This window comes from Coregonus lavaretus (assembly GCF_964263955.1).
Source record: "Coregonus lavaretus genome assembly, chromosome: 33".
NCBI lineage: Eukaryota > Metazoa > Chordata > Actinopteri > Salmoniformes > Salmonidae > Coregonus > Coregonus lavaretus.
Genome location: NC_140020.1, coordinates 7,082,314 through 7,154,402, shown reverse-complemented (window position 1 = coordinate 7,154,402; position 72,089 = coordinate 7,082,314). Strand labels below are relative to the sequence as shown.

General features: G+C 41.5%; 2 protein-coding genes across 3 annotated transcripts; both read right to left on the bottom strand.

Annotated features, from left to right (window-relative positions):
- Positions 1-13,919: 13,919 nt before the first annotated feature.
- Positions 13,920-17,037, bottom strand: LOC311108230 (H2.0-like homeobox protein). 2 transcript variants are annotated; one of them, XM_084150849.1, is made up of 4 exons: positions 16,490-17,037; positions 15,975-16,136; positions 15,508-15,692; positions 13,920-14,625 (listed from the first exon to the last, which is right to left on the bottom strand). In XM_084150849.1, exons 1-4 carry the CDS (start codon positions 16,923-16,925, stop codon positions 14,308-14,310), a joined length of 1,101 nt encoding a protein of 366 aa, XP_084006975.1. In that variant the 5' UTR covers positions 16,926-17,037; the 3' UTR covers positions 13,920-14,307. The 2 variants fall into 2 exon arrangements, with proteins under 2 accessions (XP_084006975.1, XP_084006976.1); XM_084150850.1 differs by lacking the exon at positions 15,975-16,136.
- Positions 17,038-34,495: 17,458 nt separating this feature from the next.
- Positions 34,496-57,361, bottom strand: LOC311108545 (solute carrier family 35 member F6-like). Its single transcript, XM_084151191.1, has 6 exons — positions 57,156-57,361; positions 54,297-54,369; positions 53,764-53,935; positions 53,009-53,224; positions 36,742-36,852; positions 34,496-36,424 (listed from the first exon to the last, which is right to left on the bottom strand). Exons 1-6 carry the CDS (start codon positions 57,230-57,232, stop codon positions 35,946-35,948), a joined length of 1,128 nt encoding a protein of 375 aa, XP_084007317.1. The 5' UTR covers positions 57,233-57,361; the 3' UTR covers positions 34,496-35,945.
- Positions 57,362-72,089: the final 14,728 nt, after the last annotated feature.

The window sequence follows — 72,089 nt, the reverse complement described above, 5'->3', positions numbered from 1 at the left end:
AGTAATACTAAGTGTATGTTGTGTAGTAAGCTGTTGGTAGCCCATGTGCCTCACCCTAATAATTTGGTCTCTTTTCCCCTCATAACTTAGCCTACTCTTCAGACTTGGTGGTGCACATGTAGCCTATTGCCTGTTTTAGAGAAATTGTCATCATCGAATATTGTAATTGCTTTCATTGTCTGCTTATACACCCCCTTTATTTATCCTACAGTTCTGTCTTGGTGTACAGGGAGAATACTGTAAGAACGGCCCATGTTCTGAATTCTGTCGCTGTACATTTCAAAAGTGCTGAACAAATAGTTATATTGACTACGTCTGTCTTAGCTCGCTCATTAATGTCTTAATCGAAATTACGGATTGCCTCTATATCTGCTCATCGTTCCCTTATGCCATAGTTTGTACATCTCAATTGTCAGTAGAAACCACATTTGTTTAAGCAAGTCAGCCATATCAGCAATGGTTTTTTAAAAGGCAGTAAATGAGGCTGAATTAACTCTTTCGCTGCCAGACAAGGCTGCGCTGATAGCCAGGTGTAGCCGTGGTAAGGACTCACACCATGGTGCTGAAAAGAAAGCTTTGCTGTTGGGACAGCTTTATGTAGCCCTGTACATTGTCTTTAAATGTGGTCCTCTGTAGCTCAATTGGTAGACCACCTATACGTAAAAATGTATGCACGCATGACTGTAAGTCGCTTTGGATAAAAGCGTCTGCTAAATGGCATATTATTATTATTATGTAGGCCCTAACAGTTTGTGGTCACCGTTATAGTGCAATTAATGTATTGTTTATTGTTGTGTTGTGTAGTGGCTTTGCTGGCATGCATAAAATAAAATAAATCCAGTTTGCCCCACCAAGATTTACATGCAAAAATCGCCACTGCATGCTGTGCAAGAATAACGATTTCCCTAATAATTATATTTACATGGGCACATCTGAAATCAGGCTACTGGTGGGACTTTGATGAATGCAGAAAATCACCAATCAAAATAAAAGTTATATCAAAGTGACCATGTTATTTTTGGGAAGCCTATTAATTTGAGCTCGGACATATAAAGTTTGTATGTGAAAACTATTTCTAAGATGCATATATGTTCCGTTTTTCCGAACTCACTTCCTCATTCAAAAGAGGGAGGCTCGCGCTGCTGGTGGTGCCTACGACACCAAGGGTAAGCAGACACTTTGGTCAATTACACAATTATATGGATAGAAAACAGTGCGCAATCTTAAGTGTTCAGAGACCATAGTACTGTTCGGAAAGGGAAGTATCTCACCACCACATTAATATCCTTTCCTGCTTGATCACAGGGCAATATATGTGCAAGTTTATTTGGACGTGTGAATCCCTAAAGCCACTCATACACTCAATAGTTCTGTTATGGGTATACCTACATGTAAATCGACATGATCTCAGTATATGGTACATTTAGTGTTATTATCACAAAAATACCTGAGTTCTCAATTTGGACCATCTCAATTATTTGACAGGTTCAAACGGGGAGAGTAAGGGAAAACAACTGTCCGTCAGCTCCTGGATAAATATGACGTGGCTACAATAAACATGTTTCAGTTGTGAATGAACCTCGCCTGGTTCTAATCCCCCCCATGCTGCCTGCAGCCTGCCGCCCTTCACAGGCTGTAATTACAAGGCTGTGTAATGTGTCTTTATGGTGGTGCGGCAGTGTGGCCCAACCTGCAGCTGCTGGCTGTGTGTAAGTATTAGAGCACTGCATCCCCTCACAGACCCCTTAATGAAAGCCAGATGGCTGCCTGTCTGTTTAAGGCTCCTAATCAATAGCCCGCTCATCGCCGCCCCAGCCTGACTCATACTAACAGTTTGTTATGAGAGGATCTGAATGGCATGTCTTGTAGAGCAAACAATTGGAAGTGTGTCAAGAGTGAGATAAACTAATTGGATTCTGGACATTCGTTTTTGTTAGGTGGGATTAGTTTGGGGAAATGGGGTTTAGGAGGTGGCGCGCGTGTGTGTGTGCGTTCGTGCGTGTGTGTGGGGTCAGGGAAGTGATCCCTCCCTATAGCCTCAACAAGCTACATGACATCTCCAGGTCTGTTCCTTGCTGTCTCAGGGAATTTCGGGAGATGGGGGAATTCCACAGAAAAGTTATTTTCCCTGTCCAAATAAATAAACTGAAGTGGCACTCGAAGCGATTCAGTGTATCTCCATTTCCTGTGACTGTTTCCTGCAGTCACAGGGGATTGCTTTATATCTCAATCAACTAGCCCATGGTGGGGAAACATTTAATATACATTGTTCCCTGGAAAAAGCACTGAGTACACTGCGGCACAGTGCTCCCAGCCAGAGAGGCAGAGGTAGGTGTCAGGACTGGAGTGTGTAGAGGTCACAACCCCGAGCTTGTAGTGATCACCTGATGGATGTTGTATGCCTGAGTTCAAACATGTGTCAGAGGAGGGGGAGAGGGTGGAAGGAGAGAGGAGGGGGAGAAGGTGGAAGGAAAGAGAGAGGTAAAAATATGTAAACCACACATTATTGATTAATTGATTAATCTGTTCAACTTTATAGACTGTTGCTCACACATTATTACTAATGAAATCATTCTAGAGGGAAGTAATTAGTTAATTTGTTTTTGCTAATCTAGTATTTATAAAAATACCAATGTATTGTAGCAATCCTCGCTATATGAGCCACGTTACAATTCCCACCAAGTGGGTTAACCCTATCGGCGCAATGCGTAAAGTGTTTGCCTTTCACGCCAGAGACCCGGGTTTTCTTCCCTGCTCCGCCGTTCGCTACAGCATATTCACACACCACAAGCAGGTTTCACAGTTATTACAGAAACAACTGCAGCAAAGAGCTCCTATACCTTGTTGTTACTCCTGCCTATGTTGATTATAATATATTGAATATTTTTAGCAAGATTAAGTGAAATTAATCAACCTGCAAAGAGCCAAAGACATTTTATAAATGACAAAATAACTCAGCTCATGTCCTGCATCCAACATACTGTATGTCCAACATCAAACTCTAGGAAGGCTATCATCAAACTCTAGGAAGGCTATCATCAAACTCTAGGAATGCTATCATCAAACTCTAGGAAGGCTATCATCAAACTCTAGGAAGGCTATCATCAAACTCTAGGAAGGCTATCATCAAACTCTAGGAAGGCTATCATCAAACTCTAGGAAGGCTATCATCAAACTCTAGGAAGGCTATCATCAAACTCTAGGAAGGCTATCATCAAACTCTAGGAAGGCTATCATCAAACTCTAGGAAGGCTATCATCAAACTCTAGGAAGGCTATCATCAAACTCTAGGAAGGCTATCATCAAACTCTAGGAAGGCTATCATCAAACTCTAGGAAGACTATCACCAAACTCTAGGAAGGCTATCATCAAACTCTAGGAAGGCTATCATCAAACTCTAGGAATGCTATTATCAAACTCTAGGAAGGCTATCATCAAACTCTAGGAAGGCTATCATCAAACTCTAGGAAGGCTATCATCAAACTCTAGGAAGGCTATCATTAAACCCTAGGAATGCTGTCATCAAACTCTAGGAATGCTGTCATCGTAAGTGCATATATAGATAAATATGTAGTCCATATGAAAGCCCATGCCATTTCAGGCAGAAGGCCAAAGGGAAAGGCGAGGAGCGCCAGGCCTGATGCTGACGGCTCTGTCCGGAGTAACTGGGAATAACAGTGGGAACAACTATATCTCAGCTGATAAAAGCAGCTGGCTCTGGCGACACTCCGTAAAGTTTTATAGTCAGATATGCACAGATGATCAGGCCAGCTGTGCAGTGTGATATATTCCCAAACAAACCCTGCTGGGACTGAACTTTCACCTCTCACACACATGGGTTACAGAGCTCAGGAGCACACATTCACATACACACACTCAAATTCATGCAGGCTGTGTAGCACACACTCATTCATACATACATATGCTCTGTCTTTTACACGGGTGTAAAACATATTACCCTTTCTATTCCAGAGCATTGTTGTGTGTTACAGCTCTGCGGATGCAAATTAGAAAGGCAATAATGGTCTGTCACCCATGTCTGGCTCTCTCAACCGTGTCGGTTGGAAGGAAACATGAATAAAGGATGTGAAACCAAGCAGTGCTTTCTATAAATCACCTGTGTTCTCTCTGCTGGTGTGACTACACTCTGGTTGCTGTGGTGATAGGCATGCAGATGCAGTGATGCAGACACAAGCACACAGACACACACACACACACACACACACACACAGACACCGACAAGTACGCTTGCACATACATGCAGAGTCATACACACGTACGTAAACACACACACACGGTCCTACTCAGCTGATTAGTTTGGTCCAAGGTACCATCACACTAACACCAGCCAGCGGTTCTGTTGCCCCTGTCCCCACTAAGTCCGCTCTGTTTATTTTGGAACAAGAGCAAGACTAATTAAAGTGATGCTTTATTTATTTTCTCTCTCTTCCCCCTCTCCTTCTAACAAGCCGAGCCGTGAAGAAGAATGCCTTGATAATCGGTCAGTATCAGTCAAGGCAAAGTGTGTTGACACCGTGCGGCTCACACACACACATACACACCTACACACACACACACACACACACACACACACACACACACACACACACACACACCTACACACACACACACACACATACACACACACATACACGCACACACACACACACACACACACACACACACACAGAGAAATACAGACACACACGCACACACACACACACACACACACACACCTACACACACACACACACACACACACACACATACACACAAAACACACACAAAAAAACATAAAACACACACACACGGTCAATGGAGCTTGACCAAGACTGGTGCTACAACACAGGGCCAGAGGAGAATCCTATGAAGCAAGCTAGATCTAGTCAGGATTTTCTAAAGTTAACCAGCTTCAGTTAGCTTCACATTCCAGCTCAGGTGTCATCCGTACTACGACAGTGGATATTGCTCGTCCGCCTGCCACTAACTCTAGCAGGCTTGTAACTGCGCGTGCATGTCGTACATGGCTAGTCGAACGTGAAATTCTTAATTGAGACAATGCTGACACATCAATCCATGAGCATAGCTGTGGGAAGTAGCGGTGTTGAGGGTCGCTGCAATCACTATTAAAAAATAAGAAATATAACATTTTAAATAAACGTTAATTTTTTAAATAAAAAATTCACCAGATTTGTGCACTAGGCCTTTATTACTGCTGTATGAGTAGAGACAAATACTTGTCAGCAGAGCTGGGAGAAAAAATTTAGGCAGCAACGTTCGTGTGACTGGTTACCCCGAGCTAACTCCTCAAACCTGATTCGTAGGATACCCCTCAGATAATGAGGTTGTTAGAAAAGGGGACATGAAGAATTAGTCCATTTAAGCTTTTGTGATTGGTCCTCAGGGTGGTCCCAATCAAGTCCTGTCATTCTGCTGTCCCAATAGCAACACACGACTCATTCCTGTTGTATTAACATAAATAATGTAATAATTATGTTTCAATTATTCACACTTTCTAAATAATGTGACAATGTCATTCATGTTTTATATTTGTATTTAAGAAAGAACCCAACACTAACCACAGTATTTTGAAAGAAGTTTAGGCCTAATAATTTGGACAATGGGTTTTACAATGACGCCTATAGTTGACCACAGTTACCTAATAGTAATCAAATAACCCCTCTGTTATTCAAGTGTGAACACATTTTTTTGCGCTCTATTAATGATTGCCCAAAGAAAACGTCTGTTGCCGTTGGAGAAGTGTGAGACATAGATTATTTTTTGTTATTCACCGTTTGGTGTTTCATTTCAGCTGCTCTTCTTCAAATAAAATACCATCTGTGAGCCTTGATAAGCCTGGAAAGGGGAAATGAGGAAACCTCAGACTATGCAGAGGACACTCAACATTTCTCTCCTCGATGCCAGGTAACCTCAATGATGTATACATGGAGACATGGGCTCCCCTAAATGCAACAAAAGTCTAACTTTGGGGGGTCTCTAAATATTGATAATTTGACCGAGACGCGTGCCGACAGCAAGACGGTTCAATCTCACCGGAGAAAAGCATCCAAGTGAGCAAAACAGCTTCCCTCTGTCTCAGTATGTGTCGCCCATGTATCTGATGCTGTCTGGACAAAAGGAGTATGACAGCATCAGATACATGGGCTACGCACACTGAAAAAGATGGCCGCTGTTTCACTCGCTCGAACGCTTTCTCCGGTGAGATAGATTCAGCCACTTGCACATTGAAGGAAGATTATTAAACACGGAGAGACAAGAGAATCATTATTTCTTACATTTTATTTATTTTTGTTGTAAAAAAATTTTGGGGGGGAAACATGGCTTCCCTTGGCATCCATGAATACTGTGTAGGCCTAATGACAATCTCTCATTAGAATATGTCAAAATAGTGACATTTAACCATTGTAGTTTTATGTAATCTATACTGACATATTACTTATATGTCACTGTTAAATTTAATAATTTTTATTGAGGCATGTCTGGGAGGGAATGTTCGTGACTCAGCCTTATTATTATTAAATATATTTACTATATATTTATAATAAATACATGTATTAAATATATTTACAATATATTTAAATATAGTCACATAGTCTACTGGTTCAGATGAATCAGTAAGGGTTGAATATCTTATACATCAGGGTGGGAAAAGCCCTACAATATTACCCAGTGTACAATTAGCTTGAGCCCTTGCCATCACCAAGTGAAACATAAGAACCAAACACTCCTCCAACCAACAAATTACCAGTGGAAATCCTGCTGCGAAAGGCGAGTTGAATCAAAGAACAACTCTCTCACATATATTTGGTCTTCCATAGCCGCCCACCACCATGCTTGGACTGTCTGAAACTCAACATAAATCTCCAAGCCGCAGCCTCAGTTTGGCTCCATTTTAGAAACAGGGAATGAACGTTTTGGTTGTCTTTATGTTTGATGACAGTCATGTGAAATGAAATAGATTTTCTACACCAGCCCTTTTGTGTTTGTGTCTCAGCAGGCAGTCCGGTCATGACATAGCCATAATCCCCCACCTTGCATCTCCATCACTGTGTGAATGGAAACAGACAGGGGTCTGGAGGAAGCTACAGCCGCTTCTGAGGGGAGCGATGAGGACTAATGAATAGCAAGCCTCACCACTCCTCACAATTTACTTTATTCCACAAGGTTAGCTCAAGACGACTGGGTCTCGTATCTGTTTTAAAACGTTTCCTTTATAAGGCTAAAACATTTTTTAAAGGAGAGAGGGGGGGGGGGGGGGGGGGGGGGGTCAGAAAGCCTTTAGATTAGAACTAATGACCGTTGGCAATCAGCTGTGTGTGTGTGCGGGTGCGCTGAGGGCTGAGGGTAGCGAAAGGTGGTGAAAGTGCTCTTAAGTAGTCGTATCCAGGTGGAAAGCTTTCTCCTTTCTGTCGGACAACTAAGCCTAGTCCAGTGGGAGAGCTTTTGTTCAGCCAGAGAGAGAGGAGGGTGTGGTGGGGTGGAAGGGGGGACTCACAACGGGGTGTTCACTGCCCCACGGTGCCCTGCTGGCTGTGGTCTCTCTGTCAGTGCAGCAGTAGGTAACTCTGGAGCCAAGGTGGAGTGAGAAAGGAAGGGAGAGAACTCTGAGAGAAACCATGAAAAATGTGGAGTATGAAAATGTCTCCGTTGGTTTATGGCAGCACAGACAACCTTCCAAGAGCAACACATCTTTAAATTTAACTTGAGATGCCTTTTTTCCCTCCTCTCCCCAACAGTTGGCAACGGCTCGGTTTCGAAAGCAAGGCCAAGTTGCTTGGAAACTGCGACCATGTTAAAAAAGCACTCAATAATGTGGCGAAAGGCTTCTGTATAAGGAGCTCAGTTTCCTGCTTTGGTGAACATGTTTTGGTTCAGACTGAAACTTGGGCAGGTCTAGCCAGAATAATCTGAAATTCCAAGTGATCAGACCTCAGAATACTGACATACAGTATAATTGACCATTGATAAAAGGGAGAAAGACTAATTTTGTGACATTGGTGGTCCAGGGAAAATTGAGAGGATATATTGATACCTACTTTTTAAAACATAATTCATAAAAATGTAAAATACATTTTCCACAGATCCCTGTTTTGGCAAAATGTTACATTAATATTAAATGTAAGCGCTCTCCTGGAAGCAGTTTGTCAATGGGATAGCTCACGGATTGATTGAGCTTTCCTGGTGCAATTGAACCAATGGAATAGTCCCAAAAGTACAAAACCCATCTATTTGACTGTCTAGGCAGACTCAAGCAAACCAAACACTCAGAAGTTGACCCAAGGTCTGCTCCAGAGGCAATATTTATTTATATTAATTTTGGAGGATGAAATCTCTTGAGATGCACCACCTCGTTTTCAGGAGTGTCCCCAAAAAATTTATATATATATATACTTAGAAAGAAAAATAATAATGCAACTACTGTCTAATAATAATAACAATGAAATAATAATATTAATAATAATAATACAAATAAAAAAACTTAACAGCATAAAAACATTGTTGTACAACTACTAATAGGCCTACATCTAATAAAAACTGCTACTACAACTATTAATACAACTAATAAAACTAGGTACCTATAATATAAACATACATATTTACAAATATCTTCACATGGTGATGTTTCTATTAGTTAAAAACACAAACAGTTTGTTCTTAACATTTGGAAAAGGGCTTTCTTGAATTTACTGCGTGATTTTAATGTGCTGATTTCTATAGGTAAATTATTCCAGTCAGTTGTGCCTTTGTATCTGAAAGGTCTTACTCCAACCTCATGATGTACCGTTGGAATTTATCATTGCTGCTGTTGTTGAAAGGAGTAGTGTGAGTGTTGTAAAGTTAGGTGTTCCTAAATACAGTATATACAGGGAAATTTAAGTTGACACATTTAAATAGAAATTGGTACCAATGCAGATATGAGTGTCTTTTAATTAAATTCAAACCGTTCAAGGCTGAAGACTCCATACAGGAACACAGAAACCTCCCAAATGGATTTGCAATAAAGTCTCATAAATACAAGTTGTGATAGATGTTATTCCATTGAATTGGTTTAAAATTATGACTGGAAACAACACACAACACACACACACACACACAAGTCAAGGCTTTGATGGATCAAACATACCTCTGGTGCAGAGCTCCATACCTCCAGAGAGTAGACACTTCCCGTTAGAGAAACTGAATAAAATGCACCATTGAGATGAACAAATGTAATGCACCTAAAATGTAACTGTCCCGAAAACGTCCCAGCTCAAAGTAACTGTCTGACTTGCTTGAAACACCGCAGTAATGCTATATGTTTCTTTCCTTTGGGGATCAGTTTGTATTGTTTTTAGCCACTGTATTCGGTACAGATGCAGATGGAACAAATTTAACATGATTTGAAAAACAACTCCCATGTGTTACGCCTCAAAAACAAAGATGCTATCTGAATATTGATGAAATAAGGTAATAAACAAAGGGTCTGTCCTTTAGGATTCTGCACTTGGATAGACTTTGAAACCCAGCAAGTAAATGATGTGGTAAACTGGTTTAAAACAAATACTTTATGTCAAAGCACAACTCAAAACACAACACAAAACACAACTCAAAACACAACTCAACCTGAGTGCTTTTGGCTTTGGTCACTTTTGCCTTCAGGTCTCCAGTTTTCCAGGCACTGGATGAATGATGATGTTGCTGTTTGTCTTTCAAGTGTGACACTGGCTGCTAACACTGTGATTTGTGGCATTACAGCAGACTTCTCCATCAGCCTATCGACCAACCTCACAGATAATGCCTCAAAGAGCTTGAGACTTCACAGCTTTTAAGTCATACTAATCCCTCAACCAATGTGTTTGGAAGCAGAACCTCCATGGTTTTTCCAAAGGCAATTTGTTTTAAACAGTTACTTTTTCAAAAGGTTGAATATGAGGAAATCTGTGAGGCTGATTTGTTTTATGGGCTAGCCCTGCTCTGAATTGCCAGCAGGACATATAGGACAGGTTTTAAGGGAGGGAGGGAGGCTGACATTACATATGGGCCAGATGGACTTTCTCCTATCCTGGTCATAAAAGTTCTTAGGACAGTTCACAAATCAAGGCCTTGCAGTATTATGTTAAGCGTTTGGGATTGTTATTGTTATTTTATGTTTGTAAATACTCATGTAATTTACAACTTTTCGAGGATCATTCGAGAATCAACCCACCCTGACGTTTTATGTGTGTGCTTAACAGTTCATACTTGGCTGATAAACTGTCCAGAGCTGTGAGGCTATATTCCATGGAAACATGGTCAGCGTACTAACAGAACAACCAACTTTCTATCGTTTGAATTAAGACCTAGGATTATAATACTGTACCTAGGCTACTTTATAGCTATAAGCTCCTTGTTTTATGTGCAAGGGCATTTTATTTATTTAGTCGAATGGTTTTGGTGTAAAATATCCTCCGAAGGAAACAAAAGGGTAGCAGGTAGCAGGCGAGGAGAGGGGGAAATGAAAAGTGAAATTCAAGATGGTGCCGGGCTTAAACGGAAAACGGTCGTTCTCCAGGGGTCAGTCGTCTTTCCGGAGAAGAGGAAAGTGGACCCCACGGTGGAGAGAGCTTCTGGTGGTCTGAGCCAGGCTGCCTGCCAGGGTTACAGTCTATGAAGTTGTTTCCCTGACACAAGCCTCAGATAAAGGACCTTTCAATGGTCACAATGGTCTCAACCTCCTTGACGTAATGGTATTAATGTCATGATGTCTGAGTGGACATGGCTATGCGCCTCCCAAATGAAATTTGATATCATGAAGTTGCTTCCATTTTTGGATTTTGGAGTAATCACTATAGGCCTATCTGAGATGGGTTTACTTTTAACATTTGTTGATATGCCCTGGGATAGTGGCAAAACTACTGCAATAGGCCTCATAAAAGTAATGGTATTTTATATAGAGTAATACTAGAATTGGCCATGTTTTTCAATAATGTAATATATTGAGCTTTATTAATGCACCCTATCAATAATATTCACATTACATGATCAAATCAATGCACCCTATCAATAAAATATGTACATGTTCAAGTTTAAGCAACATGTTGACTACACCGCCATTCAACTACAGCACCCCCAGTCTGATGACAGGGAGGATTTGACATGTTTCATTGAAGAGAGAACAGGGATGTTATAGATTTATGAGTGTATTTTAAAATCTAATTATTCTCACAGACACTGATGGACATAACAGACACATAGGAGGGGGGGGGGGGGGGGCTGCATAATGGTGCTAGGACATCAGGTTGTTATGCAACGTTAAAATGTGCAATTGGCTGCATTTCATTCAGTGTGCAGAATGTGTGCATTTATTTCAAGATTAAATTATCTGAAATGTACTCCAGTTCACAAAGTTGAGGCACGCTGTTCCCTTCAATCAATATTGACTTTGAAATACACCTTTGTTGAACAATACCCATTTTAGATGTATGGAACAAGTTTTATGATATTACAATTTATTATATATTTCCCTTATATATTTTTCCTAATGATGAAGAACAACAATATTTCATCACTTGACTTTTGACAATCATATTTGGCTATTTCCTTTATCATCATGCATACAGCTAATGAGAGATTTGTGTTTGTATAAATGATATACTGTCATTCAGAGACTTCTTTACAAGTGGCGAATATTTTGGTCAACTTTCCAGGCCTACACATACAGAGAATGCAGATGTAGGCTACATTTGATTCATTTGCAAAGTCCCATGTAGACCTAGGTCATGCTGATATAGAACGTACCATTGTCTTATAGGAATGTGGTGAGAAATATTATATAAGACGTTTATATATGTGAAGTTTATTGCCTTATTGCTGTAATCAATTAAATATATCTGTTATCAAAACAGGGCATTTAGCAACCAACTTTATTGCCTGTCGGCCAGTTTAAGAGAGAAGCATTAGAGGTCCATAAATGGAGTAGGGTTTGACTCTTAGATCTGCGCCTGGATACATCAAATATAGGCCTACTCATCCGTTTCGTCGATGATATCTGGAGCCAGCAAATGTATACAAACTATAAATTCCCCGTCTTCTCTGCGCTCTCTTTGGAGCGCCAGATTTCTTCTGAATAACATTATTTAGAGGAAAGGGCTTAGCCTTAGCGGAATTACATTAACATGCTCAGATAAAGGTCTTAGAAGCCAAGAGATGTCCACATTTTCATTTATCAAGAGCTTATGATTCCGATATGCAACAAACGGTCTTTGTGAAGTAGCCCTAGCGAGGCTTGACAGGATGGCATCGTTATCCTGTCTCGGTGATGCATGCTATTAGTGTTGCGCGTATAGGCATGTTTTCACTTTAATCACCATAGCCAACTCTTGAATCCGCTTTAGAAAAAAAAATTTCATAAGGAAAAATGAAAAGGTCCTTTAAGGCCTGAAATACTAAATTAGGCCTAACCCACAAGTGTGCAGGTATCACTAAAGAGAAAGAAAGAAATGTGCCTCGATAGTATTATACAACTATTGCACAGATTATTGTCACACTTCCAGTGGGACTGGACAAAGTGAAGTAATAAGCCCTACCACCTTTGGTCCATAATGCTGCACTACAATATTGGCTCTCAGTAAGGCTAGAAGCTAATAAATAGTGAGTTTGACATAACCTGATATCAATAATATAGGCTTGTGGCGTGTGTAAATGCAATTAAAAAGTTGTTATTATGCCACTATTGTGTGGGCTAAGAGGAACACAGCAAGTAGCCTATAGCGGACTGCTAAATAAGGCGTATCTAATTCTTCATTACCTCGGCTGACTCAACTTCATTGGTCACTCACTGACTCTCAGAATTATGAGGAGGCCTATTTGTAGCCTATGTGTTGCCTATTTATTTATTTTGCCATCACCTTATTTTAGACACTTCAATTCATCTATGTTAATGATTTAGAAAGGCTACTGACAATAAACACACTGACTTGGGCAAATTGCTCGTTGAAAACGCAGGTGGAAAATGTATTTTAAAACGACTTGCCTAAATTGCATTCGTAAATACAAACAATTAAATGGGGTTGGAATTGTGAGGGAGTATGACTAACTAATTTGAAAAGCTCTGATAAGTTTGATCTATTTAGAACAAATTGACGAGAAGTTAAATGCTCCACCATGTTTCGACTGGGTCAAGACCTGTGTCCATTTCGGCTTGAGTGTACCCATGCAGCTAGGCTTATTCCCAGAAAGCTAAATATTACTTCATATATGGATTATTCTAAACATAAACATATTCCAGCCCTCATAGCAATGATCCCTTCACACAGTGAAATAAGGCCTAGGTGGCAGTGAAGTCCAAGACTTAAAACAGTATTTTGATTTGTACGATAAGAGAGGAGGCTACATGAGGAATTAATGAATAAACATATATTTATATAATAATCATCATCATCATCATGCCCTTCATCATCTGACTTTGGACACACTGTAGGAAGGAAAGTTACAATCCTAAATGTAGCCTATGACGACGAGGAGTCATTAACATTTGACATTTTAGTCATTTAGCAGACGCTTTTATCCAGAGCGAATTACAGGTAGGGTGTCAAGTGCAAGTGTTGGTTCAGTAAAGTTTTGTGTGTGTGTGTGTGTGTGTGGGGGGGGGGGGGGTTCACTAGCTAAAACATTTAGGCTAAACGAACCGAATTAATTTAAGGCTACTAAAATAAACGTTATTATCTACTTCAGAGAACTGTTTTGAGAGCGAATATTATAGGCTAGTCAAGACCTTGTCCGGTGTGAAGTTGTCTCTCCTTCAGTGTTGTTTTCAGTATTCGATTATTCCCCCAAAAGAGAAGGTAATAATGGCCCCAATAATAACAAATAATAATAATAATAATAATAATAATCATCATCATCATCTCTATACATAAGATAATTTTTTTTATCGAAAATCAAAAGTAAGAAACTTTTTATTTACAATATTTTCAGTGCAAATAATTATTGACAAACATATAATACAACAATATTTATCAACGCTTCCACAGTAAATTACATGTAACATTGTGTCATGTTTTGGGATTTCAGGACGCGTAATAAGTGGTTCAGATTAAAATTCACAACACAATATTTCCTTCAGTTGAGGAAAAAGTCATGCACATCGCCTAATACTGACTGACAGAGCTGAAAGATGGAGGGAGTCATAATATCCCATACACGCTGTACAGTCTCCTACTGGCCCTCCACTTTAGGACAACTCCGCTCTGTATATCCATTTATCAAAATAATATTTATATTAAATTATAAATTTTACATTTTAAAAAATAACATTTGACTGTGCACTCATATCAACATTTGCGATGATGGCACAGTTTCTGTAAGGGCACCGACTGAGTTCGCCTCCTCGGTACTCACAGGGATGGCCCCGGTCATTATCACACTAGTCTTGTTGTGCTCAGAAATGTCCATGTCACTCTTGTCCTCCTGTCCGTCCTCGAAATCGGACTCGCTTGCTTCGCTCTCACACTCGGACTCTTCCGGCTCCTTGGGTTCGGCCTCTGTCAGTGACTTGTCCGGTGTCTCCTTCTCCTTATCCTTCTGTGCCTGGGCTTCTTTCGAATGCCTCCACTTCATGCGCCTGTTCTGGAACCACACTTTGACCTGCGGAGAAAGTGCACGAGCTTGTTTAGACGTCGTCGGCCTGAGCCTGTTACTCGCCAACATGTTGACAATGAAATATGCTTCATAGAAATATGACCCATAGAGAGACATAATGAAGAGCATCAAGGCCAGCCTCTACACAACACAACAAGATCTTCTTGATAAGGAAATCATAGTCTACATTTCTGAACGAATAACTTTATAGTAGCCTAGGTAGGCTACAATGAAGTCAAAGTAGAATAAAAAAAAAAAATGATGGGCATACTTAGCGTAAAGGTGGTCCTAGCCTACAAGAACAATACAAATAATAATTAAACATCAGCTATATATTATATTTGTATTGCTTAACCCCAATGTGGTTAGGTAAGACAATGACCTTTATCCGTTTGCAATAACTTTATAATGACTGTTGCAACTTCCTTTTTAAAATATTTGTGCAACTTTATCTCGACCTGCAAATTGCATGGTGACGCAAATCCGCCCCTATGCTCATAATAAACAGAGGAAATCTATTCCCATCTAAAACGAAAAGACAATAACTTCAGAGGGCATACTTCATCGGTATTCGAGACTCACACACAATAATTCGTTGTAATCGACTTTCATTTGCTTAGAAGTTCTCCATTGCGCAATTGTGCAGTTGCCTACTGGGCTATATTACCGGGTGTGTCCTCTGAGTGGAGGCTTCCTGTCGTAGCAACACAAGGCCAAGTTTGATTGTTTTACACTATTATGTCTTTCCATCTCAAGAATCAACGATTCTATAAAAGAACTCCAGATTTGCATGGTCTATGCTTAAACATGGTTGATTGAATTGGCCTGCTTGTCCATAAAATAGCCCAATTGAGGCTTATAGGCTACAGTAACGTGCACGTATCTTACCTGTGCGTCTGTTAGGCCAAGCATTGCAGCCAGTTGTTTTCTGTCGGGTTTGGTGACGTATTTCTGTATTTCGAATCGTTTCTCAAGCCCTTTTCTTTGCAGGTTGGAGAAGACGGCGCGCGACCAGGACCTCTTCCTTTTGTACGTCTGTGGCATCGTGTCTTTAGTAAGGACAGCATATGGACCTGTATAAACAAAGGGACATAAAGGTTGAGCAATGTTATTTATTCGTTCAAATTTCAAAGTGTAACGATATTTAGTAAATTATAAGGGGCTATCCTAGAAAAGTGGTCAAGCCATCAAAATCCCAAATTATATTAATCAGAAATACAACAACAACAGAAGATAGGCCTAAGGTTTAAAAGCAAAGTCTGAATATGAAAGGCTATGTAAAAAAATATTGTTCGAATCCTTAAATGCGCTGTGTGCGTAAAAGGCCATTTGAAATATGCGGACGGCTACACTACCTGGAAAGGTGTCCTGAAACTGATGCTGCCCTGATTGCCTGGCGCTGTTTAGTGAGCTCATCATGGAGGAAGCGTCGCTCATCCCCGGGTCTATGGATGCGAAGTACTGGCTCGCTGGCTGGATCCCTGACTGACGGTTCGAGCTAACAATGGACGTGAGATCTGTCACAGGGCGAGAGATAAGTAAGAAATTACCGCAACGTATACACGAGTATTCAACGCTGAAACTTTTCAGCTAAAAATGAACTTTGTGTGCGACTCTGAATTTTGTCTGAAGCTAAAGAGTTCCTAGTTTTATAATGTGGCAGCTGTGGAAGCTTGTATATTCATATTGAGATTTTCTATGAGTGCTTGAAGGATAAAGTACGTGTTGCCACAGTGGTTTTGGTGTCTTCAAGGTCAGTACTTTATAAACGTATACTTAAGTCAATATAGCCATCTTACAAAAAAGTGCCTTTAAAACATAATGGCATTCTTGAATGCTTTCTTTGGCAGTTAGAGAACCTTGAGCATACCTCTTAAAGACGATATGTCTTTTGTTTTGGGGTCGAAGTCTGTTGACAATATCCGATCGATTCCGAACTTGAGGTCCTTGCTTGAAGGTGGGGGAGCTTGTTGGGAGCTGAGACTCGTTCTAGATATCGAAGTTAAGTGTATTCCGTGTCTGTGATATGGAGACCCGGGGTTCACTCTCCCACCGTAGATCGACTGCTCTGGCCCCACCGGTGAAGGACGCAATGGCGATCCAGAGGCGTGAACCTGAGAACGGTGTCCCATATGAGCCATGAGGGCCGAGGATCCCGGGATGTTCTCAGCATCCCCGACCTGCAAAATGTCAGCAATGCAAAAGGAGGGCTTCTTCATTGTATCCATAGCGAAACCACCCGCGCAATAAGCAGACCAAAGACTAAAATTTGATGCGTAAAACGGGTTGAGTCCGGCCGTATACATCCTTAACTCGTAATGTTGCCTCTCGGTTTATCAGAAACTAAAATACAACAACAAATTCGGAATGCAACGTTTAGTTAAGTGTAGTCAGAGTAAGCTGCCGTCTTTATGTAAGTTCCAGAAATCTCTATCAAACAACTATGAAATGTTAGTCTTTGGTCTAAGTACTTCCACAGTGAAGTTTCTCCTCTGACACTGATTGGTTGCTTTCTAGCCAATAGAAGTTTGGTCTCGAACACCGAAACACCCCCTTGTGATGGAGATACGCAGAGTTAAGTGTTGCTAATGACAGTGACATGCTCGTTGACCTCTTGAATATCTTCATAAACATTTTCAACCGCAGCCACCGACAACATCATCATCTTCGTCACCATCTTCATCGTCTTCATGGATAGCAGCAGCAACAACAACAACAATAAATGCAAGTGCAATATGAACATGTAAAAATATATCTTATACTTATGTAATGTAATAGTAATGTAACAATCATGTCTATTCTTGCACTTGGCTTTTAGACATTCGGCTTTGTTTCTGAATAAGTTTTAAAAAAACGTTCATAAAAATCTGATGTCTAGGCTGTAGGCCTACAAATGGAATCATATGTTCATATTATTTTCTGCTAAACATTAGGGTGGTTCGGTTGGGTTTGTGTCGTTCAAATGGAAAAACAACTGACTTTTAAACGATGTAGCCTCCAAAAACTTAACACGGACAATAAATAAGACCGTATTAGAAAAATATCTCACATTTTTTGGCCATAGGCTCATTTAATTTCAGGCAATATCGTCAATCGAACATCTTAAATACATCTGAGTTACAAGCTAATTTAAGAGAAGTAACGTGATCTACATGGTATAGGCAGCTAGAGTGCAGGAAACTAGAGAGTTTCTATTAGAATTCAGGTCATCCTGTTTTTGATGGGCTGTGATTCGTGCTAAATGAGCTTGTTAGATTTGTCCCAAAATAGAACCTGTTTTAGTATTTTAGGATACAAGCGAAATCCTTATTTCTTCCGGAGCAGAGGGGGGAAACTTTATAATGACTGTTGTAACTTCCTTTTTAAAATATTTGTGCAACTTTATCTCGACCTGCAAATTGCATGGTGACGCAAATCCGCCCCTATGCTCATAATAAACAGAGGAAATCTATTCCCATCTAAAACGAAAAGACAATAACTTCAGAGGCCATACTTCATCCGTATTCGAGACTCACACGTTTCTCACCGAGTAACGAACATAATGGGGGACTGATTATTATGACAATGACAAAATATCTAAGGGTAAATTAGATGTTATTATTATGGTAAACTGGGAATATAATAGTTGTAATATTCGATAGGTAATAATAGCCTAATAATAATAATACAAAATAATAAACAACAACAACAATAATAATAATAATACTTTACTTTGAATAATGAACAATCATATTCATATTGATAATAATGAATAATAACATACTTTACTTTCTTATTATAATATACAAATATTTTACTCATGGCTACAATTTAGTAGTGTGTGTGTGGCCTACACATTCGATTGCTAACTTCCAAATTCCCACATCACATAGGCCCATGCATGCAATGTTTAACCCATTGTCATTACGTGCGCGTCTCATCCTCCTACTGCATTCATTAGACTTGATTCATTCCCGGAAGAAACTATGACCCTGGCCTGACTGCCTCCCGTCACGGTGTTTTCGAGTGACACTTTTCAGGTTAAAATTAGAAATGAAATGTAACGTTTACCCTAGATCATGCAGTCAACACAATCCAGGGAAAAGGATGTAGCAGAGGCACAGCGGGATAGCAAGCCTCAGTTATTTCAGGTGCTGATGAGCCTTCAGAAGGAAGCATTCATGGGCGGATTGGCCATCTGGCAATTCTGGCAAATGCCAGAAGGACCATCTTTTATTGGGGTGGGCTGGTCGAAATATATATATATATATATATATATATATATATATACTGAACAAAAATATAAACACAACATGTAAAGTGTTGGTCCCATGTTTCATGAGCTGAAATAACAGATCCCAGAAATTTTCCATACGCACAAAAAGCTTATTTCTCTCAAATTTTGTGAACTAATTTGGTTACATTCCTGTTAGTGTGCATTTCTCCTTTGCCAACATAATCCATCCACCTGACAGGTGTGGCATATCAAGAAGCCGATTAAACAGCATGATTATTACACAGGTGCACCTTGTGCTGGGGACAATGTGCAGTTTTGTCACACAACACAATGCCACTGATGTTTCAAGTTTTGAGGAAGCATGCAATTGGTATGCTTACAGCAGGAATATCCACCAGAGCTGTTGCCAGACAATTGAATGTTAATTTCTCTACCGTAAGCCGCCTCCAACATCGTTTCAGAGAACTCGGCAGTACGTCCAACCGGCCTCACAACCGCAGACCACGTGTATGGCGTCATGTGGGCGAACAGAGTGCCCCATGGTGGCGGTGGGTTTTGGTAATGGCAGGCATAAACTACGGACAACAAACACAATTTCATTTTATCGATGGCAATTTGAATGCACAGAAATACCGTGACGAGATCCTGAGGCCCATTGTGTGGCCCATTTCATTTAAGGTATCTATGACCAACAGATGCATATCTGTATTCCCAGTCGTGAAATCCATAGATTAGGGCCTAATAGAATTATTTCAATTGACTGATTTCCTCATATGAACAGTAACTCAGTAAAATCTTTGCAATTGTTGCCTGTTGCATTTATATTTTTGTTCAGTATATTTTAAATGGCCCTGTTTTTTTAATGAATTGTGCACAATTTCTCTGTTGCCATAATAATCTATATTGAGCATTTGGCTGACCAAGATGGGCCGTCCCGGTTTTCTGATTGGCTGAGCTGAGGTGGCGCAAATTCACATTCATAGTCAAACGCGCATCATCAAAGAAAGTGAGACCTGCTCTGACTCTCACTCAGTCAGAACAGAAAATCGTGGATCATAAAAAAAAAAACGGAAAGGTGGTGCCGAAAAAGTTATAGAGTAAAAAATAAAAAATAAATAAAAAAAAGGCTCTTGAGGCCTTTGCTGCTAAATGTCTGAAATTAACCGACATATTTGCTAAAAGTTCTGCTGGTCCGAGTGCTGTGTCTGTGTCTGTGAGAAATGACAGACGAGCTGTCGAGGTAGGGAGAAAAAAGAGATAGACACACTAAAGACACACTGACACAGATCATGTAGCCTACTGCTGCAAGTTAGGCCTAATATTTTGGCCTCATATTGTATGAAATGGTAGGCTAATTAGGGAAGGGGGGAATTCATTCGGGTGAACATTTAGACACTAGGCTACTTGCAATATAGCCTAACACGTCATTAGATTGGCTTATATAACACATAGAGTAAGGCAATAGCCATCTACTAGTCATTTATACAGCGCTTTTTATTCAACACAAGTCATCATGTATTACAATAAAACATTGAATAAATGCATAAATGCTAAATAATCCTAATGAATCTGTTAAAGGTGAAGTCGGGGGCTGTCTGTGGTTAAAGGTGAAGTCGGGGGCTGTCTGTGTATTTTAATTATTTATCTATGTTTAGGCTATTTGCTTAACTTCTAAATGTGTCTCTTCAGGCAGCAAGGCAACTAGGGTTTTTGAACTGTAGCAGAGAATGGTCGTACCTGACCTCGCCTCCTCCCGCCTGCCTTCCATCTTTGAGGACATGTATTTCCATTGTTAGAGCGGTCACTCGACTTGCCAATATAACAGATCATATTTGACTTCAGTGACTAGGGACTCTGGTGTCAGATTACATTACATATCTACCGCTATTGGAGACTGGAAAGTCCCGCCTAAAATACAATTCTCTCATCGGAGGGCCCGTTACTGCTTTGCGGAAGGATACGCATACGCGACACAGTCAAACGAAGCACAACATTGGACATCTATTATGCATTGATTTAGTGATTTTCTTCTTTGTCTGAAAAATGTGTGTTTATTCATTCACAACTAGGATGTTGCTGGGCCCAGTACAGGCAGTGTGGTCTCCTCATCTTCCGGTCCCAGTGATGCTAGACGCAGCACAGACAGCTCAGCTGCTGCAGCAGAGTCAACTGTAGTGGAGGTAGGAAGACAACACAGTGAGCTAGACTCTCTCTCTCTCTCTCTCTCTCTCTCTCTCTCTCTCTCTCTCTCTCTCTCTCTCTCTCTCTCTCTCTCTCTCTCTCTCTCTCTCTCTCTCTCTCTCTCTCTCTCTCTCTCTCTCTCTCTCTCTCTCTCTCTCTCTCTCTCTCTCTCTCTCTCTCTCTCTCTCTCTCTCTCAATACTGCTGCAACTATTTACTTTAATGCACATCCCATCCTATATTCTGTAGTATTCATAGTATATTCTGCATATTCCTGTTGTGTATATATTCGTATTAGCCTTCCTACTACAATATGTTTTTATTACTTGGTTGCATACACTACCGTTCAAAAGTTTGGGGTCACTTAGAAATGTCCTTGTTTTCGAAAGAAATTCAATTTTTTTGTCCATTAAAATAACATCAAATTGATCAGAAATACAGTGAAGACATTGTTAATGTTGTAAATGGCTATTGTAGCTGGAAACAGCTGATTTTTTATGGAATATCTACATAGGCGTACAGAGGCCCATTATCAGCAACCATCAGTCCTGTGTTCCAATGGCACGTTGTGTTTGCTAATCCAAGTTTATCATTTTAAAAGGCTAATTGATCATTAGAAAAACCCTTTGGAATTATGTTAGCACAGCTGAAAACTGTTGTGCTGATTAAAGAAGCAATAAAACTGGCCTTCTTGAGACTAGTTGAGTATCTGGAGCATCAGCAATTGTGGTTTCGAATACAGGCTCAAAATGGCCAGAAACAAAGAAAAAGCCATATCTCAGACTGGCCAATAAAAATAAAAGATTAAGATGGGCAAAATAACACAGACACTGGACATTTTCTTTGCAACTCTGCCTAGAAGGTCAGCATCCCGGAGTCGCCTCTTCACTGTTGATTTTGAGACTGGTGTTTTGTGGGTACTATTTAATGAAGCTGCCAGTTGAGGACCAGTGAGACATCTGTTTCTCAAACTAGACACTATAATGTATTTGTCCTCTTGCTCAGTTGTGCACCAGGGCCTCCCACTCCTCTTTCTATTCTGGTTAGAGCCAGTTTGCGCTGTTCTGTGAAGGGAGTAGTACACAGCGTTGTACGAGATATTCCGTTTCTTGGCAATTTCTCGCATGGAATAGCCTTCATTTATCAGAACAAGAATAGACTGACGAGTTTCAGAAGAAAGTTCTTTGTTTCTGGCCATTTTGATCCTGTAATCGAACCCACAATTGCTGATGCTCCAGATACTCAACTAGTCTGAAGAAGGCCAGTTTTATTGCTTCTTTAATCAGCACAACAGTTTTCAGCTGTGCTAACATAATTGCAAAATGATTTTCTAATGATCAATTAGCCTTTTAAAATGATAAACTTGGATTAGCAAACACAACGTGCCATTGGAACACAGGACTGATGGTTGCTGATAATGGGCCTCTGTACGCCTGTAGATATTCCATAAAAAAAATCAGCCGTTTCCAGCTACAATAGCCATTTACAACATTAACAATGTCTACACTGTATTTCTGATCAAGTTGATGTTATTTTAAATGGACAAAAAAATTGCATTTCTTTCGAAAACAAGGACATTTCTAAGTGACCCCAAACTTTTGAACGGTAGTGTGATATATATATATATACACAGTGCATTCGGAAAGTATTCAGACCCCTTGACTTTTTCCACATTTTGTTGAGTTACAGCCTTATTCTAAAATTGATTAAATCGTTTTTTCCCCCTCATCAATCTACACACAACACCCCATAATGACAAAGCAAAAACAAAATCATATTTTTTTTTAAACACGGAAATATTACATTTACATATGTATTAACAGCCTTTACTTAGGACTTTGTTGAAGCACCTTTGTCAGCGATTACAGCCTCGAGTCTTCTTGGATATGACGCTACAAGCTTGGCACACCTGTATTTGGGGAGTTTCTCCCATTCTTCTCTGCAGATCCTCTCAAGCGCTGTCAGGTTGGATGGGGAGCGTCGTTGCACAGCTATTTTCAGGTCTCTCTAGAAATGTTCGACCGGGTTCAAGTCCGGGCTCTGGCTGAGCCACTCAAGGACATTCAGAGACTTGTCCCGAAGCCACTCCTGCGTTGTCTTGGCTGTGTGCTTAGGGTCATTGTCCTGTTGGAAGGTGAACCTTCACCCCAGTCTGAGGTCCTGAGCACTCTGGAGCAGGTTTTCATCACGGATCTCTCTATACTTTGCTCCGTTCATCTTTCCCTTGATCCTGACTAGTCTCCAATCCCTGCCGCTGAAAAACATCCCCACAGCATGATGTTGCCACCACCATGCTTCACCGTAGGGATGGTGCCAGGTTTCCTCCAGACGTGATGCTTGGCATTCAGGCCAAAGAGTTCAATCTTGGTTTCATCAGACCAGAGAATCTTGTTTCTCATAGTCTGAGAGTCCTTTAGGTGCCTTTTGGCAAACTCCAAGCGGGCTGTCATGTGCCTTTTACTGAGGAGTGGCTTCCGTCTGGCCACTCTACCATAAAGGCTTGATTGGCGGTGTGCTGCAGGGATGGTTGTCCTTCTGGAAGGTTCTTCCATCTCCACAGAGGAACTCTGGAGCTCTATCAGAGTGACCATCGGGTTCTTGGTCAACTCCCTGACGAAGGCCCTTCTCCCCCGATTGCTCAGTTTGGCCGGGCGGCCAGCTCTATTAAGAGTCTTGATGGTTCCAAACGTCTTCAATTTAAGAATGATAGAGGCCACTGTGTTCTTGGAGGCCTTCAATGCTGTGAGAAATGTTTTGGTACCCTTCGCAGATCTTTGTCTTGACACAATCCTGTCTCGGAGCTCTACGGACAATTCCTTTGACCTCATGGCTTGTTTTTTTCTCTGACATCAAATCAAATCAAATTTTATTGGCCACATGCGCCGAATAAAACAGGTGCAGACATTGACAGTGAAATGCTTACTTACAGCCCTTAACCAACAGTCCATTTATTTTTAATAAAAAAGTAAAATAAAACAACAACAAAAAAGTGTTGAGAAAAAAAGAGCAGAAGTAAAATAAAATAACAGTAGGGAGGCTATATATACAGGGGGGTACCGGTGCAGAGTCAATGTGCGGGGGCACCGGCTAGTTGAGGTAGTTGAAGTAATATGTACATGTGGGTAGAGTTAAAGTGACTATGCATAAATAATTAACAGAGTAGCAGCAGTGTAAAAAGATGGGGTGGGGGGTGCAAATAGTCCGGGTAGCCATGATTAGCTGTTCAGGAGTCTTATGGCTTGGGGGTAGAAGCTGTTGAGAAGTCTTTTGGACCTAGACTTGGCACTCCGGTACCGCTTGCCGTGCGGTAGCAGAGAGAACAGTCTATGACTAGGGTGGCTGGAGTCTTTGACAACTTTGAGGGCCTTCCTCTGACACCGCCTTGTATAGAGGTCCTGGATGGCAGGAAGCTTGGCCCCAGTGATGTACTGGGCCGTACGCACTACCCTCTGTAGTGCCTTGCGGTTGGAGGCCAAGCAGTTGCCATACCAGGCGGTGATGCAACCAGTCAGGATGCTCTCGATGGTGCAGCTGTAGAATTTTTTGAGGATCTGAGAACCCATGCCAAATCTTTTCAGTCTCCTGAGGGGGAATAGGCTTTGTCGTGCCCTCTTCACGGCTGTCTTGGTGTGTTTGGACCATGATAGTTTGTTGGTGATGTGGACACCAAGGAACTTGAAGCTCTCAACCTGTTCCACTACAGCCCCGTCGATGAGAATGGGGGCGTGCTCAGTCCTCTTTTTTTTCTTGTAGTCCACAATCATCTCCTTTGTCTTGGTCACGTTGAGGGAGAGGTTGTTATCCTGGCACCACACGGCGAGGTCTCTGACCTCCTCCCTATAGGCTGTCTCATGCACTGTTAACTGTGGAACCTTATATAGACAGGTGTGTGCCTTTCCGAATCATGTCCAATCAATTGAATTTACCACAGGTGGACTCCAATCAAGTTGTAGAAACATTTCAAGGATGATAAATGGAAACAGGATGCACCCAGGCTAAATTTCGAGTCTCATAGCAAAGGGTCTGAATACTTATGTAAATACATTTCTACAAACCTGTTTTCGCTTTGTCATTATGGGGTATTGTGTGTAGATTGATGAGGACATTTTTTTATTTAATCCATTTTAGAATAAGGCTGTAACGTAACAAAATGTGGAAAAAGTCAATGGGGTCTGAATACTTTCCGAATGCACACACACACACATATACATATATATATATATGTGTGTGTGTGTGTGTGTGTGTGTGTGTATTGCACTGTTAAGGAGAGCCCATGAGAACGTATTTCACTGAAACATTTACATCCTGTATTCTGGGCATGTGATCAATAGACTCACAGTGATGTGGGCTGGTGTGGCTAAAATACTAGGACTGAATTTTTGTCCCAGTCCGCCCCTGTTAAAACATGAAGACAAGCTAAAGCATGTCAAAGCTCTGGAGTCTTTATTTTACCCTGTGGAATGTCATACAATAGTGCCATTTCATTGGTCAATTATTTCAAAGTGATTGAATGTCAGGTTTGTCCAGTTGAAAATGGAAGTATGACCCATGACGTAGGCCTATACAGTGATTGTTTCAGTTCTGATATAATTGTTATTGCCTTTAGTTTTCAATTACATCAATGCAGGATTGTATTACAACACCATAACAAAATATGGGTGGCATAAAACCAATAACATTGTAATAGCATATTGTCAATTTATAAAAGGCATTGTGCTTTGCATTGTACTGTATCCTGGAAAGGTTGGTTGAGGCTGTCAGAACTTCCTTAGGCTACTGTATAAACAACTTGAATAAAAACAACGTTTGACAGCTACAGTACAGCTCACCATTGAGAGCCAGCATTCACTTCAAGCCTATTGTTATCGGTTGATTGCTCTGTGTGTATTTTTCAGGAAGCCTTATCAGACCTCAGGAAAGCTGAATGAGCGCCTCAGCCAACAACTCTCTCGGATCAAGAAGTTGGGAGGGACGCAAATTAAATAATTTCCATTATTAAACAGAGAATTATTACTCCCCTCTGGTAAAACTTAGACCTAGGCCAAGATTACTATTTCTGGCAATGTTTGTCTCAGGAAGGAACTTTCACAGATTTAATGGGACCTGCGCCATTGTACATGGCCTTCTGTATGGCATGGTGCCATCATTTCCACAGCAAAAAAAAAAAAGTTAGGGAGTTATCCAAAGTGAATTGAAAACAGGATTGTCCCATTTATGTGACCCCAAATGTGGCTTTTATTATATTCAATAATATTTGAATCAGTTCTGTTCAATAGGCCCCCATGTTATGAGGGAAACCGGCTCTCCACATGTGTGAAAAAATCTAGATGTCTTTGAGGATTGTTTCAGGGTGTCTGTCCAGCCAATGGTGCAACAAACATCAATTGTCTGTGTTATGTCTGTGGTCCATATGCGTAATCCCATAAACTCTGTGGTAGGGGTGTGACACAGACTAGCACATCAAATACATCCCCACAATAGGCCTCTGTAGACTATTAGGACATAGACTCAACTATCCAGGTTTTTAATCTGATAGGGGAGAGCTCTTCATTTGTTCCTGTATGTGTGATGAGAACATCATCTAAATGCATCAGGACCCCTTGGGAGACTTTATTTTATTTTATGCTGGATATTTGGAGGCCTATCCATGTTGATCTGTTGCTAAGGGCCCGGTCAAGAGGAGAGGAGCTAGTTCCTCGGATACAGTGGCCTGGGAGCCCCAGCTGCCCATCAGTGGAGATGGGACTCATCACGCAGGAAACATAAACATCGAAATATCAAAATCCTTCCAGCGCTGATCATGGGAAAATATGGAAACCTCATGGATTTTCCCCTACCCTTTAGGCCAGCAATCACCATCAGGAGAGTTCCACCCATATGGCTATCAGATTCAACTCCACAAACGTAAGCACAGGCTATAACTGTGACTGTCTCTGAATATGTCCACCACAGACAAGTGATTGTTACTCATTAATGCCACCTTGCGCCAATCTAAATGTGGAAAGGATATACAGTGCATTCGGAAAGTATTCAGACCCCTTGACTTTTTCCACATTTTGTTATGTTACAGCCATATTACTTATGGAAATGTGATATTTCTGTTTTTTTTTTTTTTATACATTTGCTAAAATGTCTAAAAACATGTTTTTGCTTTGTCATTATGGGGTATTGTGTGTAGATTGATGAGGTGGGGGGAACAATTGAGTCAACTTTAGAATAAGGCTGTAACTTAACAAAGTGTGGAAAAAGTCAAGGGGTCTGAATACTTTCCGAATGTGCTGTACTTCCATAGTTTATATAGATTAATAAGTCACAAACACATTTCATTTAATCCATATATGACGATTCAGAATGAGTAGTTACACATTTCAACGCACTCCTCCCAATTAAATATAATTGTCTACATGTTTCATTTCCCAACCTCTTTGAGAAAATAAAGTCCACAGACTTCTAATGCAAACAACCAAAGCTGAATGTCTCCGCAGTTCTTGTGCTTTAAGGCCATATGTAACAGAAAATAAAAATGATTCACCAGAAGACATCATTACAATCACATTATTGAAAAGGAAGATCCTGAAAGGCTACAGTGTGGTCATAGAATGACACAGTTCTCCTGCGTTTCCCCCACACAAGAGGACGTAGATAAAGACATTAGGTGGTCATCAGATGGACATTAGGAGTGGTAGACTAACCACACTCTCCTCAGTCTGCCCTGTCCTTTAAACAATCGAAGGGCTTCTTTAATGGAAGCTTTTAAAAATGATGGTGTCCCACTGTCTGTACATTAACAACTTATGTGTTTACTTAAAAAACAGCCCTGGAGCAGATTAAAGTCGCTCCCCTCCGTGCCTCTTGTGACTGGTGCCTTTAAGGTCTTCCGATTACTCGCTGGGTCAATGTACACAGGGTTAAACCATGTTTGCTGAGTACTCTGGGGTCGCAGTGCTAAATAGGAGAGGAGACTAATGGAAACGCAAAAGGTCATCATAACAAACCATTACTGCTTCTTCTCTCCAGTATCCTGGCAGGCATCCCAGGAGGCCAAGAAGAGCAGAGGCACCGTGCACATAATGACGCCCATGTGACCGATGGCTTGGGTCGCACTCGGCAACCCTGCGCAAAAAAGAAAACTTCTCAATTTATAGACTCTCTTTAAGCACGGTCTGTGACTGCCAGTGATCAATTTTGCATGTGTTTACCACAACCCTTCACTATTGAGGAAAAGCAGAGCCTCTCAGTGCGGAGGAGATCTATACCCATGTCACACTGTCCCAGGGGCAGCGCTTGCTGCGTCAATTAATTGTAATAACACTGTGGAAACAAATGCGCAAATTATCGGGTGGGAATTCTAAACAGCAATGGAACCGGAGGCTGCAGAGTAGCAGGTGCTGACAGTATGTGGACACCCCTTCAAATAAGTGGATTTGACTATTTCAGCCTCACCCGTTGCTGACAGGTGTATAAAATCGAGCACACCACCATGCAATCTCCATAGACAAACATTGGCAGTAGAATGACCCTGTACTGAAGAGCTCAGGGACTTTCAATGTGGCACATCATAGGGTGCCACCTTTCCAACAAGTCAGTTAATCAAATTTCTGCCCTGCTAGAGCTGCCCTGGTAAACTGTAAGTGCTGTTATTGTGAAGTGGAAACGTCTAGGAGCAACAACAGCTCAGCTGTGAAGTGGTAGGCCCCACAAGCTCACAGTACGGGACCACCGAGTTCTGAAGCACATATTGTGTAAAAATCGTCTGTCCTCGGTTGCAACACTTACTACCGAGTTCCAAACTCCCTCTGGAAGCAACGTTAGCACAAGAACTGTTCGTTGGGAGCTTCATGAAAAGGGTTTCCAATGGCGAGCAGCCGTACACAAGCCTAAGATCACCATGCGCAATGCCAAACATTGGCTGGAGTGGTGTAAAGCTCACCGCCATTGGACTCTGGAGCAGTGGAAACACGTTCTCTGGAGTGATGATTCACGCTTCACCATCTGGCAGTCCGACGGATAAATATGGGTTTGGCGGATGCCAGGAGAACGCTACCTGCCCTAATGCATAGTGCCAACTGTAAAGTTTGGTGGAGGAGGAATAATGGTTTGGGCTAGGCCCTTTTGTTCCAGTGAAGGGAAATCTTAATGCTACAGCATACAATGACATTCTAGACGATTCCGTGCTTCCAACGTTGTGGCAACAGTTTAGGGAAGGCCCTTTCCTGCCCCTGTGCACAAAGCGAGGTCCATATAGAAATGGTTTGTCAAGATCGGTGTGGAAGAACTTGACTGGCCTGCACAGAGACCTGACCTCAACCCCATCGAACACCTTTGGGATGAATTGGAAAGCCGACTGCGAGCCAGGCCTAATCGCCCAACATCAGTGCCCGACCTCACTAATGCTCTTGTGGCTGAATGGAAGCAAGTCCCAGCAGCAATGTTCCAACATCTAGTGGGAAACCTTCCCAGAAGAGTGGAGGCTGTTATAGCCCATGATTTTGGAATGAGATGTTCGACGAGCAGGTGTCCACATACTTCTGGCAATGTAGTGTATCTTAGACTAATGACTGACAGGCTCAATGTCTTATCATTTGAATGTATTAGAGACTTTTGTGTAGGGGTTTCATTAGGAGTGTGTGTGTGTGCGTGCATGATCGCGTGTGTGAGCGCGTGTGTGCCTCTAAATCTCACAGATTACTCGTTGGATAACGTTCGATATCTATAATAGGCCTGGAACATTACCTAGGCCTACTTATTTTAACTTCAGAAAATGATGTTGTTATAGCTCTCTAGCTGATTTGTGGTCGCTACCAAAACAATTAAATCAAGGTTATGATCGGGCGTGTTCTCACAAAGCGACATTTCACACCGCAGGTATCAACATGATGGATTCCAGTTTTGTCAACGCTCCAGAGCTGTCCAAACAGACCGTGTTTTATGACCTCTCTGAAAGTACAGCTGTCAAAATTACGAATAGCCTAAATCGGAATTGTCATTAAAACAGAAACATCGTCTAAGCAATGACAAAATAAAATAATAACATAAATTGAACACTCATAATGGTTATTTTGTTTAATTTCAGAGTCGTCATTGCTTCTAAATCCACATAGGCCTAATTTAACCACGAATCTGGGTATTAATTTGACATAGGCCTAAATCAAATTGTATAGCGTCGAATATAGACTAAAGTAGCCTAGCCAATACCAAAAACATGAATAATGTTATTAATTTTGTGAGGAAGACAAGTAGCATACGTCCAATTCTTTCCTATATGCTCTAGTGCCTAGGCCTATATATTATCCTAACGTTTTGAAAAATTAATATAGGCCTGGACGTCTTTGGGTGGCAATAGTGATTTCTCTAATCAATAAATCTGTTCATCCTTTTTTTGTGGAGTTTTCATTATGGACGTCTGGACAGCTACAGAAGACAACAATGCACTTTCACTTATCAGGATCCCACTCCAGGGAGAAGAGGTCCCGAGGAGAACATCCATACATGAAGTTAAAAACACAACAGTCATAGTTTTCCACACTATCCCAAGCGTCTTATATTTCATGTACCTTTCAAAATATATTTTCTCGTGCCAGCCTAAAGGTCAATGGATTATGGACCATACATGTTTATTTGTTTTGTCATTTAGCAGACACTCTTATCCAGAGCGCCTTACAGGAGCAATTAAAAATCTAATCAAATCAAATGTTATTGGCCACATTGCGCCGAATACAACAGGTGCAGACATTACAGTGAAATGCTTACTTACAGCCCTTAACCAACAGTGCATTTATTTTTAACAAAAAAGTAAAAATAAAACAACAAAAAAAGTGTTGAGAAAAAAAGAGCAGAAGTAAAATAAAATAACAGTAGGGAGGCTATATATACAGGGGGGTACCGGTGCAGAGTCAATGTGCGGGGGCACCGGCTAGTTGAGGTAGTTGAAGTAATATGTACATGTGGGTAGAGTTAAAGTGACTATGCATAAATAATTAACAGAGTAGCAGCAGCGTAAAAGGATGGGGTGGTGGGGCAGTGCAAATAGTCCGGGTAGCCATGATTAGCTGTTCAGGAGTCTTAGGGTTAAGTGCCTTGCTCAAGGGCACATTGACACGTTTTCACCTAGCCGGCTCTAGGATTCGAACCAGCGACCTTTCGGTTCCTGTCCCAACGCGGCCTCTTAACCGCTAGGCTACCTGCCGCCCCTATGCAGATACTACAGTAGCCTATTTTTTTATTATGCAAATAAGTTACTTTGGAGGCATGTGTGAAGCTACTTTGGTGCTATAAACACTAGTGCCTTGTGCATATCAGTAGTAATGTATTCATGCTAAATGAATAATACATCATTTAAAGTGATTATATTAACATTAAATGTGTTTATTGCTTGTCAAATAATTATTATTTCTAGAGACTATCGTTTCCAAAGAAGGGTTATTAAATTAAGGCTTTTGGGCAAGTAACCTATAGACAATAAGATTATAATATTTCATGTTAAGACAATATTGTGCAATTATCCTACCAACAGATTTCAGGCCCACACACACACATTTAGAAAATGATATAACAATACTGAACAAAAATATAAACGCAACATGCAACAATTTTAAAGATTTTACTGAGTTACAGTTCATATAAGGAAATCAGTCAATTGAAATGAATTCATTAGGCCCTAATCTATGGATTTCACATGACTGGGCTGTGGGTGCAGCCATGGGTGGGCCTTGGAGAGGCCCACCCACTTGGCAGCCAGGCCCACCCACTGTGGAGCCAGGCCCAGCAAATCAGAATGAGTTTTTCCCCACAAAAGGGCTTTATTACAGACAGAAATACTCCCCCCACCACCCCACCTCTGACGATCCCGCAGGTGAAGAAGCTGGATGTGGAGGTCCTGGGCTGCAGATTCCTGGGCTGCCAAATTCTCTAAAACGACATTGGAGGCAGCTTATGGTAGAGAAATTAACAATCAATTATTTGGCAACAGCTCTGGTGGACGTTCATGCAGTCAGCATGCCAATTGCACACTCCCTCAAAACCTAAGACATCTGTGGCATTGTGTTGTGTGACAAAACTGCACATTTTAAAGTGGCCTTTTATTGTCCCCAGCACAAGGTGCACCTGTGTAATAATCATGCTGTTTAATCAGCTTCTTGATATGCCACACCTGTCAGGTGGATGGATTATCTTGGCAAAGGAGAAATGCTCACTAACAGGGATGTAAACAAATTTGTGCACAAAATGAGAAAAAATAAGCTTTTTGTGTGTATGGAACATTTCTGGGATTTTTTATTTCAGCTCATGAAACATGGGACCAACACATTACATGTTGCGTTTATATTTTTGTTCAGTGTAAAAATAACTTGAACATTGCCTTTATTAAAATGTTTATAAGGTGCAGTGTTGCCTGTGTAGACACAGCCTACCTGGTCATGATATGATACCCTACTTATCAACCATTTAGGCTACATTACTTAGATAATGGGATCAGCTAAACTATTATCACAGACCCTCTCCATTTTAATCAAACACACTACTTATTCACCGATTAGGCTTCAGTAGCTACTGCATCCTTCAAATTATAGGCTATATTCTAACACCACTCTTGAAATCTGATACATTTTTTGTCATAAATCCGTCTGTTACGCACATTTTTTATTTATTTTAATGCGCTCAACTATGTGATCAGACATACTGGTCCTCGTGCAGGTCCTTATTATAGCATAATAAACTCAATCCAAAGGTCAACTAACAAAATGCTGTCATCTAGTGGTGGTTCTTAGAAACAATCTGGCATCTAAAAAATTAAAATGATCACTTGATTGCTTTTACACAGGCACCGCAATACTGAGCTTTTGACCAATTATTGGCAAAAGAGCTAATCTGATTGGTCGAAATAAGATAATTGGGCTACCTGTGTAAACGCAGCCATAGTGACATAGGCCTATCTATCAGCGTTATGGCAGCGACTGTAGAATATTGCACATAAATAACGGAAAACATTGACAAAATGTCTGTCAGACTCAGATGCTGAGGGCGATGCAATAACATCTGTTAACCTCGGTTCAGTTATGTGTAGAAAAACATGCTATTTTCCACTAAATCATCACTGCGCTTCCCAACGACGTCTCAATCCGGTTTACACTTTGGGCTATGTTTAGTGCATTGAGTGTGAGCCAGTTTCGGGGGTCGAACAGGGTTCCCTCCCCATCAAAACTCCGCTATAGAGCCCATGGGACTCGTTCAATCCAGGAGCAGTGAGCATATTTTGGACCAGGCGCATCTCCGTTTAAACACGTAGGCCTAGGCTAATGCACAACATGCTTGTCAAGTGCGAATAATTTACAACAGGTGGGATTCATCCTGTTTCTTATCCCAATAAACAATCTATTTGTCTTTCCTCATAGCACAAGTTCAGCTGTGGTAAGAACGTTAAAGATTCAGCTGCCCACTTGTAACTTGACAGTCTGCTGAGGAACTGAACTACTCATTTTCGATTCAGTTTCGTTGTTCCATTTTAGGCTAAATGGCAAGTTTTAAAGTGGGAACACATGCTGTTTCTTTTGTTAGGCATGCATAGCTTAGCCAATTAGCCCATTTAACTTTTCAGAATCGCCCATCATAATGACATTAAGTCTTCTACTCTTAGGATGAAAACTTTGAGCTTGAATGACCAGACATACACAGGTTTTCTGAATTTACAGATCAGAAAATGATCTTGGGTTGAGTTGAAGCCATATCCATTTTACTACACTACCACATGTTACAACCAAGCCATGACATTTGATGGAAACGTTACCTTTCAGTTGCCTGTAGGGGGGAACCCCAATCTAATGGCAGCACAAAATCTGAGAAAACACATCGATCACCTGATCTGTATTGGATGTTCCAGATGAGCCAGCTGCAGTTAGTCTATTGGAGATCGTTGGAGTTGGCATTGAGGCAATGCTCGGGTTTAATCTCTGACCTCAATAAGGGCCTAAACCATTAGGGAGGACGTCCCGCTGATAGCAGGCAGGGCCAGGCAGACAGGAAATCCAGCGGGTGGTCCTGTGGTGGTCTGATAGGCGACACCTGCACTGGATTTGATATTCATTTCACACATTAAAGCTGGAATCCTTAATGGTGAAACTGCCACATCCGTTTGCGTTATTACAACAACAAAGTTACTGCAAACAAGAAACCGTTTTTTCCCCCTTGGTCATCATTGCACTGCAAAAAATGTTTTTGCCCTGATACGTGACGCTCCCCACCTCTGCCTGGTCAACAAAACAATAACAATGGCCGTGGGGCGGACAGTGTTGCCGTTTCCCCCTACTGCAGAGTCCATCTTTAAAGGGGAAATTCAAAGGGACATTAAAGCGGAATGGCAAGTTAGGAATTTGTCATATTTTTGCCACAATTTTATCATGAATAACCTTTAGAGCAGAATTGCTACTACACTGATGATTTTTTGTCATAACGTAGAAATAATACCCATTTCATCTCTATAATCTAGCACATTTTCCACCCAGAAACATTTTATTTCATTACTATTTTAAAAAGCATTTAACGGGAAACCCTCTCCATTTCCCTTTTTTTTGTTGCCAAATTCATTGCATCCAGTCAACGTTTCACATGACACTGCAAATCACAAGCAAATCTATGTCCTAATCAAAAGGTGCAGCATAGGTCTCAAAAAAGCATAAACATTAATATTCTATGTACCGAAAACAGTTCCCTTTCACTTACTGAGAGCTTGGTAGGCTGCTCAACTAACCTATTTAATCTATGGCATAGCCTTAGGGATAGCGCCAGCAATATTCACAAACGCTACCCAATGATAGAAAAATATATACCAAGAAGCATGTGCTTTTTACAGCATTTACATGTGATAATGTGCCAGTCAATGAATATATGAATATAGCCAAAACCATTGCAATCATGCAGGAATGATTAACTCATAGATCCCAAATCACACTTGAGGTACTGCATTGATATTGGCATTGGTACTCTCACAAAGTCAGTCATTCTGCAACAAGTATTCAGTGGGGAACATTTCAGCTAACTGTGGTCGCTGGTAAAATGTACAGTGCAATAATAGAAAACCATTAAAAAAAGCATGAAACCAATAGCTCGCAAGTTCCATGTGCAATATCTTGTCTATTCGCTCTATTCAATCTGTAAAACTGAAGCATTACAGATTCCGCGATAGAAATGTAAAGGTAATTTCCGATTGAGCCGACATATGCAGCGTTTACCGAGAATGTAGTCTCCGCTAAAGCGGGAGCATTGGCATTTGTACTGACCTCTTATTTCTGACTTCCCCTGGTATGAAATCATGGACTTGTATTAACTTAGGTCTCTATTCAACCCGCATCGTTCAGCTTTACAGCGTGATTTACATTTTTTAATCAATATTCCCTTTTTTTTAATGACTTAAACAAAATCGTTTAATCTGAGCAATTGTATTAGTATAAAATAATATAATTCCCCCCCCCAAAATTGCATACAATATAGCTCACTATTTGTATTATTTATTTTATAGTGGTTTTTGCTCATCTTTATAAAGGGTGCCAATAATTTCAGTCGTGAATATCTACCAATGACCACAGTATGGCACTCTCTATCAAACGATGTTATGCTTCACCTTTAGGTGATTTATAAAATGTTTGCCACCATTGACACACACATTTAACTGATGCTGCAGCATGACATGAAGAAGGCTATTCCAAGATCATATCAACATGTCACCTGAAATGTACTACCAGGAGTGAACAACACGGTTTTAAAGAGTGTCTTGTACAGTAATCTGAGAAATGTGTTGTCTTCATGTCACACACACACAAATGGTGTGGTTAGGGGTATGGTGAAGTTATGTCAGACCCCCCCCCCCCACCACCACCACACACACACACACACACACACACTTTCAGCATGTTGCGACATCATCATGTCAGGTCAGTCAGTTAGGTCTCCTCCTGCACCCTTCCCTCATCCAGCAGTCTCGCCCTCTCTGCCGGGTTGCCCTCCTCTTCCTCCACCATGCTGGCGCAGCACGGAATCCTCGCCAGCAGAGGGCGATGAAGTCCATTATACAGCGCTGCACCCACCAACAACACAATGAAACCCAACACCTGTAACCCATGGAACTGCTCCCAGCCCAGAGCCAGACTGACCACCCAGATCACCACGGTGCGCAGACTGTCCAGCACCATGCGCGTGGTGGCGCTGATTTCCTTGGTGACGGAGATGCCGGCGAAGTTGAAGAAGGCGATAGACACTGTGTTGCCGAGCAACGCCAGGACGATCATGGGGTTGTTGCCGATCTGGCAGAAGGCGTCCAGCGCGTCCTCGAGGACGTGGCGGGGGTTGTTGCTGAAGCTCCCCACCGGGACATAGAAGAAAGGGATGAGGAGGAGCGAGAGGATGAAGAAGCCAAAGAACCCTGGAGAGAAGAAGAAGAAGGGTGGAAATGAACGGAGGCAGGGTGAATTACTAACGCTCTACAAACATTCCGTCCTTGATACGGCGCTAAAGGTGACAACACAGACATTATGATTATTTCCACAGAAACAAAAAAGAGAAATGTCAAATAGGTCACTAAGTACTGCCTACACATGTACAAATCTAATTGCTATGCTTGCATATCTTCAGACTGTAAGCTTCACTCTCAAAGCTGTACAAACACCACTGCAACATTCTGTATATAGAGTTATACATTAACCCAATGTATACACCCATAAATGTATACGTTCACTGTACCTTCAGTGCCCACTGCCCGTAAAGGATGAACGTCGTGCTTGTAGACAAACTTCTCCTCCAGAACCATCTGGACAGCAGCAATGACCTGGGCCATGATGATCAGAAGGTCACCTGGGGGTAAGAAGAGATGGGTAAGGCCTTTAAAATGGTAGTTCCTCATTGGACATTTGTTATGGCAAGATGTTGCTGCTGAGAGAAAACCAGTCAATTGAGAAGCAAAATGTAAATAATAAAAAGTCAATATTGACTCCAACTCAGTCATGGGCCTTGTTTGAATTGAAGACAATTCAAATATATCCTTCCTTCCCATTTTCCTTGGGGTAATCACTGATTAGACAAGACTGGACTGCTGAAATCAATGCTTTGGAAAGGTTATTTATTTTTTAGGGGTAGATCAGCTTTAATATTGCAGATAGATTGTGGCTTCTATCAACGTAATTGTCTGCATCATTTCCAATCCCCCACATACATACATACATACATACATACATACATACATACATACATACATACATACATACATACATACATACATACATACATACATACATACATACATACATACATACATACATACATACATACATACATACATACATACATACATACATACATACATACATACATACATACATACATACATACATACATACATACATACATACATACATACATACATACATACATACATACATACATACATACATACATACATACATACATACATACATACATACATACATACATACATACATACATACATACATACATACATACATACATACATACATACATACATACATACATACATACATACATACATACATACATACATACATACATACATACATACATACATACATACATACATACATACATACATACATACATACATACATACATACATACATACATACATACATACATACATACATACATACATACATACATACATACATACATACATACATACATACATACATACATACATACATACATACATACATACATACATACATACATACATACATACATACATACATACATACATACATACATACATACATACATACATACATACATACATACATACATACATACATACATACATACATACATACATACATACATACATACATACATACATACATACATACATACATACATACATACATACATACATACATACATACATACATACATACATACATACATACATACATACATACATACATACATACATACATACATACATACATACATACATACATACATACATACATACATACATACATACATACATACATACATACATACATACATACATACATACATACATACATACATACATACATACATACATACATACATACATACATACATACATACATACATACATACATACATACATACATACATACATACATACATACATACATACATACATACATACATACATACATACATACATACATACATACATACATACATACATACATACATACATACATACATACATACATACATACATACATACATACATACATACATACATACATACATACATACATACATACATACATACATACATACATACATACATACATACATACATACATACATACATACATACATACATACATACATACATACATACATACATACATACATACATACATACATACATACATACATACATACATACATACATACATACATACATACATACATACATACATACATACATACATACATACATACATACATACATACATACATACATACATACATACATACATACATACATACATACATACATACATACATACATACATACATACATACATACAGTGGGGAAAAAAAGTATTTAGTCAGCCACCAATTGTGCAAGTTCTCCCACTTAAAAAGATGAGAGAGGCCTGTAATTTTCATCATAGGTACACGTCAACTATGACAGACAAATTGAGGAAAAAAAATCCAGAAAATCACATTGTAGGATTTTTTATGAATTTATTTGCAAATTATGGTGGAAAATAAGTATTTGGTCACCTACAAACAAGCAAGATTTCTGGCTCTCACAGACCTGTAACTTCTTCTTTAAGAGGCTCCTCTGTCCTCCACTCGTTACCTGTATTAATGACACCTGTTTGAACTTGTTATCAGTATAAAAGACACCTGTCCACAACCTCAAACAGTCACACTCCAAACTCCACTATGGCCAAGACCAAAGAGCTGTCAAAGGACACCAGAAACAAAATTGTAGACCTGCACCAGGCTGGGAAGACTGAATCTGTAATAGGTAAGCAGCTTGGTTTGAAAAAATCAACTGTGGGAGCAATTATTAGGAAATGGAAGACATACAAGACCACTGATAATCTCCCTCGATCTGGGGCTCCACGCAAGATCTCACCCCGTTGGGTCAAAATGATCACAAGAACGGTGAGCAAAAATCCCAGAACCACATGGGGGGACCTAGTGAATGACCTGCAGAGAGCTGGGACCAAAGTAACAAAGCCTACCATCAGTAACACACTACGCCGCCAGGGTCTCAAATCCTGCAGTGCAAGACGTGTCCCCCTGCTTCAGCCAGTACATGTCCAGGCCCGTCTGAAGTTTGCTAGAGTGCATTTGGATGATCCGGAAGAGGATTGGGAGAATGTCATATGGTCAGATGAAACCAAAATATAACTTTTTGGTAAAAACTCAACTCGTCATGTTTGGAGGACAAAGAATGCTGAGTTGCATCCAAAGAACACCATACCTACTGTGAAGCATGGTTGTGGAAACATCATGCTTTGGGGCTGTTTTTCTGCAAAGGGACCAGGACGACTGATCCGTGTAAAGGAAAGAATTAATGGGGCCATGTATCGTGAGATTTTTAGTGAAAACCTCCTTCCATCAGCAAGGGCATTGAAGATGAAACGTGGCTGGGTCTTTCAGCATGACAATGATCCCAAACACACCGCCCGGGCAACGAAGGATTGGCTTCGTAAGAAGCATTTCAAGGTCCTGGAGTGGCCTAGCCAGTCTCCAGATCTCAATCCCATAGAAAATCTTTGGAGGGAGTTGAAAGTCCGTGTTGCCCAGCGACAGCCCCAAAACATCATTACTCTAGAGGAGATCTGCATGGAGGAATGGGCCAAAATACCAGCAACAGTGTGTGAAAACCTTGTGAAGACTTACAGAAAACATTTGACCTGTGTCATTGCCAACAAAGGGTATATAACAAAGTATTGAGAAACTTTTGTTATTGACCAAATACTTATTTTCCACCATAATTTGCAAATAAATTCATTAAAAATCCTACAATGTGATTTTCTGGATTTTCTTCCCTCAATTTGTCTGTCATAGTTGACGTTTACCTATGATGAAAATTACAGGCCTCTCTCATCTTTTTAAGTGGGAGAACTTGCACAATTGGTGGCTGACTAAATACTTTTTTTCCCAACTGTACATACATACATACATACATACATACATACATACATACATACATACATACATACATACATACATACATACATACATACATACATACATACATACATACATACATACATACATACATACATACATACATACATACATACATACATACATACATACATACATACATACATCAATCAATCAATCAATTTTATTTTATATAGCCCTTCTTACATCAGCTAATATCTCGAAGTGCTGTACAGAAACCCAGCCTAAAACCCCAAACAGCTAGTAATGCAGGTGTAGAAGCACGGTGGCTAGGAAAAACTCCCTAGAAAGGCAAAACCTAGGAAGAAACCTAGAGAGGAACCAGGCTATGAGGGGTGGCCAGTCCTCTTCTGGCTGTGCCGGGTGGAGATTATAACAGAACCATGCCAAGATGTTCAAAAATGTTCATAAGTGACAAGCATGGTCAAATAATAATCAGGAATAAATCTCAGTTGGCTTTTCATAGCCGATCATTAGAGTTTAAAACAGCAGGTCTGGGACAGGTAGGGGTTCCATAACCGCAGGCAGAACAGTTTAAACTGGAATAGCAGCAAGGCCAGGCGGACTGGGGATAGCAAGGAGTCACCACGGCCGGTAGTCCCGACGTATGGTCCTAGGGCTCAGGTCTCTCAGTTGGCTTTTCATAGCCGATCATTTAGAGTTGAAAACAGCAGGTCTGGGACAGGTAGGGGTTTCGTAGCCGCAGGCAGAACAGTTGAAACTGGAATAGCAGCAAGGCCAGGCGGACTGGGGGCAGCAGGGTGTCATCATGCCCGGTAGTCCTGACGTATGGTCCTAGGGCTCAGGTTCTCAGAGAGAAAGAGAGAACGAGAGAATTAGAGAGAGCATACTTAAATTCACACAGGACACTGGATAAGACAGGAGAAGTACTCCAGGTATAACCAACTAACCCCAGCCCCCCGACACATAAACTACTGCAGCATAAATACTGGAGGCTGAGACAGGAGCGGTCCGGAGACACTGTGGCCCCATCCGAAGAAACCCCCGGACAGGGCCAAACAGGAAGGATATAACCCCACCCACTCCGCCAAAGCACAGCCCCCGCACCACTAGAGGGATATCCCCAACCACCAACTTACAATCCTGAGACAAGGCCGAGTATAGCCCACAGAGGTCTCCACCACAGCACAAACCAAGGGGGGGGGGGGGTCGCCAACCCATACATACATACATACATACATACATACATACATACATACATACATACATACATACATACATACATACATACATACATACATACATACATACATACATACATACATACATACATACATACATACATACATACATACATACATACATACATACATACATACATACATACATACATATATATATATACAGTGAGCTCCATAATTCATTGGACAGTGACCATTGTTTTGTTATTTTGGTTCTGTACTCTAGCACTGAGTTTGAAAGGATACAATGACAATGAGCGTGAAGTGCAGACTGTCAGCTTTAATTTGAGGGTATTTTCATACATATCGGATGAACCGTTTAGAAATGACAGCACCTTTTGTACATGGTCCCCCCATTTTAAGGTACAAGTTTTTGTTAAATTGGCTTCACAGATGTGTGTCGTTAGGCAGGTGTATTCATTTGTGTCGTTAGTGAATGCAGGAGAGCTGTTGATGAATAGTAATGATTCTAGACTTTGCTATTGCCTTTGGAGGTTGTTATTGGGGTGTGACAACATGAGGAAGACAGCAGTGTCGATGCAAATGAAGTTGGCCGTCATAAGGCTCAGAAATGAAAATCAATCATTCAGGAACATTGCAAAAACCCTGGCCATGCCCAAGTCAACAGTTTTGTTCATCATTAACAAGAAAAAAACAACCGGTGAACTCAATTATGTCAAAAGACCCAGTAGACAGAGGAAGACCACTGTAGTGGATGACCGGAGAATACTCTCTATGGTGAAGAAAAAACCCCTGATAACAGCCCAACAGATCAAAAACACTCTCCTGGATGCAGGTGTAGATGTGTCAAAGTCTACCATACGCAGAAGACTACACCAGCAGGACTACAGAGGGTACACTACAAGATGCAAACCACTGATAAGCCTGAAGAACAGAAAGGCAAGATTACAGTTTGCTAAAAAGCACCTAAAAGAGCCCCAAGAGTTCTGGAAAAAAGTATTGTGGACAGATGAGACAAAGATTAACATGTACCAGAGTGATGGAAAGACAAAAGTGTGGAGAAAAAAAAGAAATGCCCATGATCCAAAGCATACCACCTCATCCATGAAACATGGTGGAGGGGGTGTTATGGCTTGGGCCTGTATGGCTGCCAGTGGAACAGGCTCACTTGTCTTCATCGATGATGTGACTGCAGACAGAAGTAGAACAATGAATTCTGAAGTCTACAGAAATATTTTATCTGCTCAGATAAAACCAAATGCCTCCAAACTCATTGGACGGCACTTAATCATGCAACAAGACAATGACCCTAAACATACTGCTAGAGCAACAAAGGGGTTTTTGATGGCCAAAAAGTGGAAAATCCTTGACTGGCCGAGTCAATCACCAGATCTGAATCCAATTGAACATGCATTTTACATGCTGAAGAGGAGACTTAAGGCAATAAGTCCCCGAAACAAGCAGGAACTGAAGATGGCTGCAGTACAGGCCTGGCAGAGCATCACCAGGGAAGATACCCAGCGTCTGGTGATGGCGATGCATCGCAGACTTCAAGCAGTCATTGCATGCAAAGGATATGCGACCAAATATTAACAATGATTACTTTATTCTACATTATGTTAAACTGTCCAATGTTTTTTGATGCCCGAAAATGGGGGGGACTATGTACAAAAGCTTCTATAATTCGTAAACGGTTCATCCGATATGTATGAAAATACCCTCAAATTAAAGCTGACAGTCTGCACTTCACCCTCATTGTCATTGTATCCATTCAAACTCAAAGTGCTAGAGTACAGAACCAAAATAACAAAAGAATGGTCACTGTCCAGTGAATTATGGAGCTCACTGTATATAGTGAGGGAAAAAAGTATTTGATCCCCTGCTGATTTTGTACGTTTGCCCACTGACAAAGAAATGATCGGTCTATAATTTTAATGGTAGGTTTATTTGAACAGTGAGAGACAGAATAACAACAAAAAAATCCAGAAAAACGCATGTCAAAAACATTATAAATTGATTTGCATTTTAATTAGGGAAATAAGTATTTGACCCCTCTGCAAAACATGACTTAGTCCTTGGTGGCAAAACCCTTGTTGGCAATCACAGAGGTCAGACGTTTCTTGTAGTTGGCCACCAGGTTTGCACACATCTCAGGAGGGATTTGTTCCACTGCCCTTTGCAGATCTTCTCCAAGTCATTAAGGTTTCAAGGCTGATGTTTGGCAACTCGAACCTTCAGCTCCCTCTACAGATTCTCTATGGGATTAAGGTCTGGAGACTGGCTAGGCCACTCCAGGACCTTAATGTGCTTCTTCTTGAGCCACTCCTTTGTTGCCTTGGCCGTGTGTTTTGGTCATTGTCATGCTGGAATACCCATCCACGACCCATTTTCAATGATCTGGCTGAGGGAAGGAAGTTCTCACCCAAGATTTGACGGTACATGGCCCCGTCCATCGTCCCTTTGATGCGGTGAAGTTGTCCTGTCCCCTTAGCAGAAAAACACCCCCAAAGCATAATGTTTCCACCTCCATGTTTGACGGTGGGGATGGTTTTCTTGGGGTCATAGGCAGCATTCCTCCTCCTCCAAACATGGAGAGTTGAGTTGATGCCAAAGAGCTTCATTTTGGTCTCATCTGACCACAACACTTTCACCCAGTTCTCCTCTGAATCATTCAGATGTTCATTGGCAAACTTCAGACGGCCCTGTATATGTGCTTTCTTGAGCAGGGGGACCTTGCGGGCGCTGCAGGATTTCAGTCCTTCACGGCGTAGTGTGTTACCAATTGTTTTCTTTCTGACTATGGTCCCAGCTGCCTTGAGATCATTGACAAGATCCTCCCGTGTAGTTCTGGGCTGATTCCTCACCGTTCTCATGATCATTGCAACTCCACGAAGTGAGATCTTGCATGGAGCCCCAGGCCGAGGGAGATTGACAGTTCTTTTGTGTTTCTTCCATTTGCGAATAATCGCACCAACTGTTGTCACCTTCTCACCAAGCTGCTTGGCGATGGTCTTGTAGCCCATTCCAACCTTGTGTAGGTCTACAATCCTGTCCCTGACATCCTTGGAGAGCTCTTTGGTCTTGGCCATGGTGGAGAGTTTGGAATCTGATTGATTGCTTCTGTGGACAGGTGTCTTTTATACAGGTAACAAACTGAGATTAGGAGCACTCCCTTTAAGAGTGTGCTCCTAATCTCAGCTCGTTACCTGTATAAAAGACACCTGGGAGCAAGAAATCTTTCTGATTGAGAGGGGTTCAAATACACTGCTCAAAAAAATAAAGGGAACACTTAAACAACACAATGTAACTCCAAGTCAATCACACTTCTGTGAAATCAAACTGTCCACTTAGGAAGCAACATTGATTGACAATACATTTCACATGCTGTTGTGCAAATGGAATAGACAACAGGTGGAAATTATAGGCAATTAGCAAGACACCCCCAATAAAGGACTGGTTTTGCAGGTGGTGACCACAGACCACTTCTCAGTTCCTATGCTTCCTGGCTGATGTTTTGGTCACTTTTGAATGCTGGCGGTGCTTTCACTCTAGTGGTAGCATGAGACGGAGTCTACAACCCACACAAGTGGCTCAGGTAGTGCAGCTCATCCAGGATGGCACATCAATGCGAACTGTGGCAAGAAGGTTTGCTGTGTCTGTCAGCGTAGTGTCCAGAGCATGGAGGCGCTAACAGGAGACAGGCCAGTACATCAGGAGACGTGGAGGAGGCCGTAGGAGGGCAACAACCCAGCAGCAGGACTGCTACCTCCGCCTTTGTGCAAGGAGGAGCAGGAGGAGCACTGCCAGAGCCCTGCAAAATGACCTCCAGCAGGGCACAAATGTGCATGTGTCTGCTGAAACGGTCAGAAACAGACTCCATGAGGGCCCGACGTCCACAGGTGGGGGTTGTGCTTACAGCCCAACACCGTGCAGGACGTTTGGCATTTGCCAGAGAACACCAAGATTGGCAAATACGCCACTGTGCTCTTCACAGATGAAAGCAGGTTCACACTGAGCACATGTGACAGACGTGACAGAGTCTGGAGACGCCGTGGAGAACGTTCTGCTGCCTGCAACATCCTCCAGCATGACCGGTTTGGCGGTGGGTCAGTCATGGTGTGGGGTGGCATTTCTTTGGGGAGCCGCACAGCCCTCCATGTGCTCGCCAGAGGTAGCTTGACTGCCATTAGGTACCGAGATGAGATCCTCAGACCCCTTGTGAGACCATATGCTGGTGTGGTTGGCCCTGGGTTCCTCCTAATGCAAGACAATGCTAGACCTCATGTGGCTGGAGTGTGTCAGCAGTTCCTGCAAGAGGAAGGCATTGATGCTATGGACTGGCCCGTCCGTTCCCCAGACCTGAATCCAATTGAGCACATCTGGGACATCATGTCTCGCTCCATCCACCAACGCCACGTTGCACCACAGACTGTCCAGGAGTTGGCGGATGCTTTAGTCCAGGTCTGGGAGGAGATCCCTCAGGAGACCATCCGCCACCTCATCAGGAGCATGCCCAGGCGTTGTAGGGAGGTCATACAGGCACGTGGAGGCCACACACACTACTGAGCCTCATTTTGACTTGTTTTAAGGACATTACATCAAAGTTGGATCAGCCTGTAGTGTGGTTTTCCACTTTAATTTTGAGGGTGACTCCAAATCCAGACCTCCATGGGTTTCCATGGGTTGATAAATTGGATTTCCATTGATAATTTGTGTGATTTTGTTGTCAGCACATTCAACTATGTAAAGAAAAAAGTATTTCATAAGATTATTTCATTCATTCAGATCTAGGATGTGTTATTTTAGTGTTCCCTTTATTTTTTTGAGCAGTGTACTTATTTCCCTCATTAAAATGCAAATCAATTTCTAACATTTTTGACATGCGTTTTTCTGGATTTTTGTTGTTGTTATTCTGTCTCTCACTGTTCAAATAAACCTACCATTAAAATTATAGACTGATCATTTCTTTTTCAGTGGGCAAACGTACAAAATCAGCAGGGGATCAAATACTTTTTCCCTCACTATATACACTGCTCAAAAAAATAAAGGGGTTCAGGTCTGGAGATTGGGCTGGTCATGACAGGGTCTTGATCTGGTGGTCCTCCATCCACACCTTGATTGACCTGGCTGTGTGGCATGGCGCATTGTCCTGCTGGAAAAACCAATCCTCAGAGTTGGGAAACAATGTCAGAGCAAAAGGAAGCAAGTTTTCTTCCAGGACAACCTTGTACGTGGCTTGATTCATGCGTCCTTCACAAAGACAAATCTGCCCAATTCCAGCCTTGCTGAAGCACCCCCAGATCATCACCGATCCTCCACCAAATTTCACAGTGGGTGCGAGACACTGTGGCTTGTAGGCCTCTCCAGGTCTCTGTCTAACCATTAGATGACCAGGTGTTGGGCAAAGCTGAAAATTGGACTCATCAGAGAAGATGACCCTACTCCAGTCCTCTATGGTCCAATCCTTAAGTATTTTGCAAACCTCAGCCTGGCTCTTCTTTGCTTCTAATTGATGAAGGGCTTTTTTCTAGCTTTGCACGACTTCAGCCCTGCCCCTAGGAGCCTGTTTCAAACCGTCCTCGCCGTGCACTTCAACCCAGCTGCCGTTTGCCATTCTTTTTGTAGGTCACTTGATGTCATCCTACGGTTGTTGAGGGACATTTGAATGAGTTGGCAGTCATCCCGGTCAGTAGAGTCGTTTTCGCCCTCTGCCGGTCTGTAGCTTTGTTGTCCCCAATGTCTGCTGCTTGACCTTGTTCTTAAGAACCACTGTCTTTGACATTTTAAGGATGGAAGCAACCTGACGCTCACTATATCCCTCTGCCAGTAAAGCCAGAATTGAACCCTTCTTTTCCTCACTCAAAACGTTCCTTTTCAACTCCTTTGGCATGGTCAATAGTTATTTTTTGATTAATATTATTTTTGAGGTACTATTAGCACTGTTTTTGCCATCCAGCTGGTCCTATTGCAAGAGGATAGTGATGACCACAGCAGTGTTATACTTTTCCTCGTTAAATAAGATTTGGGTCATGTGATGACCTAATCAGTACCTAATTCAGTAGAATGAGGTGTGCCTGTGTTGGAATTCAACAGACACTGGAATGGAAGTCATACATGTAGAGATGCTGGTTTAAGAAAGATTTGCAGTGGTCTCTGAATTTTTTTATACATACATACATACATACATACATACATACATACATACATACATACATACATACATACATACATACATACATACATACATACATACATACATACATACATACATACATACATACATACATACATACATACATACATACATACATACATACATACATACATACATACATACATACATACATACATACATACATACATACATACATACATACATACATACATACATACATACATACATACATACATACATACATACATACATACATACATACATACATACATACATACATACATACATACATACATACATACATACATACATACATACATACATACATACATACATACATACATACATACATACATACATACATACATACATACATACATACATACATACATACATACATACATACATACATACATACATACATACATACATACATACATACATACATACATACATACATACATACATACATACATACATACATACATACATACATACATACATACATACATACATACATACATACATACATACATACATACATACATACATACATACATACATACATACATACATACATACATACATACATACATACATACATACATACATACATACATACATACATACATACATACATACATACATACATACATACATACATACATACATACATACATACATACATACATACATACATACATACATACATACATACATACATACATACATACATACATACATACATACATACATACATACATACATACATACATACATACATACATACATACATACATACATACATACATACATACATACATACATACATACATACATACATACATACATACATACATACATACATACATACATACATACATACATACATACATACATACATACATACATACATACATACATACATACATACATACATACATACATACATACATACATACATACATACATACATACATACATACATACATACATACATACATACATACATACATACATACAAATTGAGATTTTTTTCTCTCCAGAAAATCACATTGTAGGATTTTTAATGAATTTATTTGCAAATGATGGTGGAAAATAAGTATTTGGTCACCTACAAACAAGCAAGATTTCTGGCTCTCACAGACCTGTAACTTCTTCTTTAAGAGGCTCCTCTGTCCTCCACTCGTTACCTGTATTAATGGCACCTGTTTGAACTTATCAGTATAAAAGACACCTGTCCACAACCTCAAACAGTCACACTCCAAACTCCACTATGGCCAAGACCAAAGAGCTGTCAAAGGACACCAGAAACAAAATTGTAGACCTGCACCAGGCTGGGAAGACTGAATCTGCAATAGGTAACCAGCTTGGTTTGAAGAAATCAACTGTGGGAGCAATTATTAGGAAATGGAAGACATACAAGACCACTGATAATCTCCCTCGATCTGGGCCTCCACGCAAGATCTTACCCCGTGGGGTCAAAATGATCACAAGAACGGTGAGCAAAAATCCCAGAACCACACGGGGGGACCTAGTGAATGACCTGCAGAGAGCTGGGACCAAAGTAACAAAGCCTACCATCAGTAACACACTACGCCGCCAGGGACTCAAATCCTGCAGTGCCAGACGTGTCCCCCTGCTTAAGCCAGTACATGTCCAGGCCCGTCTGAAGTTTGCTAGAGTGCATTTGGATGATCCAGAAGAGGATTGGGAGAATGTCATATGGTCAGATGAAACCAAAATAGAACTTTTTGGTAAAAACTCAACTCGTCGTGTTTGGAGGACAAAGAATGCTGAGTTGCATCCAAAGAACACCATACCTACTGTGAAGCATGGGGGTGGAAACATCATGCTTTGGGGCTGTTTTTCTGCAAAGGGACCAGGACGACTGATCCGTGTAAAGGAAAGAATGAATGGGGCCATGTATCGTGAGATTTTGAGTGAAAACCTCCTTCCATCAGCAAGGGCATTGAAGATGAAACGTGGCTGGGTCTTTCAGCATGACAATGATCCCAAACACACCGCCCGGGCAACGAAGGAGTGGCTTCGTAAGAAGCATTTCAAGGTCCTGGAGTGGCCTAGCCAGTCTCCAGATCTCAACCCCATAGAAAATCTTTGGAGGGAGTTGAAAGTCTGTGTTGCCCAGCGACAGCCCCAAAACATCACTGCTCTAGAGGAGATCTGCATGGAGGAATGGGCCAAAATACCAGCAACAGTGTGTGAAAACCTTGTGAAGACTTACAGAAAACGTTTGACCTGTGTCATTGCCAACAAAGGGTATATAACAAAGTATTGAGAAACTTTTGTTATTGACCAAATACTTATTTTCCACCATAATTTGCAAATAAATTCATTAAATATCCTACAATGTGATTTTCTGGAAAAAATGCTCATTTTGTCTGTCATAGTTGACGTGTACCTATGATGAAAATTACAGGCCTCTCTCATCTTTTTAAGTGGGAGAACTTGCACAATTGGTGGCTGACTAAATACTTTTTTCCCCCACTGTATATATGTATGTATGTGTATATATATATATATATATATATATATATATATATATATATACACACACACACACACACACACACACACACACAGTTGAAGTCTGAAGTTTACATACACTTAGGTTGGAGTCATTAAAACTCATTTTTCAACCCCTCCACAAATGTCTTGTTAAACTATAGTTTTGGCAAGTCGGTTAGGACATCTACTTTGTGCATGACACAAGTAATTTTTCCAACAATTGTTTACAGACAGATTATTTCACTGTATCACAATTCCAGTGGGTCAGAAGTTTACATACACTAAGTTGACTGTGCCTTTAAACAGCTTGGAAAGTTCCAGAAAATGATATCATGGCTTTAGAAGCTTCTGATAGGCTAATTGACATCATTTGAGTCAATTGGAGGTGTACCTGTGGATGTATTTCAAGGCCTACCTTCAAACTCAGTGCCTCTTTGCTTGACATCATGGGAAAATCAAAAGAAATCAGCCAAGACCTCAGAAAAAAATTGTCAGACCAAACACCTGAAGGTACCACGTTCATCTGTACAAACAATAGTACGCCAGTATAAACACCATGGGACCACGCAGCCGTCATAACGCTCAGGAAGGAGACGCGTTCTGTCTCCTAGAGATGAACGTACTCTGGTGCGAAAAGTGCAAATCAATCACAGAACAACAGCAAAGGACCTTGTGAAGATGCTGGAGGAAACAGGTACAAAATCATCTATATCCACAGTAAAACAAGTCCTATATCGACATAACCTCTGTATCTCAGTTGGTAGAGCATGGCGCTTGCAACGCCAGGGTTGTGGGTTAGTTTCCCATGGGGGGCAGTATGAAAATAATGTATGCACTCACTAACTGTAAGTCGCTCTGGATAAGAGCGTCTGCTAAAATGACTAAAATGTAAATAACCTGAAAGGACGCTCAGCAAGGAAGAAGCCACTGCTCCAAAACCGCCATAAAAAAGCCAGACTACGGTTTGCAACTGCAAAGATCGTACTTTTTGGAGAAATGTCCTATGGTCAGATGAAACAAAAATAGAACTGTTTGGCCATAATGACCATCGTTATGTTTGGATGAAAAAGGGGAAGGCTTCCAAGCCGAAGTACACCATCACAACCGTGAAGCACGGGGGTGGCAGCATCATGCTGTGGGGTGCTTTGCTGCAGGAGGGACTGGTGCACTTCACAAAATAGATGGCATCATGAGGAAGGAAAATTATGTGGATATATTGAAGCAACATCTCAAGACATCAGTCAGGAAGTTAAAGCTTGGTCGCAAATGGGTCTTCCAAATGGACAATGACCCCAAGCATACTTCCAAAGTTGTGGCAAAATGGCTTAAGGACAACAAAGTCAAGGTATTGGAGTGGCCATCACAAAGCCCTGACCTCAATCATATAGAAAATTGTGTGGGCAGAACTGAAAAAGTGTGTGAGAGCAAGGAGGCCTACAAAGCTGACTCAGTTACACCAGCTCTGTCAGGAGGAATGGGCCAAAATTCACCCAACTTATTGTGGGAAGCTTGTGGAAGGCTACCCGAAACGTTTGACCCAAGTTAAACAATTTAAAGGCAATGCTACCAAATACTAATTGAGTGTATGTACACTTCTGACCCAGTGGGAATGTGATGAAAGAAATAAAAGCTGAAATAAATCACTCTCTACTATTATTCGGACATTTCACATTCTTAAAATAAAGTGGTGATCCTAACTGACCTAAGACAAGGAATTTTTCCTAGGATTAAAAGTCAGGAATTGTGAAAAATGTATTTGGCTAAGGTGTATGTAAACTTCCGACTTCAACTGTATATCACCAGTCAAATATTTTGACACACCTACTCATTCAAGGGTTTTTCTTTATTTTTTACATTGTAGAATAATAGTGAAGACATCAAACCTATGAAATAACACATATGGAATCATGAAGTATCCAAAAAAGTGTTAAACAAATCAAATATATTGTATATTTCAGATTCTTCAAATAGCCACCCTTTGCCTTGATGACAGCTTTGCACACTCTTGGCATTCTCTCAACCAGCCTCATGAGGTAGTCACCTGGAATGCATTTCAATTAACAGGTGTGCCTTCTTAAAAGTTAATTTGTGGAATTTCTTTCCTTCTTAATGCATTTGAGCCAATCAGTTGTGTTGTGACAAGGTAAAGGGGTATACAGAAGATAGCCCTATTTGGTAAAAGACCATGTCCATATTATGGCAAGAACAGCTCAAATAAGCAAAGAGAAACGACTGTCCACCATTACTTTAAGACATGAAGGTCAGTCAATACGGAACATTTCAAGAACTTTGAAAGTTTCTTCAAGTGCAGTCGAAAAACCATCAAGCGCTATGATGAAACTGGCTCTCATGAGGACCGCCACAGGAATGGAAGACCCAGGGTTACCTCTGCTGCAGAGGATAAGTTCATTAGAGTTACCAGCCTCAGAAAGGACACCAATAAGAAGAAGAGACCTGCTTGGGCCAAGAAACACGAGCAATGGACGTTAGACCGTTGGAAATGTGTCCTTTGGTCTGGGAGTCCAAATTGGATATTATTTTGGTTACTACATGATTACATATGTGTTATTTCATAGTTTTGATGTCTTCACTATTATTCTACAGTGTTGAAAATAGTAAAAATAAAGAAAAAACCCTGAATGAGTTGGTGTGTCCAAACTTTTGACTGGTACTGTACATATATATTTTTTTGTAAATATATATATTATTTTTTCCCCCCTAACCCTAACACCCCTCCCCTAAATGGAGTAAACTAATGGACAACAATACTTAGGCTTCCACTTACAGCTTTGGAAAGCTTGCGTTCACATATACAATCACAAGTTAGATCTGTGATTAATTCAAGTATGGAAGGAGGGAAAGATTATTTTCTATCAGAACCCTACCTTTGCCACTAAGTGCCAACCCACCATTCTCTCTCCCTTACCAGTGATGACCTCGCTGAGTTTGTGTGAGTCGTCCTTGTTTCCGCTCATGAAGTCGGCCAGGCCCACCACTACCAGGCCCAGAATCGTGATGAAGATGCCCGTCCACTGACTGGCCACCAGGCGGCGCCCCAGGAAGGCCACCGACAGCAGGCCTGTGAAGACGATCACCGCCCCACGCAGCATCTGGAAGCTGGAGGCACTCGTCATGTTCAGGGCTGGGGAGAGAGGATAGAGTCAGAGAGGGTAACAGACAGACCTTGGTTCAAATAGGATTTGGTTTATTTATTGTTTCATGAGCCTGCCTGGAGTGGCAGATGGGCGGGGTTTGCACTTTTTGAACTATTCAATTGGTTCAACTGGCAATTAATTTCAGGCAAAAGAAAGCAAATACTAACTGATCACAGGTCTGCAGACAGTCAGCACAAACTTTCACTATGATGACCCAGAAAGGGAGACTTCTCGGTTATTGTGTTACAGTTCCTTAAAACAAATGGGAGATACTTCACAGGAACATAAATTGGAATACAATTTAAAATTGTGCCTCTGACCATAATATTTTATAGATCATTTAGACTTTCTTGCAGTTCTTGAAGAATACCCTTTTTGGTGTAAATTGTCAAATTATGAAAATATTATCTAAAGTGCGAGGGAATTAAATGGTGGCTCAAGCAGCGAGTGACACATTCCCAGAAAACTCTGGAACCCTCTGCAACACAAAATGAAGATAAATATCCAGGATGTTGGGGTCACATACCGACATACATGATGGAGGTAGCGGTCATGTCACAGAGGGCAGGGGGGAGGAAGAGGAGGGGGTTGAAGCTCTGGCCCGTGTTCATCTTGGGCTCTGGTCTTCGTCTGTCATGACAAAGCAGCATGTGGAAGACGGCCAGACAACTGAGCTCCCCCAGGAACATCCCTACGGCCTAGAGAGAGAGAGAGAGAGAGAGAGAGAGAGAGAGAGAGAGAGAGAGAGAGAGAGAGAGAGAGAGAGAGAGAGAGAGAGAGAGAGAGAGAGAGAGAGAGAGAGAGAGAGAGAGAGAGAGAGAGAGAGAGAGAGAGAGAGAGAGAGAGAGAGAGAGAGAGAGATGGGAGAGACAGAGAGAGATATGGGAGAGACAGAGAGAGGGGACAGACAGAGGGAGAGAGACACAGTGGAGACAGAAGAGAATGTCAGCACTCAGGAACCTTCCCATCAACACTGTTGATAAAGATCAAGTAATTAACTTAGGTCTTAGCTTATATAGTTATGTTCTGTGTTTTTTATGAGGAGAAGGGAGACTGTACCTGTACAAATGGGTGGGAGAATGTGTGTTCAGGGGAGTCTTTGCAACCCTTTGCGGAGAACATGTCAGCCCATCTGGGGGAGAACAAGAGAACGTTTATTAAGTTTGTTCAAGAATCTCACACTAACAGAGGAGTCAGAAACCAATCTGTTCAAGAGCTCTGCATTGCTATGCAGGCCTATGATAGATGTGTCCTTTCAAATACTTGCGCTTGATTGATTGAGCTTGCCTTGCGCAATGGAACCAACAATATAGTCCCAAAAGTGCAAACCACACCCATCTGGCACTTCAGGCATACTCAATAAAACGCTCAAAGGGGTTAATGAGTGACTTAGTCGTCTGTGTCTAGCTACCTGAGCACCCGCTGACTTTTATAGTCCAATAGGCCTGATCAGTAGAAGCATGACCAGCATGTGAGTACTCCTTGCTGACTGAATATAGACTTAGGGATGTGGTCACAGCGCCTCACAAAAGGATGATGCGGCCTTTTCCTCACAGTAGCAGTTTGAGCTCCATATCTCAACTATGCCTAATTGAGCAACTGGTTGATTGACTGAATTTAGCTCTTGATCTGTGGAAATGTTACGTTCACACATTGCGAAGTCCGATAACATATACAGTTGGTTAAATCAACTCGAAGGGCTACTGACATCTACGTTTTTAATCAACACAAGAGGCAACTGTTCTCAGCTCAAGATAACATTCTCCTCAGTGAAGCACAGACAATGAAGGGTTTGGTTTCAGGTGACTGTTCTGGAAAGAAGCCCAAAGAAAGTGGATGAAATGTGATCTCTCTATTTGCTACATTGTATCATTGCACTGAGCAAGAGCAACCATCTATTTATACAGTATTCCAGAACAGTTGTGATTTGAGACATACTGATGGGACTTTTGCCAGACTAGACCACATACCATATTGATAAAGTGCCATTTGCACATGACATAAAAGAGCACAACTACGACCTATAGGCCCAGTCCATATTCCATGTTGCATGACAGCAAAAGAGAAGTTGAGACGCCAGGCCTTAGCTTAGAGAAGTCTGCATCTTTTGTGGCACAAAGCAAACGTGATTTGCAGAGTCAGCAGTGTCCTCGCGCTTCATGACATGACAAGACATGAATGAATCACCAGTGACGCAAGAGCACGTGAGAGGTTTCCCTCCCTGTGTCTGGCACTTGTCTAATGTCTAGCAATTTCACAATTTCAAATGTAGTCATACATTGCATTTAGGCTACACCTAAGCTAAGCAAGTAGGCATACATACAGCTTCTAATTCTCAACCATGGTTGTTTGTTTAAAAAGTCATTGTTTACAGACAGATTGGCTCGTTGCTGGACAAAGCAATTTAAACAGGTAGTTAGGCCTACAAGGCCGGCATCATGGAAATCTAGCTTTTCCCCCAAAGTATGATACAATGTCAAGTAGCCTCGCCTAATTTAGCCTACTGTAAAATATACAAATAGATTGAGGCACAATAACTCAGTTCACGAGTATTTAACAGTGCAATAAACATGAGAAACATTGTAGCCCAAATCTTGATGTCTGGGACAGTGGTCACCAACCTTTTCTGAGTCAAGATCACTGAGTCAAAATGCAAGCCGAGATCTACCACTCAGATTATTTATTTTTTAAACTTGACTTTAAAAACGTAAGCCTATGCAACATTAACCAATTAAAAACCGTCTCATAACAATGAGGTTTGTGCAGGAGGCTATAGGCTCAATACATTATCAAGTGACCTTACTGTTACAGAACTGTTTTTAATTGGTTAATGTTGCATAGGCTTACGTAAAAAAAAAAAAAAATGGCCTAAACTTGAATTGCCCTGCCAATGTTGTTCTTCTCATACCATTTTGAAATTAGATTTCAAAACTGTAGGTATATGATCACATTGGTAATATATAATTTGTTGTATTACTTGTGAGGCACAGCTGAGTGAGCATAATAAATCGTTTTTTTTTTTTTTTTTTTTTTTTTTTACTGGACTGATGGCCTGCATCTGATGATCAGTCTGAGGGGAGCGAGGAAGCAGCGGTGAGGCTGCCTCTCACCAGACTCCTCTCTCTCTCTACCTGCACTGAGAAAAGGTGACAGTCTTCCAGCTGATGGCGACACTTAAGTCGCCCTGCATTATTTCTGCCTCATGCACCAATTCATGTTGTTACTCCTTTGACCAGAAAAAGTGAAATACTCCTCGATATTAACAAACACACAAACAATAACAACGCAAGATTATCTAAACACTTTGTTATACTCATTCATTACAGCTGCAGTGCTGGTAACGCGCATTTTATGGCTTGTAAAACTGTTGAACAAAGTCTTGACAGTTCTGATTAACAACTTAAACATGAACTTACTCATATAAACAGCAGCACTTTGCTGTATTCTTCGAATCTTTCACTAGTCATGGTTTTAAAGTTTTGAAATCTCATATTATCAACTTTGCTGTGCGTTTGAGGTTTGTTTTTACAGTCTATGGCGCGAGGAAACTGCGCAGACAGTGATCTGAGCTATCGGATTGGCCAGCGGTAGACCTATAAGTGCACTTGATTTGCTCTCTGGGCCTGCCGGGTAAGCAGAGTTCTATCTTCAGACACATTAAATGGTTCAAAATGGGAACACTTTGCCTTCCCGGCGCTAGGGCTGCTGAATCACGTGCACCTACCGCCAACATCGCGAAACGAATAAAACAATTAGGGACCCAAGGCTTTATCGTTGGGTTTTTTACATAAATGTTTGGTGATCTACTCTGAATGGCTTGGCGATCGATCGCGACCAGTCGATGACCACTGGTCTATGACATAAGCCATTGTAAAGACCGTGAAATCAATTGACAACATGAATGAAGCGTTCACTTACTTTGCCGATAGCGTGTTGATAGAGCCGGTTGTGAGCATAAGACCCGCAAGAAAGAGTTGATACTTCGTCCAAGCCATGTTGGACGTGCCCGGAGTGAAAATACAACTACTAGATACTTTGTTTCAAACGCTGCAATATATTGAACAGCGACTTGTGTGTCTCTCTCGCTGCCTACAGAAATGAAATCACATGACTTCAAGTGTGTCAGCTGACCGAGTGCGCACAAGCAGTGAAAGGAAAGTTTCCTGTTGTGGTTTTGTCAAAGTCCGGCGGGCTGCGCCTTCTTGTCATTCACTCTGAAGGACTACTTTTTTGTTCCCGAAAAACGACCTTTAGACACATTATAAGATTATAATGTATTAAGATCAGGGAACAGTTTGGATTCATATGGGGATATCAGTCTAGTAGTGGTTATTAAACTGAGGACCCCTAGGGGCCCTGGCAAGAGGCATCATGCCCATAGGGGGCGCAATGGCACGTGGCCCCTCAGATTTATCCTGTAAAAAAAAAACATACATTACCAGTCAAAAGTTTGGACACACCTACTCATTCAAGGGTTTTTCTTAATTTGTTTCTATTTTTTACATTGTAGAATAATAGTGAAGACATCAAAACTATGAAACAACACATATGGAATCAGGTATACAAAAAAGTGTTAAACAAATCCAAATATATTTTATATTTGAGGTTCTTCAAATAGCCACCCTTTGCCTTGATGACAGCCTTGCACACTCTTGGCATTCTCTCAACCAGCTTCACCTGGAATGCTTTTCCAACAGTCTTGAAGGAGTTCCCACATATACTGTGCACTTGTTGGCTGCTTTTCCTTCACTCTGCGGTCCGACTCATCCCAAACCATCTCAACTGGGTTGAGGTCAGGGAATTGTGGAGGCCAGGTCATCTGATGCAGCACTCCATCACTCTCCTTCTTGGTCAAATAGCCCTTACACAGCCTGGAGGTGTGTTGGGTCATTGTCCTGTTGAAAAACAAATGAAAGTCCCACTAAGCCCAAACCAGATGGGATGGCGTATCGCTGTAGAATGCTGTGGTAGCCATGCTGGTTAAGTGTGCCTTGAATTCTAAATAAATCACCTTGAATTCTAAATAAATCACAGACAGTGTCACCAGCAAAGCACCCCCACACGATAACACCTCCTCCTCCATGCTTTTCGGTGGGAAATACACATGCGGAGATCATCCGTTCACCCACACCACGTCTCACAAAGACACAGTGGTTGGAACCAAAAATGTCAAATTTGGACTCCAGACCAAAGGACACATTTCCACCCGTCTAATTACATTTACATTTTAGTCATTTAGCAGACGCTCTTATCCAGAGCGACTTACAGTTAGTGAATTCATATTTTCTTTATACTGCCCCCCCATGGGAATCGAACCCACAACCCTGGCATTGCAAACGCCATGCTCTATCAACTGAGCTACATCCCTGCCGGCCATTCCCTCCCCTACCCTGGACAACGCTGGGCCAATTGTGCGCCGCCCATGAGTCTCCCGGTCGCGGCCGGCTGCGACAGAGCCTGGATTCGAACCAGGATCTCTAGTAGCACAATTAGCACTGCGATGCAGTGCCTTAGACCACTGCGCTATTCAGGAGCACTGGAGCATTGCTTGTGTTTCTTGGCCCAAGCAGGTCTCTTCTTCTTATTGGTGTCCTTTAGTAGTGGTTTCTTTGCAACAATTCGACCATGAAGGCCATGAAAAAAAAAAAAAAATTATGCACTCACTAACTGTAAATTGCTCTGGATAAGAGCGTCTACTAAATGACAAAAAAATAATAATTAACATGTAAATTCACACAGTCCCCTCTGAACAGTTGATGTTGAGATGTGTCTGTCACTTGAACTCTGTGAAGCATTTATTTGGGCTGCAATTTCTGAGGCAGGTAACTCTAACGAACTTATCCTCTGCAGCAGAGGTAACTCTGGGTCTTCCATTCCTGTGGTGGTCCTCATGAGAGCCAATTTCATAATAGTGCTTGATGGTTGTTGCGACTGCACTTGAAGAAACTTTCAAAGTTCTTGAAATGTTCCGTATTGACTGATCTTCATGTCTTAAAGTAATGATGGACTGTCGTTTCTCTTTGCTTATTTGAGCTGTTCTTGCCATAATATGGACTTGGTCCAAATAGGGCTATCTTCTGTATAACCCCCTACCTTGTCACAACACAACTGATTGGCTCAAACGCATTAAGAAGGAAAGAAATTCCACAAATTAACTTTTAACAAGGCACACCTTTTAATTTAAATGCATTCCAGGTGACTACCTCATGAAGCTGGTTGAGAGAATGCCAAGAGTGTGCAAAGCTGTCATCAAGGCAAAAGGTGGCTATTTGAAGAATCTCAAATATAAAATATATTTTGATTTGTTTAACACTTCTCTGGTTACTACATGATTCCATATGTTATTTCATAGTTTTGATGTCTTCACTATTATTCTACAATGTAGAAAATAGTAAAAATAAAGAAAAACCCTGGAATGAGTAGGTGTGTCCAAACTTTTGACTGGTACTGTAGATATATATATATATATAGAAAGAGAGAGATACTTTTTTTAGTTTGTTTTTTCTCTGTAATACTACTAGCCACTTAGCAATTTTATGAAGCTCTGGATAAGAGCGTCTGCTAAATGACTAAAATGTAAATGTAATGAAGTTGGCTTTAGTTAGCCCAGATAGGTTCCCAATCTCCTAAACTCATAACTAGCTACCAATAAGCAATTTTAGGCTGTCAATCAAGTTAGAGTAGCTAGCTTGTCTAACTATCTTAGCTGGCATGCCTGCTGGCAAGGTTGGTAGACTTTAGAAAAGCAAGGAAAAACTAAATGTACTGAATAAGATTCACATTCCTTTAAATCTTTTACCCAGATTTGAGCAGAGATGCAGAGAAGCATATCTAGTTTCTTTAAAAAATAAAAAACACCAGTCAGGAGGATACTGACAGCTTAAGAGGTATGTTTAGATATGCAGAAAAAAAGAACATAGTTTTTACATAGAATTAAAGGGAAATTTCACCGCTGCTCTATTTCACTATAAATATATGTTCATTAATATGTTATTAACATATCCTATATGTCATACAAATGTGAGAGTTTCTGCATCTCACCAGTAGGAACGGGCCAGCTACATTTCCTTGTTGTAAGCAAATCACAATAACCAGAATTCATAGCGATTTCAGGACGTGGAGGACCGCCCTGTGGAGGTGTATCCAATTGATGTGAGAAATTGCAAAATGTCTGTGTATGTAGCCAGCACTTTCAGCCAAAGGATTTCGAAACGGAATTGAAGTCTCAACTCATGGGGTTGCCATGTTGTCAAACGTAGAAAAAATTATGCTATTCCATCGATTTACCCCTTCACTTCAAAGAGGAAGGCATCCGATCAGCTAACATAAGCGCAGCAGAAAAGAAGTCAAGCTGAAGTGACGTTGCTAACATTACCTAGCTAGCTAACTAGCGAACTACATTTGTTTATCTAAACCAAAATCTAGCTAGTTAGCTTTCATAATACGCTGGCTAGACCTTCCAAAGCATATCAGTGTAAGCCAGCTGCTATCTGGCAATGTGATTTGTAACTTTGCAAGCTAATGTACTACTGCAGAAGCTAACAGTGGTCGGGAGAGGTTGTGTTTTCTCTAGCAGGAGGTAAGCTTGGCTTCTTATATGGTGTTGAGTAAAGCTTAAACCATGTATTTAGATTGTAGGTAGGTAGTTGTAGTTAGGTATTGTAGGTAGTTTATTTAGGTAGTTATTGTAGGTTATTGTAGGTAATTATTGTAGGTAAGTATTGTATACGGCGGAGCCCGGCGAAGCACGAGGCTAGCTAACCCACTACCTGGACCAATAAAGCTAGCTAGCTAGCAGGTAGCTACTGGTAACTTTTAGCAACGGTGGATAGTTGTTTCCAATGTTATTTCACGCTTAAGAGTACCTGTAATTAAGCCAGCTAGCTACCTACCATTCAGCTGTTTTTCTAACCTCATTATCTGAGGCATTAACGTTAGGTAGTTAGTAGCTACTGTACTTAATTACAGCTACTGATTGCAGAAGACAAATGTCTTCTTGTCTGCCACCCAGACAGCTGGCGTCGGGTAAGTTTGGCTTTATACATAGCTTGGGCTTTGTCGAGTAAGGCTTAAATTATGTATTTAGATTGTAGTTAGGTATTGTAGGTAGGCATCGTGGGCTGTTGTGGGTAGTTATTGTAGGTTAGCATTGTATTCGGCTGTGCCGGGTGTAGCACGAAGCTAGCTAGCTAGCTAACTCACCTCCTGGACTAGCTGGCGAGTAGCTATTAGCAACGGTAGCAACTAGATACAATATCCTTTTAGCCAGCTACATTTGTTCGCAGCGCCGCCGTTTTTCAAACAAAGTCAACACAGCAGCCATTGCTAGCTAGCCAACACGACCAGCTAGCTGTACTGTAGCAGCTAAATACAATATATTTGTGCTAGCTAGCCAACGTTTAATTATTGCTGCGTTATGAAAGGAACTAGACACGGACACGAATTATCTGTTTAGTGTGTTAACACACTATTGGTAGTTTGTTGTAACCAAGTATTGGTGCTAAACTGTGTGTTATTGGATGCTAGCATGCTAGTTAGCTATGGCGTCATAGTTAGCTAGCTGAATAAAGTAAGTTGAGTCTATTCCTGTAGTTCACAACAATTCTAATTTCTAAAGTGGAAGTTGGGAGAGTTTTTATTCGGGTGGTTCAGTGAAACAATTATAGTTTCTGAGGTGGAAGTTGGGTGAGTTATATTTGGGAGTTTTGGTGAGGGAGGCCCTACTCTCTCCTTTCCCAGATGTTTAGTTCATTTCATTCCGATCTCCTCTGCATTATTGTAGCCATTTGCTACAGCCTGTCAACTATGCCTCTGCCTATCCCTGTTCTCTCCTCTCCGCACAGGCTACACAAACGCCTCACACCGCGTGGCTGCTGCCTCTCTAACCTGGTGGTCCCTGCACGCACCCCACACCTGTAGTTCCAGGTCTCAGGCAGCCTCTGGAACTGCCGTTCTGCTGCCAACAAGGCTGACTTCATCCCAGCCTATGCTAACATCCAGTCCCTCGACTTCCTGGCGCTGACGGAAACATGGATTACCACTGAAAACACTGCTACTCCTACTGCTCTCTCCTCGTCTGACCATGTGTTCTCGCATACCCCGAGAGCATCTGGTCAGAGGGGTGGTGGCACAGGAATCCTCATCTCTCCCAAGTGGACATTCTCAATTTTTCCCCTAACCCATCTGTCTATCTCCTCATTTGAATTCCATGCTGTCACAGTCACTCGCCCATTTAAGCTTAATATCCTTGTCATCTATCGCCCTCCAGGTTCCCTTGGAGAGTTAATCAATGAGCTTGACGCCTTGATAAGTTCCTTTCCTGAGGATGGCTCACCCCTCACAGTTTTGGGGGATTTCAACCTCCCTACATCTACATTTGACTCATTTCTCTCTGCCTCCTTCTTTCCACTCCTCTCCTCTTTTGACCTCACCCTCTCACCGTCCCCCCCTACTCACAAGGCAGGCAATACGCTTGACCTCATCTTTACTAGATGCTGCTCTTCTACTAATCTCACTGCAACTCCCCTCCATGTCTCCGACCACTACTTTGTATCCTTTTCTCTCTCGCTCTCCTCCAACACTACTCACTCTGCCCCTACACAGATGGTAATGCGCCGCCGCAACCTTCGCTCTCTCTCTCCCACTACTCTCTCCTCTTCCATCCTATCATCTCTTCCCTCTGCTCAATCCTTCTCCCTCCAATCTCCTGATTCTGCCTCCTCAACCCTCCTCTCCTCCCTTTCTGCATCCTTTGACTCTCTGTGTCCCCTATCCTCCCGGCCGGCTCGGTCCTCCCCTCCAGCTCCGTGGCTTGATGACTCATTGCGAGCTCACAGAACAGAGCTCCGGGCAGCGGAGCGGAAATGGAAGAAAACTAAACTCCCTGCCGACCTGGCATCTTTTCACTCCCTCCTCTCTACATTTTCTTCATCTGTTTCTGCTGCTAAGGCCACTTTCTACCACTCTAAATTCCAAGCATCTGCCTCTAACCCTAGGAAGCTCTTTGCCACATTCTCCTCCCTGCTGAATCCTCCCCCCCCCCCCCCCTCTCTCTCTGTGGATGACTTCGTCAACCACTTTGAAAAGAAGATTGACGACATCCGATCCTCGTTTGTTAAGTCTAATGACACTGCTGGTCCTGCTCACACTGCCCTACCCTATGCTTTGACTTCTTTCTCCCCTCTCTCTCCAGATAAAATCCTGCGACTTGTGACTGCAGGCCGCCCAACAACCTGCCCGCTTGACCCCATCCCCTCCTCTCTTCTCCAGACCATCTCCGGTGACCTTCTCCCCTACCTCACCTCGCTGATCAACTCATCCTTGACCGCTGGCTATGTCCCTTCCGTCTTCAAGAGAGCGAGAGTTGCACCCCTTCTCAAAAAACTAACACTCGATCCCACTGATGTCAACAACTACAGACCAGTATCCCTTCTTTCTTTTCTTTCCAAAACTATTGAGCGTGCCGTCTTTAGCCAACTCTCTTGCTATCTCTCTCAGAATGACCTTCTTGATCCAAACCAGTCAGGTTTCAGGACTGGTCATTCAACTGAGACTGCTCTTCTCTGTGTCATGGAGGCTCTCCCCCCCACCCCCCCAATTTTTTTTTAAATAAAAATAAATAAATAAAGAAAAACTGTATATATTGTAAAGTGGTTATCCCACTGGCTATAGGGTGAATGCACCAATTTGTAAGTCGCTCTGGATAAGAGCGTCTGCTAAATGACGTAAATGTAAATGTAAATGTAACGTAATGTGTTCTGTTTAGAGTCCGATCCATTCAACATCTGCAGAGGCATCAACATCAAGCTCAGCACCAGGAGCTAGTGTAATTCACCTTCTAAAATCGTACTAAAATTGACTAAATCTTTCCATTATTCCGTGATGCGCAAATAAATATACTGGAGCTAGGCATAAACATGCTGCAGGTCTTGTTGTCATAGTTGGTGGGTTTACAAGTAGGCTACAACTTCTTCTGTAGTTTTCTTTGTATTATGGAGGCTTAGTTGATTGTTCATGCAAGGCTTGAAGTCTAAATTGGAGAAAATGAGGTATTAGTAAGGAGGGGATGGTGTGGGTGACTGACTGGTGTTGGTTGGGGGGTGGGTATTGTGTGTAAAGGTTAGTATGCATGATCTATTGACATGAATGGGTGGGTGGATATAGTACCTTGTTTGAGTGTGTATTGATGGGGACAAAGTAGTAAAATGTTGGCTAATCACTGACTACTGTGTGTCCTACAGAGGTTACTCCTGCTGCTGCTGATGACAATGACCTTGACGCCAACTTTAGTAGTACAGAGCCTGTAGACTCATTGGATGAAAGCTTTCAGCCTGGAATAAGCTCAAGCTCAACATCATCTGACTTTGAAACAAGCCAGGACAGCCAAAGTTATTTATGAAATCACAATACCCTCTTGAGAAAACAACATCACCAATACACTAAACTGTCTACAAGTCAAGCCCCCCTCAAACTTTTCACATCTTTGCAAACAGCCCATCTCAAATCAAATCAAATCAAATGTTATTTGTCACAAACATGTGTTTAGCAGATGTTATTGCAGGTGTAGTGAAATGCTTGTGCTTCTAGCTCCGACAGTGCAGTAATATCTAACAAGTAATATCTAACAATTTCACAACATTTACCAAATACACACAAATCTAAGTAAGGAATGGAATTAAGAATATATATATATATGGATGAGCAATGACAGAGCAGCATGGACTAAGATACAGTATTCTAGAATACAGTATATACATATGAGATGAGTAATGCAAGATATGTAAACATTATTAAAGTGACCAGTGTTCCATTTCTTAAAGTGACCAGTGATTTCTAGTCTATGTCTATAGACAGCAGCCTCTAATGTGCTAGTGATGGCTATTTAACAGTCTGATGGCCTTGAGATAGAAGCTATTTTTCAGTTTTCAGAAATGTACCATTTCAGTTTGTCAGTGATGTGTACGCCAAGGAACTTGAAGCTTTCCACCTTCTCCACTGTGGTCCCATCGTTGTGGATAGGGGGGTGCATCCTCTGCTATTTCCTGAAGTCCACGATCATCTCCTTTGTTTTGTTGACGTTGAGCGAGAGGTTATTTTCCTGGCACCACACTCCCAGAGCCCTCATCTCCTCCCTGTAGAATGTCTCGTCATTGTTGGTAATCAAGCCTACTACTGTTGTGTCGTCTGCAAACTTGATGATTGAGTTGGAGGCCTGCTTGGCCACACAGTCATGGGTGAACAGGGAGTATAGGAGTGGGCTGAGCACGCACCCTTGTGGGGCCCCAGTGTTGAGGATCAGCGAAGTGGAGGTGTTGTTTCCTACCTTCACCACCTGGGGGCGGCCCGTCAGGAAGTCCAGGATCCAGTTGCACAGGGCGGGGTTCAGACCCAGGGCCTCGAGCTTAATGATGAGCTTGAGGGTACTATGGTGTTGAATGCTGAGCTATAATCAATGAGCATTCTTACATAGGTATTCCTCTTGTCCAGATGGGATGGGCAGGGTGCAGTGTGATGGCGATTGCATCGTCTGTGGATCTATTGGGGCGGTAAGCAAATTGAAGTGGGTCTAGGGTGACAGGTAAGGTAGAGGTGATATGATCCTTGACTAGTCTCTCAAAGGACTTCATGATGACAGAGGTGAGTGCTACGGGGCGATAGTCATTTAGTTCAGTTACCTTTGCTTTCTTGGGTACAGGAACAATGGTGGCCATCTTGAAGCATGTGGGGACAGCAGACTGGGATAGGGAGAGATTGAATATGTCCGTAAACACACCAGCCAGCTGGTCTGCGCATGCTCTGAGGACGCGGCTAGGGATGCCGTCTGGGCCGGCAGCCTTGCGAGGGTTAACACACTTAAATGTCTTACTCACGTCGGCCACGGAGAAGGAGAGCCCACAGTCCTTGGAAGTGCCAGTGGGCCATGTCGGTGGCACTGTGTTATCCTCAAAGCGGGCGAAGAAGGTGTTTAGCTTGTCCGGAAGCAAGAAGTCGGTGTCGGCGACGTGGCTGGTTTTCCTTTTGTAGTCCGTGGTTGTCTGTAGACCCTGCCACATACGTGTCGTGTCTGAGCCGTTGAATTGCGACTTTTAATAGTCACAGTGGGCACAACACCTCCTATACACTTCCTGATAAACTCCGTCACTGTTTCAGTGTATTCTAAATGTAGTCTAAATTATTTTCGCAAGCTACCCGGAACATATCCCAGTCCGCGTGATCAAAACAATCTTGAAGTGTGCATTCCGATTGGTCAGACCAGTGTTGAATAGTCCTTAGAAAGGGTACTTCCTGTTTGAGTTTCTGCCTATAGGATGGGAGGAGCAAAATGGAGTCGTGGTCAGATTTGCTGAAAAGAGGGCGGGGGAGGGCCTTGTAAGCATCCCGGAAGTTCGAATAGCAATGGTCGAGTATTTTAGCAGCGCGAGTACAACAGTCGATATGTTGATAGAACTTCAGCAGCCTAGTCCTCAGATTTGCTTTGTTAAAATCCCCAGCTACAATAAATGCAGCCTCAGGATATATGGTTTCCAGTTTGCATAAAGTCCAGTGAAGTTCTTTGAGGGCCGTCGTGGTATCGGCTTGAGAGGGGATCAAAATGGCCACGGCTATAACCAAGGAAAATTATCCTGGGAGATAATACAGTCGGCATTTGATTGTGAGGTATTCTAGGTCGGGTGAACAAAAGGACTTGAGTTCCTGTATGTTACTACAATTACACCATGAGTCGTTAATCATGAAACACACACCTCCGCCCTTCTGCTTCTCGGAGAGATATTTATTTCTGTCTGCGCGATGAACTGAGAACCCATCTGGCTGGACCGATTTCGACAGAATATCCCGAGAGAGACATGTTTCCGTGAAACAAAGTATGTTACAGGCCCTGATGTCTCTCTGGAAAGAAACCCTTGCCCTGAGCTCGTCAACTTTGTTATCCAAAGAATGAACATTAGCGAGTAATATACTTGGAAGCGGTGGGTGGTGTGCGCGCCTCCTAAGTCGAACCAGCAGGCCACTCTGAGTGCCTCTCCTCCGCCGGCGATGTTGTGGGTCGGCCTCTGGAATCAGTTAAATTGCCCTGGGGAGAGCGAACAAGGATCTGCTTCGGGAAAGTCGTATTCTTGGTCGTAATGCTGGTAGTTCTGGTGAGTTACCGTCACTCTGATATCCAATAGTTTTTCCCGGCTGTATGTAATGATACAAAACATTTTTTGAACTAATAATGTAAAAAAATAATACATCGAAAAACAAAATATTGCAAAGTTTCCTAAGAGCCAGTCTCCATCTTCGTCGGTGCCATTTTTGTTGGCCCCATCATTGACTCTGAGTGTAGCAAAACAAATACCAGTACTGTACTCTTTTTTGTTTACAGATGAACATGGTTTATTGTATGGTTACACATCATCATGATCAGTCTTCGTGTTTTACACATCCTCATGATCAGTCTTCATGTCTTTCCAGGAGACTTGCAGTACATACAAATCTTCTGCAAGGGGTCGAAGCAGTGGTGGTGAAGAACATCGCCACAGCGCCAAAGCCTGCTAAACCAGCTGCCATTACCCAACACAAGAAGAGGTTCACCAGCTGAAGAACATTCTGGAACCTGCCTGGAACATTCAACCAACACAACATCCATATTGAGTTAGACTGATGTTGTAGTATAATATAGAATGCCTAGTATGCTCACAACTGCATTGTGATATAGATATTGCGAGCTGTTGTACATATGTATATAATGGTGTTTTATATAATCATTTTTACATGTATTTGAATAAACTAGCTTCAATCTTACTGCTAAAACAAATTATGCAGGGAGTTGGTGTATCATTTAAACTTTAATTTGTTGGCAAGTAAACGTTTCAATAAAACAGTAGATTAGTCTCAATATAGCAAATAAATAGACATCCTGTATTCAATACAGTTTATTTGCTCTGGAGACCGAAGTGAGTTTACACAGCAGTATGCAGGAACAGCTGTGGCAATGTATGACATACACTATACAGTAGAATAAAAATATACTACTAACGCTTATAATACTACAGTTCTACAAAGGCAATACTTGCATATGGTGTGTTTGGGTAGTGCAGTGAGGTGTTCGGAGTCACTTTGATACAAGGAGAGATTGTTGTTATGGGACCTTTCACATCTCTTGAAAGTCATCAACCTCTTTGTATCCAAGCAGTATTGTCTGAGAGAAAGACGGAAACGCTATTAGACATTCATGGGCAATCATTGTGTACTGCCTGTATTCCTACTGCAGCACCATGGTGTAGAATATGAGACATCCCACAGACACGTTAACTAGCTAGCTAGCTAGCTACATCACAGATATAGTTACTCCAAGACTAATATGAGTCATAAAGCCAAAGTCATTCCTTTACTCTCCGCCATCATCATCAAAAAATGAGAGGCACTGAGGCTAGTTAGCTAACTAGCTATACCACTAGACTACAGTACATTTTAGGTATAGCAAACACAGCTAGCTAGATAGCTAGCTAAACTTTGCTAGCTTGGCTTGTAGTGGTACTAGCAAGCCCCATTATGGCCGAATCGATCACCAAATTGTACTGTACTGAACAACACTGCCTCATGTATAAAGAGAGGTTATATCGCTAGCTTGCTACTGACAGCAAAACAACTTACTGGTTTGTCATTTGCCCTCCTGAGTCCTGGTCCAGCTGGTCTAGGCTGCCACCGCTGCTTGCTGGTCTCACAATTATTTTTCTCGTTGTCTCAACACCTCTTCAGTGTATTCTGGCTCAAATAAATAGGGCTGTATGTTCCTATGTAAAAGAACATCAAAAACTGTTTTGTCGTCCAGCTCTTCTTGGAAAGAGGAATCATCAGAAGCAGCCATTGTAGCTAATTATTTAGCAATCTCGGATAGACAGTGCATGGTAACATAGCTCCGGTGAACCTGTAAACTAGTACCACTCCCATTTTGAAAAGCCTGCCTTCGAGGGTGGGAACAAGGAAGTAGGGCTCCCGTCAGGCTGTGGTCTTTACAAAACCAGGGAAAATTTGTCAACCTAGATATCCTGCAATGTCCTGGCAGATAGGAACATCATTGAGACAAGTCCAGTGGCTCTATTGAACAAGGACAACCATATCTACTCGCTGCTAGTGTGATTGTGCAATCGGCAAAATACAAAGGCCACAATAATTGTTACAAAACATGACCATTCATTTTTAGATCAGACAGCATGCTCAATCAACCAATGACGTCATTGGTTGAACTTTCCCGGCGTGAAAAAAAAGAAAATACCGCTATAGTGAATAATTATGTCTGAAACACTCTCTCATCACTCATAATTATGTAGGGAGACTGGAAAAACACCCAAAATAGTGTCTAGCGGTGAAGTTTCCCTTTAAGCATAATGATTATGGCTCTAGATTGCAGGAAAAAGCTGTTTCAGGTGTTTGAAAAATGCTAAATTCTCCAACTTACAGACCACCCCCCAGCCATCCTCATGTGCTTTGTGCCCCCTCAGGTTTTTGGGGTGCATGTAACACCTGGCCCTGGCTCTTAGTCATTTCTTTGGTCCCTGAAAAGCTCACATTTTATGAAACATTGCAATAAAAATATATTTAAAAAATGCATATATTGGTGTAAAACACGCAGGCACCACTAGGCCTTAAAACCTTTATCTGAATCATGAGACAAAATATGGGGTTGAGTCTCAGACAGTAGACCAAGAAAAGAAAAGGTTGAGAACCATCGGCATAGCGGCTTGTCACATGGATAATGTAACAGTATCATATTCCACAGATCTAGATTGTTGCAAAAGTACCACTATTGGTTAAACTACAACATGCATCATCAACTGTAGGCTTGTTGTAATTGTTACAGTCCATGCGTTTTCTTTTTGGCTACTTGTCTTACAATGTACATCACAGTTGTGATGACTTCTGCAGATTGACAGAATTAGGCTAAGATCACATTCCCCTAGCCTGGTTGCCGTCACTGTCCAGCTATTACATTCCACTCCTTGCAACTCCTGTAATTTGCCAAAGAAAGCATAGAGAATTATTTTATTTTATAAAGGAAGCAAAGAAAGCGTTCCCCTGCTCAAACGTTGCGTGCATCAACCAATGGTGGCGTGCCACGTCATCGACTGTGCCATCTATTGACAGATTGCTATAACATATGTGATTAGCTGATACGTAAAATACCTATCCAGGCATTTGTAAGATCTGGCATGCGTCAGCAATGCCTGGGGCAGAGGAATGCACACTAAATGTTCAGCTCATGATAGAGCTTACATCATTTTCACAAGTTTAAGGGCCAGACATTGAAATGGGTTTAGGATATTTATTGAGGCAATTGAAAGGATGTGAAAATAATTCAGGAGGGGAATGAGAATGGGCCAGATGAAGCCGAAGGCTGCAGATGAAGGATCCGATGGGGTGGACCATGTAGAGTTTGGCTTGGAGTCTCAGGTAGACGTTGTCACCAGGCCGTGGAAGTTACGCTGCTGTGGTGACAGCAACCCCCCCCCCCCCCCCCCCCGATTTAATTAAAGTCAACAATTAAGTATTGAATGCTATTATTCATGGCCTACATTATGCTTGATATAAAGGTTTAATTAAACCAATAACAATTCAGCTATTCACCGGCTGTGCATTGTCTCAGAGAATAGAAACTACAGAGTATTTTTTATCCATGCTACATCCAGACATAACGTTCACTACACATTCATGCATTAATCGATCCATAGATAGGTGATGTTAACATGCATTCATGGCATGAAGGGTTAATGTTTCTTCTGTTATTAGAATCAATGACTTAATTGTCCTTAGAATTATTCTAGTACATAGGTTAACTCTGATAATTAAACTTCTGTGGCAAAGTATCAATATCGACATGTAAATCTCCCATGATTTTGGTTAGTTGAGGTCACATTAAACATTGGCTCCAGCCTCCAGGTTGCTTGCTGTATTCAAATACACTAGGAATCATTGAATGTTTCAAATATGAACAGCAGATGGCAGCCAAGTCCAAAGTTGTTTGGCTGGCTCTGGCTTGTTCTGCCTCTGAGTTGCTCAGGGCTAGTGTAGATGTCAATCAAGCCAGGTCGGTGAGCAGAGCATTTTTGTCAAGGACAACCATCATCCTTAAAGAAAGTCCCCCAGACGTCTCATAATACGCACCGACCTGGCACGATTAACATGAATACGCACATGTATTTTTCCTCAGGCATCATTTCAATCCCATGATATTCACTGACTAACTCGACTAATGTTAATTCCTTAAAATATTGAGGCATGAAAGCAATGCATAATATATAAATTACTATAGATAAGAGTCTAGGGTTTATATCTAAGTTTTACTTGGTTTAGAATGACCTCATATCCAGGGCTCATCTGATGTTTATTAAATGAACTGAAATGGGCTGCCTGTTGCATTACCTCCTGCCTGCGTGTCTGTGCACTCTCCACAGAAATAGCACTTGTGATGAGAATGGTTTCAGGGCAGGCAAATGCCAGCGACTACTAGACAGCCACTGAGCGAGTTAGGAACCCTTCTCACTCTCTGTGAAGCCACTTGTCTCTCCTCACTGCAGACTGGAGTCCTCTCATCTCTCACCCCCACAAGGTCTGTTCAAGTGCCTCTCCACGTGACACAAATCAGCTCTCGCCTCGATCCTCTGAGAATGGTATTCCTATGTACTGTATCTTGTCAAAGTGTTTATGGTACAAGGTTTGCCCAGGCTTCCACTCTCATTTGGAGATGGGTACGGTAAATACTGCATAGCTAGGGCTCCCAAACTGGAACAGACTATATTGTCCTCAGATTGTTTATCATTTTGGGATTGTGTTTGCAGTCAACATTGCATTACAACATTAAAAATGAAAGAT

What these genes read in the sequence shown, in the direction of transcription:
- LOC311108545 (XM_084151191.1), bottom strand. Translation starts at nt 57,232, where the DNA reads ATGGCTTGGACGAAGTATCAACTCTTTCTTGCGGGTCTTATGCTCACA. An exon ending in ATCAACACGCTATCGGCAAA is followed by an intron (nt 54,370 to 57,155) that starts GTAAGTGAACGC and finishes GTTCTCCCCCAG; the next exon opens with ATGGGCTGACATGTTCTCCG. An exon ending in TCTCCCACCCATTTGTACAG is followed by an intron (nt 53,936 to 54,296) that starts GTACAGTCTCCC and finishes CTCTCTCTCTAG; the next exon opens with GCCGTAGGGATGTTCCTGGG.
- LOC311108230 (XM_084150849.1), bottom strand. Translation starts at nt 16,925, where the DNA reads ATGTATACGGCCGGACTCAACCCGTTTTACGCATCAAATTTTAGTCTT. An exon ending in AGACATATCGTCTTTAAGAG is followed by an intron (nt 16,137 to 16,489) that starts GTATGCTCAAGG and finishes GCCCTGTGACAG; the next exon opens with ATCTCACGTCCATTGTTAGC. An exon ending in TTGGCCTAACAGACGCACAG is followed by an intron (nt 14,626 to 15,507) that starts GTAAGATACGTG and finishes CTTTCTCCGCAG; the next exon opens with GTCAAAGTGTGGTTCCAGAA.